Source organism: Apium graveolens, chromosome 8 (assembly GCF_009905375.1).
Source record: "Apium graveolens cultivar Ventura chromosome 8, ASM990537v1, whole genome shotgun sequence".
Lineage (NCBI taxonomy): Eukaryota > Viridiplantae > Streptophyta > Magnoliopsida > Apiales > Apiaceae > Apium > Apium graveolens.
In genome coordinates, this window is record NC_133654.1 from 133,178,133 (window position 1) to 133,250,221 (window position 72,089).

The 72,089-nt window shown below is 37.2% G+C and overlaps 2 protein-coding genes across 2 annotated transcripts; both read left to right on the forward strand.

Moving 5' to 3' along the window:
* The first annotated feature begins 29,298 nt into the window (after positions 1-29,298).
* On the forward strand, positions 29,299-30,921 carry LOC141680008 (uncharacterized). Its single transcript, XM_074486346.1, has one exon. It carries the CDS (start codon positions 29,299-29,301, stop codon positions 30,919-30,921), a length of 1,623 nt encoding a protein of 540 aa, XP_074342447.1.
* Positions 30,922-31,981: 1,060 nt separating this feature from the next.
* Positions 31,982-33,100, forward strand: LOC141680010 (uncharacterized). Its single transcript, XM_074486347.1, has 3 exons — positions 31,982-32,065; positions 32,305-32,385; positions 32,456-33,100. The coding sequence occupies exons 1-3, from the start codon at positions 31,982-31,984 to the stop codon at positions 33,098-33,100; spliced, it is 810 nt and encodes a 269-aa protein (XP_074342448.1).
* Positions 33,101-72,089: the final 38,989 nt, after the last annotated feature.

The following is a 72,089-nucleotide window of genomic DNA, read 5'->3' on the forward strand; positions in this document are numbered from 1 at the left end:
AAGTTGAAGATCTACAACTGCTTAAATTCTGATATTTGTACAGACTGAAGTTGTTATCAGAAGTTAAATATTGGTAAAGCTTTAAGGACTGTAAGTTGTAGTTATCTAGTCTAATTCTCATGCATTTGTACTTAATGTTTTTGACATCATCAAATATCTGTTAAACTTGTATATTATGCTAATTTACAAGTTGGGGGAGATTGTTAGATATATTTGATAATGTCATGGCTAATATGATTTATGTTTAGTTTTCAGATCTTACTTTACAGGATAAATCAGTACTTAACTGGGACTCAGTACTTATACTGGAAGTCAGGACTTAAGGATATCAGTACTTATATTATCAGGAGATAATCATCAGAAGTTGGATATCAGAACTTAAGTGCTGAAGGACGATCAGATAAGGACAGTAGCTGATTAAAGGAAAGAAGATCAAGATAAACATAAGAAGAGATATGCATGAAGAAGGAGTTCCGTGAAGAATAGAATACTTGGAAGAAAAGATATCTGATTGATATATTTTAGGAAGCAGAATTATGTTCCATATCAATTAGCAATTATCTTGTAACTGTGTAGTATATAAACACAGACATAGGGTTTACACTATAAGTGTTATTATATTCGAGAAGATTATTCATTGTAACCCTAGCAGCTCTCGTGATATTTTGTTCATCACTGAGAGGTAACAGTTCCATACTGTAACAGAGTTTATTGTTTCAATAAAGTTTGTTTTCTGTTACTTAAGATATTAAAGTTCAATTGATTGTATTTTACACTGTATTCACCCCCTCTACAGTGTGTGTGACCTAACATATTGACAAAATATTGCATCGTTTTGGGATGCAAGAGGCAAGAAGAGGATATATCCACATGTCTCATGGGATATTGATCTCAAAAGTCAACTTTCCTAAATCATTAGATGATAAGGGCCGTATGAGCAAAGTTCTATATGCTTCGGCAATTGGATCTATAATGTATGCGATGATATGTACTCGTCCTGATTTTTTGTATGCCTTAGGCATGACGAGCAGATACCGGTCTAATCCAGGTGAGGGTCACTGGATAGCTGTCAAGAATATTTTTAAGTACTTAAAGAGGCCAAAAGATTCATTCTTGGTGTATGGAGGAGATGAGAAGCTGGTTGTAAAGGGTTACACTGATGCCAGCTTCCAGACAGACATAGATGATTCAGTATCTCAGTCAGGTTTTGTGTTTTGCCTTAATGGAAGTGTTGTAAGATGGAAGAGTTCAAAGCAAGGGACAATAGCTGATTCTATAATGGAAGTTGAGTATATTGCTGCCAGTGAGGTAACCAAGGAGGCTGTTTGGATACGAAAATTCATAACAAGACTTGGTATGGTTCCATCAATCACATATCCATTTGATCTTTACTGTGATAATAATGGATCCATCGCGCAGGCTAAAGAACCAACTTTTTTTTAATTTATGGACTATAAAATGCTTTTCTTTCGTGAAACTGGTCCAAATTCCAAAAGAAGAAATAAATGGCAAGAGAGCTGGAAAGAAACTAAATTACTTTTTCGCAGAAAGGCACTCCCATTCCCGCCGTCGAGAGACTTTCATAAGCTTGTGATCTCTACTTTCTGTTTGTATCATCGATTTCATGTTTTAGTGCTTTGATTTTTAATTCATAATTTAGGGTTTATGCTCGAATTTAGGGGTTCTTAATTTAGGAATCGTTTGATTGTTTAATTGATTTAAATAACTTTATATTGAGTTTAAGAGTGATTTTATGTATTTATTTTGATTGTATAACCCCTGGAAGACTATGACCGTCTTCTTGGTTTTTAGTTAATTTTGATTTCATTTTTGTTAATTTATAGATGATTTTGGTTGATGTTAACTATTGGGAAATATCATGGAACTCAATAGCTTCGATTTCATATATTAATCGCTGAGTTTGGTTTTGTTTTCGGGGGGGGGGGAGCTGTTTCCGATCATCTTACCGGAAAGCTTCGGCTTTTTAGCCGGAGATGACGGAAGAGGGATGACGGGACGGTGGTGATACGGTGGTGGAGTTTCTGCAGCCGTGGGGAGTTGATTGCCATCGAAACCGGGAAGAAACGAGGGCCTGCAGAATCCGGAGGGTTGGCCGTGTTCTTGGTCGACCCGGGTTCGACCCGGTTCCAACCCGGAAATCGACCTGGGTTTGATCTTCAAAACCCCTAAATTGGATTCTAATTTGTGCTTCTGTGTTTTAGTATTTAATTATTTTTTTATAAAATAATAAATTAGTTTATAATAATTATAAAATCAAATAAGAATCGGATTTAAAATCCGAAATATTTTGTAAATAATTTCTAAATTATTTTATTAATTTAGAAATTCAAAATTATATTTATTTATTTAATTATTTATCTAATTATTTATTTAATTATTTATTACTTAATAATTAAGTAATTATTTAATAAATAAGATTAAATAATAAGATCGAATAATTCGATTAGTGATTCGATAATTAAGCAATAAATGCGAGCAACTCGTAAATATTCGAGTTGTGTTTCGATAATTTGAGAATTGGTGTTCGAGTGTCGATCCATTTATTTATGCGATGAGAGTTGTAATAATTATTCGTGTTGAATAATTAATTATAAGTAATCGATTTAATCAAATAATTGTAATTCATTCTAAAAATTAGGGAATAATTATTTTAAAATATAATAATTCTTAAATAATTATTCAAAAATATAATTAAGGTTTAATTAATTATGATTAATTATTTAAAATTGATTTATAATTAATTAAATCTTGTTTATTGCGTAACAATTAAACCGTTTATCCGATTTGAGTGAAACGAAGACCCTTAGACTCAGAAAAATGACCCGATTTCATTAAAAATAGTTATAAATCATATCTTCTTTTAAAAGCGAGTCAGCTTATGATAAATAATTGTTTATAGACCCTATTGGTAATAGAAACGAGTCTAATAAATCCCAAAAAAATAGGAATCGAGCTAGATAGTGTTTGTTAATGCGAATATAAGTCTAGTATCGATTCTAAAAATAATTATAAGTTTAAAATTAATTATGTGCCTTATGTGCTATGTGCTTTATGTGATTATGTGAACCTTATATGTTATATAATTATATGTGAGTCAGATAGAATCGTATGGGTAGACGATTAGGGCTTCATGGTATCAATTTGAGATTTGCCTATGAAGTAAGTCATCTAAACAAATATCTTTCCTTAATAGATTCAGTACCAATAAGGAGAATCAAGCAGGAGATAGAAAGTGATGAATCATACGAGGTGAAGTGCGCACCAGACAAGTTTTCCCCTATTCTAAGTTCAGAATAGTGAATTACATCCAACTTTCCATAACAATTACACCCTGATAATTCTTGTTCACAACACGGATACACAATTATTGATCCTTGTTTCTATTTCATTTGGATTCTTGATTTCTCCTAATTCATTGAATTCTCTATTCATATTCCAATACTTATACCCTTGTTTACATATACTTTGATATATCCTCATGTTGGGATACAACGAAAGCATACCGATTATTCTGGATGTTAAGCTTTAGACTGAATGGTTATGATATGGGCCGGGTATAAACCGAACCCTTGATTATTAGGCCATAGTTGCCTGGGTACCCCATATGTTGGTTGGGTCTATACAGAAAAGTATATATCCGCACTGTATCCTAACTGATGAGCAAGTTATAGTGCATATGTTGGTTCTTATTTCTAGTCTCGTTCATTTGGCACTCGCCAGCTATGTCATTCATTGTTCTTTACAGAAACAGATGGTTGTTCAAACCAACAGATTAACGGTTCATTTATTCTTCTCTCTATACTATATATATATCGATATTGTTGCAGGCATGTTGAGCAATTTTGGATCACCCCCTTTTATTGTTGTTCACCTTATTTTTTAGTTAAGGTTGAGAATGAAACCCATCAAAACTCGAATAGTCAAGAAGCGGGTCAAGCTGCGGGACCCTCTAATTCCAAGAGTGTTTATCCCTATCGCAGAAGAGAGCTTTGAGTTGCCATAGCAGGTGTAGCAGGATAAGTCATAGTTGTAACTTGAATAAAGATGTTTAGTTTAAAATTTAAATAGAATAATGTTTTGTAATAAAGAGAGTTCTTGAGACGGGTTGTTTAGAATGGTCTGTAATAAAGTAGGTTTGTCATTCTTGTTTTCAATCCTTAACCTTGAAAAGATCCTGAGTAGTAGTAGTTCGGGGTAATTATTTATTTATATTATGCTTGTACAGGTTTAGTAAGTAGTTAGTGTTAATAATGCCCCAAATCTATACCCCAAATTTGGAGGGTGTTATAGTTGGCATCAGAGCTTAAGTTTTGGCCCTTAAAAATAAGAACATTAGAGTTAAGATAAGATAGGAAGATCACATAAGATAGGAATAATGGTATTAGGGTTGTTAGTTTCTTAGATTAGGAAATTGTGAGTTCTAGGAATGTGATTTGATTTTTCTTGTGTTATGGTTATTCTGTTAGATGGCATCTTCAGCTTCATCTTCAGAGAGGACAACATCAGATCCAACATTGCCTCTAGGGTCAAGGCAGGTATTTCCACCATTGCCACCACCACCACTGCCTCAGGGACCAGCACCAAACCAGTTGCCAGCACGAGAGGTACCTGATTTCATTGATTACTTACCCTACTTTGAGCCAGAGATACCTGAGCTACCACCACTAGAGTTTCCAGTATTTGATATTCCTGATATGGATGATTTCCCTCAGTGGGAGGAGTTAGATCCTCAGGTTCCAGCAGAGCAGCCCGAGATCCCACATCCACAGCCAGATACACAGATGTTTGCACCACCAGATCAGCCTGTACTGTTTCCAGCACCACTAGCTATCTATGCCCCTGTGCCTGGGTATATCAGTTCCCTCAGCCTTAGTTCATGGATGAGGTGATTATCGACCAGTCAGTGCCATTACCTACCAGAGGTTCTCGGACGGATCTTCGTGAGCCCCGTATGGTACCCTACCAGCAGTATGAGAGTGAGAGAAAAGAGAGGCAAAGATGGCAGGATTAGTGCAGAGAGATACTCGGATTATTTGAGACCCGAGAATATAGACCAGTGAGGGCGCTGCAGCCAGATTATATATTGAGGGAGAGACTCTGCCAGATACATAGGGCAGATTCCCAGGAGATTGCCGGTTTGAGGTGGGAGGATGTTCACACCAATGCAGTTTACCGCCGAGCGAAGAGGCTGACTGAGGCAGGGTTAGAGGCACTACAGCAGGAGTTAGGCCGAGTGCCACCCGGATTTTGAGTTTAGCTGACAGCAGGATATTGTATTATATATGATATATGTTGATAGATGCAGCATAGTATAGTATGACCAGGTTGTATGTGTGTAGCCGTTAGTTTTGACTGGTAGTAGTAGCAGTATGACTGATCTGATGTAGACTCTTTTTGTATCAAGCACTGACACCTGCAGCTGGTGTCTTACTTATATATAAAATGAACCTTTCCACTTTTTCTATTATTTTCCAGACTCTAAAACATTTACATTTATTTTACTATTTTACCGTTGCATATTTTAAAATGCTTTTTTTATTTACAACCATGTTGTACCATTTATTTTTCAAAAAAAAAATTCAATTATTTCCAAACGATTTACTTAAACATTGAACTATTTTTAATTACTTGTTATAGATACTTTGTAAACTGTTTTTCTTTCCAATATCAACTGTTTAAATTTTGTTTTAATACCATATAAATTTTTTTTTTTATTCATATCACTTGTTTAATAAATTGTTATTAAAGGAACCAATTATTTTATTATCAGAACCATGGCACCAAAAAGAAAAACAAGAACCGAGTCGTCTAATGGCAATACCGAGGGTCAAAACAACAATAACCCAATGGACCAAATGTTCCACTTTATGCAACAACAAATGATGATGCAGCAGCAGATACAACAACTGCAACATCAATTATTACAGCACGCAGTTCGTCCAGAACAACAAGCACCACCAGCGGTACCTGTAGTTACTTTTAAGCAGTTCCAGTCAGTGAAGCATCCGAAATTCGAAGGGTCAGCGGAACCTACTAAGGCAAGAGCCTGGTTAAAAGAAATGGAGAAGGCCTTTGCGTTTGTTAAAGTTCAAGTAGATCAAAAGACGGATTTTGCTAGCTACTTCTTGAAGGGAGAGGCCAGTTACTGGTGGGAATCTAAGAAAGCACTGGAAGGTGAAGGTGTAGTGAATTGTGATAGATTTACTGATCTTTTTCCGGAGAAGTATTTTCCCCGTTGCATGAAGAATCAAATGGAAATCAAGTTTTTGGAGTTAAAGCAGGGAAATTTGTCGGTCACGGACTATGAAGTGAATTGGCTAGGTTTGTTCCTGAGCAGGTAAATATTGATGAAAAGCGAGCCAAGAGGTTTCAGCAGGGATTGAAGCCGTGGATCCGTAGCAGAGTAGCAGTGTTCGAACTGACAACCTATATAGCCGTAGTTCAGAAGGCCATGATTATCGAGGGAGAAAGTGAAGCATCTCAAAAGGAAAAGGGACCAGGAAGTTTTCAGAACCACTCCAATAGAAGGCCAGGATTTCAAGCCCGGGAAAATGTAAATTTCAGAAAGACAGAGCAGGGCAACCAGAGGATGGGCAACCGACTTCCAGCATCAAATCAACAAAGACTTATCTGACCACCCATACCTGACTGCAGAACTTATGGGAAGAAGCATACTGGAATTTGTAACAAGCCAAACATCACGTGCTTCAAGTGCAAGAAGAAGGGACACTACTCTGGAAAATGTCTGACAGGGAAGGCAGAAGTCACTTATTTCCAATACGGAAGAAAAGGACACATCGCCAAAGATGGTAGATGAGCAGCAATGGCAGCCAACATTTCGAGGGTTTTGACATTACCTCCACCACCACAGTATAATCAGCCTAGGCCAAGGACTTTTAACATGTCAATGAAAGAAGCTTTGCAGAGTCCGAATGTGGTTGTAGGTACGCTCCCTATAAATTCCGTAAATGCACAAGTATTGATTGATTCTGGAGCTACAAGGTCTTTTATTTCTGAAAATTTATTCCTAGGCTATATTATGAAATCCAACGGTTAGACGAAACATTAATCATAAAGTTAGCCAACGATGATCAGATTGCGGTAGATCGGGTATTTCCAGGTTATGAAATTGAAATAGCGGGACATCATTTCTCAGTTGACTTGATACCTTTCAAGTTAGGAGAATTTGATGTTATTTTAGGAATGGATTGGTTAGCCAGTAATAATCCTCAGATCGATTGCGCGAATAAGAAGGTAAATTTACGAACCGAGGAGAATACAACGGTAACGTTTAAAGGCAAAAAGCGGAAGCAGAGATTCTTAACGATGATGCCAATGAGGCGATTGTTACGTCAATGATGTCAAGCTTATTTAGTCTATGTGTTAGGTCACACACACTGTAGAAGGGGGTTGAATACAGTGTATAGTACAATCAAATTGAATTAAGAACACAAGTATGTAACACAAAATAATCTTATTAATAAAACAGTCTTGTAATGGAACCGTTCTCTCTCAGTGATGAACAAATATCACGAGAGCTGCTAGGGTTACAATGAATAATATTCTCGATAATGATAACACATATAGTGTAAACTGTATGTTGTGTTTATATACCACACAGTTACAAGATAATCTTCTAACTGATATCGAATATAATTCTGTATCCTAAAATATATCAATTAGTTATCTTTTCCTCCAAGTCTTCTATTCTTCATAGAATTCTTCTCCATGCGTATATCTTCTTGTTTTAGTCTTGATCTTCTTTCCTTTCAAGCAGCCGCCTTCCTTATCTCAAAGTCTTCTTAAGTCCTGATATTATCTTCTGATGAAAATCTTCTGATATCTTAAGTTCTGATAACTTAAGTTCTGATATCTTAAGTTCTGACTTCAGAATAAGTACTGATTTCCAGTTAAGTCTTGATTTGTCCTTTTAGTCAAGATCTGAAAACTAAACACAAGTCATTATTAGACATGACATCACAAATATATCTAACAATCTCCCCCAACTTGTAAATTAGCATAATATACAAGTTCAATAGATATTTGATGATGTTAAAAACATTAAGTACAAATGCATATAAGAATTTGACTAGATAAGTACAACTCACAGTCCTTGTAGCTTTTACCATCCTTAAAGTCTGATATCAGCTTTAGCCTGTATATCCTTCAAAATTTAACAGTTGTATTCCTAGACTTGACTTCAGTGTTTGATCTCTTGAATGTCAGGAGTTGTCCTGAGATGATTCTTCAGAAGAGTTCTCTCAGCATATTCAAGTTCATTTATCATCCTTCTTTTAGCATCTTTAAGTTTGGCTGTATCTTTCCCTATTTGAAAGATAGCAGCCCTGAGATCATTAATCTTTGCTTTCCTTATTTCCTGATCCAGTCTGATCAGATAAGCTTTGTCAGACTCCAGATTAAATTCAAGACCCTTAATACCCAGAAAAGTAGTGATCTTGGCAGTATTAGGCTTCATCTCAACTAATTCACCATTGTGAGCTCTGTACTTTGGATAATATGGTCTGTCAGACTTTACAGAGTAAAGTTTCCTGCCTTTGAATATCAGATTTTAAGTAACTGGCAGCACCATCTGTTGACCTGTTCTTCACTTGAAGTAGAAATAAAATATGTTGCAGTTCTTCATAATACTTCAACCGAATTGCATCCTTTCTTATCTGGAATACTCTCCCATCTGTCATAAAATAAAGCATTATGTCTTCTTTTAGCTTGGAGTTGTAGACCATCTGTACAGACTCCAATAGATTTAGTCTTTCTGGAGTTGTCCCTACTCCTGGTTCAGAAAGAGATGTAGGATCTAAGGTAGAGTTGTTTACTCTTTTCTCATTAGCATTACCCAATCCTGTTTTATCTCTAGCTTCCTTCCCTTGGAGCAATCTACCCTTAAAAATATTTTTTGAAGTCTTCATAGGTTGAGCAGATTGTTGAGCTTTAGTAAATCCAGGTAGTAAAACTTTTGAAGGTTTAACATGAGCGATTTCAGAGGTTTCCTTTTCTTCTGATGTCAAGACAACTTGAGCTCTATCAGAGGTTGCTTGAATATTCCTTTTCTCCTTTAAAATTATATTTGTATCTTTATCAGCATTTACTTCCAGATCCATGGTTGGCATATATATTTTTACAGGTTCATCAACTTTTACCTTACCCTTGAATCTAGGATCAACTTCCACCTGTGATTTGGACTTGGCCTTAGATGCCTCAGTATTTGTCCTCTCTTTGATCACAATGCCCTTAGGCTTAGGTGGTTTCTTTGTTGTGACTTGAGTTTTAGACTTTGACTTGTCATTTTCAGCTTTTAGTCTAATCTCTTCTTCCTTCAGACTTTCAAAATCCATGCCTGGATTATCCTTTAGGAACAGCCTTTTGGAGATCTCTTCATCAAGTTTCAGAGTTTGTTCATTAGAACTTATCCTTTTACCAGTATCAGAACTTATTCTTCTCCCAGCATCAGAACTTGTTCTTTGACTTGTAGTTTAGGCTTTGCTTGATAAAGAACCCCTGCCTTGACTTAGACCTCTACTCCTTTCAGAGTTTCCCTGGTCTTCATTATCATCATCCTTACCCTTCAGTGGTTGATCAGTTTTGCATTTGGACTTAATTACTTTCTCCCATTTTTTGGCATCATCTGGTAGAAGTAGGGAGACAAGCAATTCCACAAAGTTTTGGATTTCATTGAGTTGGTTTTGTTGAGCAGCTTGATTGTTTAAAATATCAGATAGTTTAGCTTGCTGCTTTTCTTGAGTCTTTTCTATATACTCAATGCGGTCAAAGCCTGGATTAAAAAACCTTTTATTGTCCAATATGACATTCATGTCTTGCTTAATCAGTGTTTCTTGAAGTTTGTTCACCTTGGCTTGAGTTATTGAGTGTTGACCTTGAAGGTTCCTGGTACTCAATGCAGTAACTCTGAGCTGTGCTTTGAAGTCATCATTCATTAGCATCTCATCAGCTTTAGCCAGATGCTTAGCAAGAACATTTGCAGTAGGAACAAAATCAACTTTGTTCCATTCCTTGATCCACTCTCTTCCTCTAGAGGTTTAACTCCAAGGTACTGGTTCATCCTCTCTCACAAACTTCTTAATCAAATCAACTTTATCAATTGTTTGCAGAGGTGCATGTCCTGAAGGACCAACTACATCAGCATTTACATTTGTAGCAGCTTCACCAGTATTGTCAGCATTTACTTCAACAGAACTTGCGGAATCTTCAGTATCAGCATCTTGTGATAGAATAATTGTATGTAAAGCAATAGAAGATTCATCTGCATGGTCATCATCATCTAGCAATGGAGTTGCTGGTGGAGTGTGCTGAGAAAGATGTGAAGTGGATGGAGCTTCCAGATACAAGACCAAAGGCACATCCAAGTTGTTGATATCAATTTCAGCACTTGTGCCTGGGTTTTCAGCATGTACTGGAGAGATTATTGGAGACACAGGAGGTGTAGGCATTGGAGTAGTCTCTGGCTCTTGGATTGGAGATTTGTGAGCTTCATGAAGTTCTAGCTCAGCACTTGGAAGATATTCAACTACAGTAGGGTCTTGTGGGATCAAAGATTCCTGACCCCCTTCCACAGCTGCTGCTTCCATTCCTTCTTCAGAGGTTGATTTTTCTACAGCCCTCCTTGCTCTTTGCTTTTTAAGTCTCTTAGTTTGTGGAGAGACTCTGGGAGCTTGATCATCAGAGTTTAGCTTTCTAAGCCTTTGTAGGGGCTTTAGTCTCCCAGTTTCTTGAGCTATTTGAGAAGAGACCTTCTCAGCTACTTCAACAACAGGTTCTAATGGTTGAACCTGTACCTCATCATCAGACTCATCTCTTAAAATTATCTTCCTTCTTTTCTGCTGTGCTTGAGGGACTGTCTTAGTCCTTTTGGCCCTAGAAGAAGAATGCTTCACTTGATTATGTGCTGATGGATGTGGTTGCTGTGTTTGGTTATTGGTGGGTTCTGATGGCTTTTGTGTGTTGGTGGGTTGGACATCAGGATATAGCAATAAATAGGTGTCAGAATCAGCATTTACCAGAGCTTGCGTTACTGATAAAGGAATTCTAAGGGGTCTCAAAACTCCCTTCTTGTTGTCATCGGTTAAGAGATCAGTAAAAGCCCTCTTAGCTAACCTAAAAGGTTCTATGTGTTCACTTGCTGGTTGTGGTTCATCCGATGTACAGTAACTGTAAATTAACTGACGGAACCTAGCAAAGTAAACTACATTCCTGTTCTCTTTCATTCTATCTCCTATAAAACATAACACAGTCTTTGCATAATCAAAATAAGACTGGTTTAAGAGTGCATACCCAATTTGTTGTGTTAGAATTGGAATGACATCAAAATTTGAGCATTTGTTTGCGAACGCCTTGGTGATGCAATCGAAGAAAAAGCTCCATTCTCTTCGAATATGTGGGCGTTTAAGTTGGCCTAACTTTGCCAAACTCTCCTCATAACCTAAATTAGCCATTATTTGTTGTAGTAATGGCTCCTCAATAGCAGAACTGAATTGACAGTTTTTTGGTAGGTTTAGAGCTTTTCTAACTGTTGCCGAAGTAACAACATACTCAACCTCCTTTGTTGTAAACACGATGCTTGGAGTCCCATTCTTACCACCATCATCATAAAGTCCCGTTCACCAGAACGTCAGAACTTGATTTCCAGATAAACTGGATGGCTGCGTCAAAGCGAACCCAATTTCACTATGAGATAAGAAATCCTGAATAAAATGAAGTTCCGAATGAGCTTCACTCTTAGTGAGAATGGTAGCGTAGTTGTTGGGGACGAACTTTGCTCCATTAAAGATTATATCCTTGGGTGCCATTGAAAATGAGTGAAAATTTAGAGTGCCTGAAAGGTGTTTGATAAAATGTCTGGAAAGAAAACCGTCAGAGAATATGAGAAAATAAGAAAAAGAGAGAGTATAGAAAGAAATGTAAGTAAAAGATTTTTTAAATCTTTTATCACTTTTACTTATACGCTCCACTTGACAGCAGTTATTGAGAAGTGGAACAGACTATACACCTGTCAGCCATGCAGTAATTAAGACAAAAGTTAATGGGCACGGGAAATAAGTAATGATTACTATGCACATGCAGTTTTTCAAAAAAAAATTGTTCCCACTAAACAAATGATTATTACTGTCTTTATCTCACTTAAACCAATATTTTGATAAAATATAACCGTTCAAGTATTGACCCAAAAATAAATTAAGGAAATAAATACTGTCACGTAAGCATCAGAACTTGATTATTATCAGAATTTAAAAGTCATCAGAATATGGCTTCTTTACTCAAAAAGTGAATGTTTATTTTTGTAATTCTCCACACAAATACTGATATGGTTTCTGCAGAACTTAATCATCAGAACTTCCATCAGAACTTGTCCTCAGAATTTATGCAACTAACACTTAAACTGTTCATTTAAACAATCATTGATCACCACAGTAATTTTCATCATTCATATGTAGTGTAAGTGTGTGCTTTAAGCTAAATATCAGACAAAGAGTAAAGTCTGATTCACTTCAGTACATCTTAGAAATAAGGCATAACTAAGAACTTTGCTCAAAATCTATCATTAGTCTGAAGTCTACTATAGAATGAGTTCATGCATAAGTCCACCTCAACTGTTTTGTGCTCATTTTATGCATCTTTTGATATTCTTTTTCACAGGAGCTCCTCATTGTAAGTGAGTCACAACTGCTTATCATAATTTATGCTATTATCAGAGTAATTCTCCTGTAATCAGAGAATGTGAAAAGTCACCAAAAAAATTTTATTTTGCTTTTCTAATGCATATTACTTAATACCAGCAATGCACTTGGGTCTTCCCTTCCACATATATTTTTATCTAGATCTCAAAGGAGTACCTGATATTTATTTCTTTTCTATACTTTTTCTTTTGATAAGTGAGGCTTATCAGCACTTAGTACATCCATAAAATTTACCAACATCATAACTTAACAAATAAGAAGCATTATTCTAGTTTTTGACATAGTAATAAGATACATAAAGTAAACCTAACCAAGCTCAATATCAGAATTTGCTTGTGTTAAAAGATTTCCACATAAACAATTACTTCAAACATGGGTTCTTTAGTATATTAGAGACTACTAGGTCAGCATCTAGCACAGTTATCCTCATTGGATTGAATAGTCACAGAAACATTCATATCACTATCAGAGTTTAGAAATTCATATCAGACAACAATCAGCACTTAGGTAAATTTCAATTTAAGCACAGATTACATAAAGATAGTAATATCTGTAAATTCTGATCATAAGGTCTGATGTATCAGAATATAAACTAAACAGATTTAGAGAAAGAACCTGAAACCATTCCAAGTTCATTTACCAATCTTGTAAAAGTAGCTTCACACAGTGGTTTTGTGAAGATATATGCTAGTTGTTGATCTTTTGGAACAAAATGCAATTCCACTGTACCTTCCATCACATGTTCCCTTATAAAGTGGTACCTAATGCTGATGTGCTTTGTCATTGAGTGCTGAACTGGATTACTTGTCATAGCAATAGCACTTTGATTATCACAGTAAATAGGTATTTTAGAATATGTTAACCCATAATCCAGTAACTGATTCTTCATCCAAAGAATTTATGCACAACAACTTCCTGCAACAATGTACTATGCCTCTGCAGTTGATGTGGAAATTGACTTTTGTTTCTTGCTAAACCAAGAAACTAATCTGCCTCCAAGAAATTGGCAGCTTCCACTTGTTCTTTTCCTGTCAATTTTGCACCCTGCAAAATCTGCATCTAAGTAACCTATTAGCTTAAAGTCTGATTCCCTAGGATACCACAATCCTAGATCAGCTGTACCATTAAGGTACTTGAAAATTCTTTTCACAGCTGTTAGGTGAGGTTCTCTTGGATCTGCTTGAAATCTTGCACAAAGACAGGTAGCATACATATTATCAGGTCTACTTGCAGTTAGATAGAGTGGTGAGCCAATCATACCTCTGTAATCAGTAATATCTACTGATGTACCAGTATCCTTATCTAATTTTGTTGCAGTGGCCATAGGAGTGGATGCACTTGAACAGTCTTGCATTCCAAATTTCTTCAACAAATTTCCGGTGTACTTAGATTGACAAATAAAAGTTCCTTCTTCATTCTGCTTGACTTGAAGGCCCAGAAAATAGCTAAGTTCTCCCATCATACTCATTTGATATCTTGACTGCATTAGCATGGCAAACATTTTACAAAGTCTGTCATTTGTAGAACCAAAAATGATATCATCAACATATATCTGCACCAAAAGTAAGTCCTTTCCATGGTTGAGATAGAATAAAGTTTTGTCAATAGTCCCTCTGTTAAATCCACTTTCCAGAAGAAACTGAGCTAATGTCTCATACCATGCTCTTGGAGCTTGCTTAAGGCCATAAAGTGCTTTATCAAGCTTGTAGACATGATTAGGAAATTTTAAATCTATAAAACCTGGAGGTTGTTCAACATATACTTCTTCTTCCAATTCTCCATTAAGAAAAGCACTTTTTACATCCATTTGAAAGACTGTAAACTTTTTGTGAGCAGCATAAGCCAGAAATAACCTTATGGCTTCCAATCTAGCAACTGGTGCAAATGTTTCATTATAATCAATTCCCTCCTGTTGAGAGTATCCTTTTGCAACCATCCTTTCTTTATTTCTTGTAATTATGCCATCACTATCAGTTTTATTTCTGAACACCCACTTTGTACCAACAACAGATCTATTCTTTGGTCTTGGCACTAGGGTCTAGACTTTATTTCTTTCAAATTCATTTAACTCTTCCTGTATTGCTTGTACCCAATCAACATCTTAAAGAACCTCTTCCACTTTCTTTGTTTCAGTCTGAGAAAGAAAAGAATGATAGAGACATTCGTTTGATGTTGTTGTTCAAGTTCTAACACCTGCTTCAGGATTTCCAATAATCAAGTCATGTGTATGTGATTTAGTCCACTTTCTTACAGATGGAAGGTGATCTCTAGAACTGGATGCTCCCCCATGATCCATGCTGTCTCCATCAATATTTTATGATACTCCCCCTGAAATTATGCTCCTTGAGTAGGATCCTTCAGTATTTGAGTTTCCAGAATTATCAGAACTTGGCCCATCAGAACTTGATGAATCAGAACTTGAAGAGCCTGTTCTAGGTTCTGATGCTTCTTGTGATGTGGTTGGATCTTCAATATGCTCCCCCTGCACAGGTGCATTTTCCTTTGGCGTAGTCATCACAGTTTCAATAACATTAGAGTTTAACCCATCAGAGTTTGTAGTATCAGGATTTAGACTATCAAAATTTACAGAATCAGAATTTAAAACTTCATTCTCAAATCTCAGCTGATCATGTTCATTGAAATCTTCAAGTCCAGTAATCTTCTTATCATCAAAAGAGACATTGATAGATTTCATGACTACCCTTGTTCTTAAATTGTAGACTCCGAAGGCTTTTGTGGAAAGTGGATATCCAACAAAAATTCCTTCATCAGCTTTTAGATCAAATTTGGATAGCTGTTCAGGATAAGTCTTAAATACAAAACACTTGCATCCAAATACATGAAAGTACTTCGGATTTGGCTTCTTTTTCTTTAGCATCTCATATGATGTCTTTCCATGCTTGTTGATAAGTGTTGCATTATGAGTAAAACAAGTAGTCTGCACAGCTTCAGCCCAAAAGTAGGTTGGTAACTTTGCTTCATCAAGCATGGTTCGTGCAACTTCAATAAGAGTTCTATTCTTTCTTTCAACAACTCCATTTTGTTGTGGAGTTCCAGGAGCAGAGAATTCCTGCTTTATTCCATGGTCTTTGCAGAACTCTTCCATTATCAAATTCTTGAACTCAATGCCATTATCACTTCTTATGATTTTCACAGAGTCTTTGACCAATTTATCCAGTTGTCTGACATGATCAATCAAGATAGATGCAGTTTCACTTTTTGTGTGCAAGAAATACACCCATGTGTATCTGGTAAACTCATCTACTATGACCATAGCATATTTCTTCTTTGCAATAGATATGACATTCACTGGACCAAATAGATCAACATGTAGTAGGTGATAAGGCTCAAGAATTGAAGATTCAGTCTTGCTCTTGAATGAAGATTTTCTTTGTTTTGCCTTTTTGACATGAATCACAAAGGCCATCAGGAGCAAATACTGATTTTGGCAGTCCTCTCACAAGATCTTTCTTGACTAGTTCATTTATATTGTTAAAATTTAATTGAGAGAATTTCTTGTGCCAATCCCAGCTTTCTTCAATTGATGCCCTGCTTAACAGACAGATTGCAGAACCATCAGAACTTGTTGAAAGCTTGGCTTCATAAATGTTACAATGCCTGTATCCCTTCAGAACAACTTTGCCTGTAGATTTGCTTACAAATTCACAGTGTTCTTCAAAGAAATCCACTGATAACCTCTGTCACAGATTTGACTAACACTCAGCAGATTGTGTTTGAGTCCTGAGACTAGAGCTACTTTTTCAATGATGACATTCCCAAGATTGATATTGCCATATCCCAGAGTTTTTCCCATATTGCCATCTCCATAAGAAACTCATGGGCAAGCTTTCTCCACAAAGTCTAATAGCAGGGCTTTATTTCCAGTCATATGTCCTGAACATCCACTGTCCAGAACTAGGATGTTTTTCCTATTGCCCTGCAATCACAAAGGCCACTAATGATTAGTTTTAAGGACCGAGACTTGCTTGGATCTTTTGTCCTTATTAAGTTTGTTAGCATTTGCAACGGATTTAACTTCAGAGTTTATGCTAACATTTTTCATATCAGATTTTACAGTATCAGACTTTGCATCAGAACTTACATTAGAAGGAATACTGCTAACTTTCTTTAAAGAAGGTTTTATTTGATAATAATCATAGTACAAACTATGATATTCCTTACAAGTATAAATGGAATGCCATAAACTACCACAATGAAAACAAGGATTTTGTGGTTTAAACCTAACAGTCTGACTCTTAACTCCTGATTTAGGAGGTAAAGAGTTTATATCCTTATTCTTCCTGAAAAAGAAGCAAGATGGTTAGTGTTTCCACAGTTATTGCATTTCTTTCTAGGAGCATTAGGAACAGACTTATAATTATTGCTTTTATTCACACCTTCCTTTCCATTCCTATTTTTCCTAGGTGGCTTTACCTTGTTTACATTCTTAATCTCTTTCAGCTTATACTTAAGCTGCCTCTTTGTCATTAAGCCTATGTTAACTTCAGCTAGTTTATCCTATTTTAATTTGTCAGAAGTTGACTCTGCCTTAACTTCTGTATCAATATCATTCATCTTTTCAGAATCAGACTTTACAGTTTTAGCTACAAACTTAACATGATTTACCTTTCGCTTAGTAGTCTGTTTAACAATAATTGGCTTAATTTGTTCAGTTCCTATTTCACTTTTGTCATCTCCATAACCTAAGCCCTCTTTCCAGTTTCCACTACTTAACAAATTCTGAGTTGTTCTACCAGAGTTAGTCCAAAACCTGATAATCTCTCTTTCCTTTTCTAACTCAGTTTTTAGAGATTAATTCAATTTTAACACTTCATCTCTAACATAAAAAGCATCATCTCTTTATTTTTGAGTTTGATGGAACATAACTAACTCCTTTTCTAAATAGTCATTCTTTTTCTTAAAAGCAAGATTTTCAGAAATTAACCTATCACATGTTAAAGTCTGATCTCTATAGCTAATGAATATGGTTTTAAGATAAGATCTCAACTCAGTAATATCATCAGTATGAAAAGCATAAGTTGTTTGAGGTACCTTTAACTCAGCAGCTTCTGAACTGCTATCAGCATTTGCCATCAAGGCATAGTTCACCTCATCTTCAGAATCTGAAGTGTTTGTCCAACTTTTCTTCTTTGTGACAAGTGCCTTGCCTTTGTCACTTTTTCCTTTCTTGCAATCAGGAGATATGTGGCCTTTCTCACCATAATTGTAGCATTTAACATTTGAGTAATCTCCTCTGTTAGACTTTCCTGCTTTGCCTTCAGATTTTATGAATCCCTTCTTATCAGAACTTCCACTTTTCCTGAAAAACTTCTTTCCCTTTCTGAATTTCCTGTAGGCTATCTTTGTGATACCCTTTACCATAAGAGCACACAATTTCATCATCTCTTCATCAGCATCCATCTCAGATAAACTTTCAATTTCTGAATACTCATCATCATCATCAGAACTTGATGAATCTGAATCAGACTTTATGATGAGAGCCTTTCCTTTGCCTTTCTTTGAGGCAGCCACTTAGGGGGATTCCTCCTCAGCCTTAAGAGCAACTGTTCTTGACTTTCTCCCATGTCTCTTGCTTCTTTGATCCATCTCAAGTTCATGAGTTTTGAGCATACCATAAATTTCATCAAGAGTAGTTTCATCAAGAGCATAGTTGACTCTTATAGTAGTTGCTTCAAATTCCAACTTTCAGGAAGAGCTAAAAGGAATTTAAGATTAGAATATTCAAGATCATATTCCTTATCCACCAGTGACAGATCATTCAAGAGTTTGACAAATCTTTCATATAAACCAGTTAATGACTCATCAGGTTTTGAGTCAAAGTGCTCATACTCTTGAGTGAGTATAGTCCTCCTGTTCTTTTTAATTGCATCAGTTCCCTGGCATCTTCTCTCCAAGGCATCCCATATCTCCTTTGCAGTCTTGCAGTTAATTACCCTGTTTGACATGACATTATCAATGGCACTATGCAGCAAATGCCTTACCTTTGCATCCTTGGCAATAGATGAGATATCTGCAGCTGTATACTCACTTTTCTCCTTTGGTATAGTCTTTGCTGGCTGATCAACAACTACAACAGAAAGCTTGGTTGGCTTATGTGGTCCTTCATTAATTCTGTCAAGGTATTCTGGATCTGTAGCTTCCAGAAACATAGCCATCCTCACTTTCCATATGGGATACTCAGAAGGTCTCAGCATGGGAACCCTAATAGTCTTATATCGACTGTGGATTTGAGTCTTTGGAGTTTCTTCAATTTTGGTGGGCTTGGTTGGAGTTTGTTCTTCTTCAGACATGATTGTTTTGGATCTTTACTGTGTATGTGTTAACATATAGGCTCTGATACCACTTGTTAGGTCACACACACTGTAGAAGGGGGTTGAATACAGTGTATAGTACAATCAAATTGAATTAAGAACACAAGTATATAACACATAATAATCTTAATAATAAAACATTATTGCAATTGAACTGTTCTCTCTCAGTGATGAACAAATATCACGAGAGCTGCTAGGGTTACAATGAATAATATTCTCGATAATGATAACACATCTAGTGTAAACCCTATGTTGTGTTTATATACCATACAATTACAAGATAATCTTCTAACTGATATCGAATATAATTCTGTATCCTAAAATATATCAATTAGTTATCTTTTCCTCCAAGTCTTCTATTCTTCATAGAATTCTTCTCCATGCATATATCTTCTTGTTTTAGTCTTGATCTTCTTTCCTTTCAATCAGCCGCCTTCCTTATCTGAAAGTCTTCTTAAGTCTTGATATTATCTTCTGATGAATTTCTTCTGATATCTTAAGTTCTGATAACTTAAGTTCTGATATCTTAAGTTCTGACTTCAGTATAAGTACTGATTTCCAGTCAAGTCCTGATTTGTCTTGTTTGTCAAGATCTGAAAACTAAACACCAATCATTATTAGACATGACATCACAAATATATCTAACACTATGTATTGGATACGGAAAAACAAAGTCCGAAGATTGAGGATATTCCTGTAGTTTGTGAGTTTTTAGATGTCTTTCCAGATGAACTTCCAGGACTACCTCCGGATCGAGAAATCGAGTTTACTATCGATTTAGCACCAGGAACTGAACCAATTTCGAAAGCTCTGTATCGAATGGCGCCTGTTGAAATGAAAGAGTTAGCAAAGCAATTGAAGGATCTTCTCGATAGAGGAATCATAAGGCCTAGTGTACCCCCATGGGGTGCACCAGTGTTGTTCGTGAAGAAGAAGGACGGTAGCATGCGATTATGTATCTATTATCGTGAGCTGAACAAGTTAACTATCAAGAACAAATATACTTTTCCCCGAATCGATGACTTATTTGACCAACTGAAAGGAGTGGCATGGTTTTCGAAAATTAATTTAAGATCGGGTTATCACCAATTGAAGATCAAGGCAGAAGATATTCCAAAGACTGTGTTCCGAATGAGATACGGACACAACGAATTCCTCGTGATGGCGTTTGGACTAACTAATGCACCTGCAATATTTATGGATTTGATGAACCGAGTGTTCAAGAAGTATTTGGATAAATTTATCATTGTATTCATTGATGACATCTTGATCTACTCGAAGACTGAAGAATAACATGCAAAGCATCTGAGAATGAAATTGGAAATGTTAAGGAAGGAACAACTCTAGGCGAAGTTTTCGAAATGCGAATTTTGGCTAAAGGAAGTGCAATTTCTAGGTCACATCATCAGTATTGAAGGAATTCAAGTCGATCTAGCAAAGATCGAAGCTATTTTAAACTGGGAAAGACCGAAGACTCCGACGGAAGTTAAAAATTTCTTGGGTTATTTTAGAAGATTTGTTAAAGATTTTGCAAAGATAGCCACATCACTGACCAAGTTGACCCGAAAGAATGAAAAGTTTGAATGGAAGGAGAAATGCGAAGAGTGTTTTCAAGAATTGAAGAATCGACTAGTAACCGCACCTGTACTTGTTTTACCTGATGATTAAGGAGATTTTGTCATTTACAGCGACGCTTCCTATCGAGGACTCGGAAGTGTTTTGATGCAACATGGTAACATAATCGCATACACTTCTAGACAACTAAAGCCTCATGAGCAAAGGTATCTGACACATGATCTGGAATTAGCAACAATTGTATTCGTGATGAAACTCTGGAGACATTATCTATATGGAGAGAAGTGTGAAATCTACACGGACCATAAAAGCTTGAAGTATATTTTCACGCGGAAAGAACTCAACAGAGACAAAGATGTTGGCTAGAGCTAATCAAAGATTAGGATGTATCAATCAATTATCATCCAGGCAAAGCAAATATTATAGCAGATGCGTTAAGTCGAAAGGAAAGATTAAATCTGTTAACGTTTTCAGAGGAATTGATTAGAGAGTTCGATAAATTGGAAATGGAAGTTCGTTTTGCCAGAAAACTCCACTGAAATGATCTATGCAATGACTTTTTAACCAAAATTATTGGAAAAGATAAGAAGATGTCAGAAAGAAGTAATGAATCATGAAATTGACAATTTATCAGGAGAGGAAATTACCATCCAGAAAGATGACAAGGGAATTTTTCGAGTTGCTTCGAGAATCTGGATACCTAATGTAACGGAATTGAAAGCGGTAATTTTGCATGACGCTCACAGCTCAAGATATTTAATTCATCCCGGAAGCACCAAGATGCATAAAGATTTGAAGGAAAACTTTTGGTGGCCAGATATGAAGAAAGAGATAGCGGAATGGGTCAGTAAGTGTTATACGTGCCAACGAGTCAAAGCTGAATATCAACGTCCGAGCGGATTGCTACACCCACTAGATATTCCAGAATGGAAATGGGAGCACTTAGCTATGGATTTTGTAGTGGGACTTCCAAGGACCAGAGCAAATCACGATGTAATTTGGGTTATCATCGACAAATTAACGAAGTCAGCATATTTCCTTCCAATCAACGAAAGGTTTTTGCTTGATAAGTTAGTACACCTATATCTCAAGGAAATTATGATGCGCCATAGAGTGCCTGTGTCAATTGTATTGGATCGAGATCCCCGTTTTAATTCAAGATTTTGGAGACAATTCCAGGAATGTCTAGGGACGAAGCTAAACATGAGCACTGCTTATCAACCTCAGACGGACGGGCAAAGTGAAAGGACTATCCAGAAAATTGAAGATATGCTACGTGTATATGGGATAGCCTTTGAAGGCAGTTGGGACGAGCACTTACCGCTAGTGGAATTCTCTTACAACAACAACTACCATGCGAGCATCGGGATGCCACCCTATGAAGATTTATATGGAAGAAAATGTAGATCACCTACATGTTGGGATGAAGTTGGAGAGCGCAAAATTCTAGGTCCAGAACTGATTCAGCAAAGCAAGGAAAAAGTAGAACTTATTCGAAAGCGACTCGAAGCAGTGCATAATCGACAACACAAATATGCAGATCCAACTAGAAGGGATGTGGACTATCAATAAGGAGAACATGTATTACTAAAGATATCACCATGGAAAAGATTGACTAGGTTTGGAAACAAAGGCAAGCTAAAGCCCCGATACATCAGTCCATTTGAAATTCTGAAGAGAGTCGGAAAAGTTGCATACGAGTTAGCTTTACCGCCCCATATGCAGCATATTCATAATGTGTTTCATATGTCAATAATTAAGAAGTATAACCTCGATACAAGGCATGTAATAGAGTATGAGCCGATAGAGCTTCAAACAGATTTGTCATATATAGAACAGACGGTAAGAATTTTAGATCGGCAAGAGAGAGTCTTAAGGAATAAGTCTGTACCATTAGTAAGAGTGTTAGGAAATGAATAACACACAAAGGGGGGGTGAATATATTTTACTGTTTTTGAGCTTTTCTTGAATGTTTATGGTTGAATAAAGTAAATTGATTCTTGTAGTGAAATGTGTTCATGTAGAATTTAAACTTGCAGAAAAATAAAGAACGCAAATCTTCAAAACTCACTTAATTTTATATTAAAATTAAGATTGGTTTGCTACAAAATTTCTAGGCTCTTTGTTAATATAGTGCTTAGCCTCTACTTGAGAATGTTACAAGAAATTTGATCTAAATTGTTACTTCTGACTAAAGGAACATTGTTAACTTTATAACTTAGTTAACTACTGGTTTACATAGTGGATAATAAAACATGCTATTGGCTTTTCTAAACTGTCACTTGTCATTTCTATTTATAGAAAAGCAGATCTTCCATTTCTGGCTTAGCATATCTTTAGCATCCCGTGTTCACTTTAATCTTCCTATGTCAGTTAATCGTTGCCATTGATCTTGCACATTCTTCAAGCTGCTTTTTGTAGACTTGTCAATCCAGCTGTTGGATTGTTTGTTGATTGTTTATCTTGGATATTCAACTGATTTGCAATTTTGAACTTTGAGATTATACCTTGAGATCTCCAGTTTAGGTTTATAAAACAATTGACATCTCAATAAGTATATTGACTTATCGAGCTCTCCAGTATTCTATGTTTAGTTTGGCTTGTAGAGGTCTTCAATTCTCTATAAGAGATTTTAAGCCTGTCGAGATCTCCAGTCTTCACATCTTCACTTTGACTTATCAATAATTCTTAGTTCTCTAGTGGCTTCTTGACTTGTCGATATCTCAAAGTTCTTTACTCAAAATTCACCTTGTAGATATCTCAGAGTTCTCTAGTGAATTTTGACTTATCGATATCTCTGAGTTCTCTAGTGGAACTTGACTTATCGATAACTCAGAATTCTCTACTGAATGTAGACTTGTCGATAACTCTGAGTTCTCTAGTGATGGAATGACTTGTCGATATCTCCAATCTTCAGTTCTTCAATTTGGTTTGACAATATCTTCCTAAGTTCTCTAGTAGCTATCCTGACTCCTCGCTAAGCCATTCTAGAGTTTTTGAATGACTTCTCTATAACATTAAATCTGTGACTTGTAGAGATCTTGACTTAGAGTATTTTTCTCTAAACAGATTTATTCAACTCCAAGCTTCTTCAAAATTCTTCTGAGGCATGATCTTCTTCTAGATAGAATCCTTAGGCTTGATATTGTTTCAGGAAAAGGACTCCAGCCTGCTCCTTTGTATTTTTACATACTTTAAGTGTTACAAGTATAAAATACAAATTAAGATAACAATACAACTTACTTAGGGTTGGCCCCAAGTTTAACTGATTACCAAAAATAACAGTTCATTAATCTCCTCCTTAGATCAGATGTTCATCTGGCTTGCTTCATACTTTGATCAGAGACACTAATGATATTGTTATCTCCAGTGATCTTTGACATCATCACCTATATATTACAAAGAGTCTTGTGGAGAAATCCCGTGGTCGAAGAGTCAACCTGGGAGCTTGAAAGTGATATGTTAGAAAAGTATCCTCAGTTGTTTTCATAGCGCATCGCGATTCTGAGGACATAATCCTAATAAAGGGGGGAGAATGTAATGACTAAGAAATTACGCTTGTATTATATCGTAATAAAGATAATTTATGTGTATTATTATGTGATTAAAGGTGTTGTATCCTAAAACCCTAATTGCTATGTGCTACGTGTTGTCTGTTTTGATCAGAATGTGTTTCGGGTATTTATCGAGTGTTTTATTGTAAGTTAAATGTTTTATATCAAAATTTGTATAGCTCAAACAGTGTTTTAAAAGCCCATATTTCAAACAAAATCAGTGGCCCTATTTTTCCAAGTATGGCCTATACCACATCGATATACTGAACATCTAGACGTTTTACAAATTTACCTTTTTCGCGAAAAATGACTTTTTCGGGCCCCTTCGGGTGTCAAAAACCCCACAAAAATCACATTTTAATTTTTATATGATCATGAAATTATCAAACATCATTTTTCTTTGCATTTTTGTATTATTCAAAATATTTGGGAATTTTTGGCATATATTTTATATTTCTTGGATTTTTAAAAATTTATAATTAATACCCAAAAATTATATAAATTGGGGCCAAATGTTTTTATTAGATGTGTAATTGGACCCTTAATTTTATTTAGGGTTATTATTTTAGTTAATATAAATAGCTTAATTATTGTTAATTTTCAGTTAATTAATTATTAAAAATCAGAAAAATCAAGAAATTCAGTTTGTTGTGAAGAACAGTCCAAAAATTAAATTACAGATTTGAAAGTGATTCTGTTGCTCAAATTGATCATGTGAGTAACCAAAATGAAGCTTGTGATCTCTACTTTCTGTTTGTATCATCAATTTCATGTTTTATTGCTTTGATTTTTAATTCGTAATTTAGGGTTTATGCTCGAATTTAGGGGTTCTTAATTTAGGAACCATTTGATTGTTTGGTTGATTCAAATAGCTTTATCATGAGTTTAGGAGTGATTTTATGTATTTATTTGATTGTATAACCCCTGGAAGACTATGACTGTGTTCTTGGTTTTTAGTTAATTTTGATTTCATTTTTGTTAATTTATAGATAATTTTGGTTGATGTTAATTGTTGGGAAAGATTATGGAACTCAATAGCTTCGATTTTGTATATTAATCGCTGAGTTTGGTTTCGTTTTCGGGGGAGGAGCTGTTTCCGATCATCTCGCCGAAAAGCTTCGGCTTTTTGGCCGGAGATGACGGAAGAGGGACGACGGGACGGTGGTGATACGGCGGTGGAGTTTCTGCAGCCATGGAAGTTGATTGGCATCAAAACCGGGAAGAAATGAGGGCCTGAAGATGGGAATGGACTCGTCGGAAAACTCCGCCAGCCGCCGGAGTTGCTGCAGAATCCGGCGGGTAGGCCGTGTTCTTGGTCGACCCGGGTTCGACCCGGTTCCAACTCAGTAATCGACCTGGGTTTGATCTTTAAAACCACTAAATTGAATTCTAATTTGTGTTTCTGTATTTTTGTATTTAATTATATTTTTATAAAATCAGAAATTAGTTTTTAATAATTATAAAAATCAAATAAAAATCAGATTTAAAATCTGAAATATTTTGTAAATAATTTCTGAATTATTTTATTAATTTAGAAATTTGAAATTATAATTATTTATTGATTTAATTATTTATCTAATTATTTATTTATTTATTTATTACTTAATAATTAAGTAATTATTTAATAAATAGGATTAAACTGAAAGAGATGTGTCCTAAGTCCAATCATGTATGATGATTTAAGAATAACTTTTATGTAATCTGTTTTGGTTTCAATTATATTAATAAAAGACTTATTTTATTTTTATTGCGGGCTTTATCTATTTAAGTGTTTAAATAAGATATACCATAGTTTAGAGTAAAGCTTTTTATGGATTATGATGAGATCATAATAATGAGACCTAAAAGATGATAACATTGAACTTAAATAGTTCCTGGCCGTAGGATTACTAACTGGTAATTATTAATCTGCAAAGATCGGTAGATACTTTGCTTGCTTCATTATGAAGGATATCTGTTCTCATAGACATTTGTGTGGTGACACTATAACTAGTATGTAGGTGCTTATTATAGAATAAGTTCACTGAACATGACTCATACAACTGAACAACTGATGAAGTTCACTCACGTGTCAGCAGATGTTCACATAGTGATAGTTGTACAAGTATCCTTAGACTTGAGGTCATTGTTATGCCCAAAAATTCGTATAAACAATATTCAGATTGAGATTGGTAAAATAGTCAAAATCGAAGGAGAAACGCCTAAATCTAGGAAAAGATAAGATTGACTTTCCATAAAAAAGAAGGCGCGCCCTAAGAACGCGCCCCATTGATTGAATAGCTGATTGACGGTTGTGGTTATCATGCCTTAAAGGCGCGCCTTCCAACTGGTGGAGGAGGCGCGCCCAGTTTTCGAGAAAGAGGAGAGAATGTTCTTAATTGAAACCTGTAGTGTAGTGAGCCTTAGGGCGCGCCTTGAGCAAGAAAGGCTCTTTGGACGGGTTGTTTGGACATGATTGCTTTGGTAGACTTGCTCGTTGGCTTGGACAGAATTGGAGCGAGTCCTAAAGATGAACAATTTAGGGCACGCTCTGTGATATAGAATGATATAAAAAGAGACTACAGGCTGGTGACACAGGGCGGTGCCAACATGCAGAGATGTAAGGGCGTGCCCTCAACTTCTACTTGACATATAAATGCAACTTTTATGTGCTACTTGGATGGATTCTCTGGAAGACTCAAGGAAGATGGAGAATGTTGTTAATAACCTATTTGATGCAGGTACTCTATTGAAGAACTCCTTCCTGTAGCATATCTACAGGAAAGGCGGTGTCCGTGATCAGAGACCTCCAGGGGTATGCCTGGACTGAAGGCCTCCTCCTGTAGTCAATGGGTGTCCTCATTGGGGATGTGGGGTGAAATCTGGTGTGTGCTTTGGGAGCTCTGTCTCTGTAGTCAACGGGTGTCCTCGTTGGGGGACTTTAGAGTATCCTGCACTTTGCACCCAAAAGCTTGGGATCACTTGTCCTGAAATCTGGTAGGGGCTCCTTATCGGGGGACAAGGATGCGTCTAACATTTGGGGTGAACCACGGCTATACCTGCGTCCACGGATTAGAGAAACAGCTGGTAGCGGAGGGTTATCCTTGGCCAGGGAGATGCCTCATCTGTGAAGTCTCGAAGCCGCGGACGAGCCTTGGGCCTTTGTGGTTGGGCCTCATCGGCGGACATTCCTAAAGCTAGTAGAAGACGGTTTCCAGTGGGTTTCCCATTGGGCCTCAGGATAAGAAATCTAAGCCCATTAGGTTTCTTGTTCCCCAAGAACTACGTGGGCTTGATCCCCTATAAATAGGGGTACGTAGGCCAATTGTAAGGGGTCAGAAGCGAGAGCGCAAAGGAGCCACCACTAACCCTAAGCAATCTCAGCCCCCAATAATCACCACTACCAAACACTGTTCATCTTTTCTGACGAATACTGTTCATCGGATCCGCCGGTTACTGTTCACATTTCCGACGAAGAACTGCCATTACAGATCTTGTTTCCGGCTACTAACCTCAAGTTTTGTTGTTCCCAAATTACTCCGTCAACAAATTGGCGCTAGAAGGAGGGGCCGAACAAGATCTACATCTGGGAGGAAGGATGTCTCAATATCACGATGGAAGTTTTTACGATGGAAGTTCTGAAGAAGATTCCGATCATGGCTATGAATATGAACCCTACGTTCCGCCAATGACTGACCGTCCCACACCGGACGTTGGAGGACAGCCACCTGTGCTCATCAGCAACGCCGACTTGTTGGAACAACTGTATCGCATGGGCGATGCTTTGAATGGTTTCGATTCAAGGTTGAGCACCGTGGAACGGTGCAAGGGCAGGATGGGTCTTCGCCACAACCGAGCGGCTCAGGCACCTGGAAAAGCACCCACGACAGATAGGGATGTCTTGGCCGGCCATGGCCACACTGAAAGAGGGCGTGTGCCGATAACCTCGCGACGCCTGGACTATTCTAATGACGCGTCCCCAATCATTGAGCTAGTGGAAAAAGATGCTGATGGACGGGAAATTCTGCGGACAGATACTCGGGGAGCCACCCATCCGCACCGCTCTGGACGTAGTCTCGAGGAACACCGACAGGCGGAGTCGATGCCAGAGAATCAGCAACGAAGCTTCGCAGCTCTGAAAGATCGCTTGGGGATTCGCTTGGGCGATGACGATTTGAGAATGGTGTTACTTGAATGGAAGAAAGAAGCTGATCGCGGAGATGTGACGCCCCATGATACAAGGCGTGTGCCCCTAAATTCCCAGGAAAATCGGGAGCGGTACCGCGATCCAACGCGTATGCCCCTGAATTCCCAGGAAAATCGGGAGCGGCACCGCGATCCAACGCGTGTGCCCCCGAATCCGCAGGAAAATCGGGAGCGGCACCGCAATCATGAGAGAGCTCCTCCCCACAGATCGCTGGATCGATATGGACGTGGGTATGGAAACAATCGCTGGAGAAGGCCTCAATGGAGAGGAAGAGGTGGAGGCCGAGGTAGATATTTAGACGGATACCGTCGTGGCAACTACCGCGGTCAAAATGATTCCCGCTGGAATAACCAAGCAGATGGCTATGATTACGTGGAACATGATGTAGAAAACTATGACCGCGGTACAGTCCGGGGTCGCGACCAAGGTGGAGAAGGGAGTCAAGGGAGAAAGCAAGAACGAAATCCTGAAATAATCATAATACCCGAAGACGCCCAGAATGCGAACCAGTAGCAAGCTCCTCCCAGGGGGAATCAAGTGGAAACACCTCCATTGCAACCCCAAGGTCCACAACCTCAAACGCAGACCATTCCTGGTGTGGGAACTTTCAATATAGGAGATCTAAAAAGGCTACTTAACCACCTCGAAGGCAGGGTGACGGCTATAGCCGAAATCCCTTCCCCATTCTCGGCAGCAGTAAGAGAGGCACAATTGCCGACCGGTATCGTAACACTACTAGCGATCTCTGTTTCCACGGAAACTCAGATCCGGTGGAATTCCTGGGTCGTTTTAATATAGAGATGGATGTGTACCAAGTTCTGGACTTGGCTCGATGCCGTCTCTTGGCGGCAACCTTTAGAGAAAGTGCCCAGCAGTAGTTCCAAAAGCTCGGGCCAGGGGTGATCACCTCGTGGGATCAGATGAAGAATTTGTTCTTAACCAAGTTCCAAGCCGCGGTGAGATACGCGCCCTCTATCACAACTCTTGCCAATGTTAGACAAAGGGAAAATGAAAGCTTGACATCGTACTTCAAAAGGTTCAACGCTGAATCTACTAGCGTGAGGGGAGCATCGGACGAAGCCTTAAAAAGCTTCCTGATCGCAGGATTAAGGGTTGGTTCAGATTTTTGGAAGCACTTGCAAGGGAAAGATCCGGCCACTCTCGCAGATATCTTCGCTTTGGCGGAATCCTTTAAAGCCATAGAACAGTCTTTGGCAGATGTACAACCGACTTCACAGTCGAGTCAGAGAAACAAAGGAAGGAAGAGGGATAGGTCCCCAAGCCCGAGATACCGAAGGGATAGTCGAAGCCCAGACCGGGTAAATACAGCAAGTACAAGGAGGGGATGGAGCCCTCCCTCAAACTATGACTACAGGATAAGCCGGTATACACCTTTGGTCGCATCTATCGATCATATCTACGAGGTAAACATAAATAAAGGGCTATTTAGAAAACCTGAAGCTTTATCATCGTGGCAAAGCAAAGACAAGAAAAAATATTGCGAATACCATGAATCATCTGGACATAACACGCATGAGTGCCGACATTTAAAAGACGAAATCGAAGCGCTTATCAAGGAAGGATACCTCGGAGAATGGGTAGTCAAGGAAGTAAGGAAGCACAAGGATGACAGGACAAGGGAAGAGGAAAGGCGAGCTCCACGCGGGATAAATAATGATACGCTGGAGGAAAATAAATTTGTCAGGGATGGCAGTATCCGAACAATCTACGGGGGAGATCCTGGAATGGAATGCAGCAACCGAGCCTTGGAAAAATACGCTAGGGAAGCCCGGTTCAGGCCTCTCACAGATATTCATAGGGTGGAAACTCGGCCACCCAAGGTGTTTAAGGGTGAATCCATGGATATCACTTTCAGAGAAATAGATGCCCGATGGGTACATCATCCCCACAATGATGCACTGGTTATTTCCATCCAAATCAGAACAAAGAATGTCCATAGAGCCTTCGTGGATAATGGAAGCTCAGCAAACATCCTGTATTACAGCACCTTTAAAAAGATGGGACTGCCTTATCAGGATATGTCGGGGGAAGACTCGTGGGTCTATGGTTTTTCAGGTGTAGGAGTTAGAGTCATGGGGTCGATCCGGCTACCATGTACACTGGGAGAAAGCCCACTGACGGTAACAAAGATGCTTGAATTTAAGGTCCTGAATCAGGAATCGTCCCACAACGTGTTATTGGGACGACCTTTTCTGCGGGAGATGAGAGTCATCACTTCAATTCATCACCTAACTATCAAATTTCTATCGCCAAATGGAGTGGAAAGTATAAAGGGTTCCCAGTATGACTCACGGGAGTGCTACAGGCAGGCAATGAAAGGTTTCAGAAGAGACTCCCAGGCCGATGATACTCCGGACAGGGATCGGGAGAAAAGCATTGAGCAACCAATTGAGGAAATCCGAGTCCACTATTTTGTTGAGCAAAAAGAAGAACATTCCTCTGAGTTGCCCCCGACAATGTTACACTTGGAAGACACAATCAGAATTGAGATGTTGGAAGAAGAGGAGGCAATGGAACCATAGTCCAAGCAGATTTCCATGGGGAACGTTTAGAAGGGAGATTCGATGTTTTGCAAAGCCTCGAACAGGGTGATGCCTTTCCCCTTGCAGGAATACCCTTGCCCGCAAAATACACTGAAGAAGTTGATGACTCCACTACGCAAGGCACACCTCCTAAAGGGGATGCACCCCCTCTATAAGACCAGGAGATCTATGATTCCCCTAACTTGGATCCCCGGATACCAATGCAGACGGAAAAGATGGGGCCAGCAGAAGATACAATCGAAATCCCTGTTGACGAAAAAGACCCGAGTAAGGTTCTGAGAATAGGGTCCCAATTGGCACCAAAGTTAAAGGAAGGTCTTTCAATTTTTCTGTTGGCAAACCTTGATGTATTTGCATGGAGCCATTCTGATATGGTGGGGATTGATCCAGAAGTAATGTGCCATCGATTGAATATAGACCCGAAGCATAGGGGAGTTCGACAAAAGCGAAGGGCCGTAAGCGGAGAGAGAGCAATAGCCCTAGCAGAGGAAGTGGAGAGGCTCCTAGACGTCGGACTGATTCGAGAATCTTTCTACCTAGAATGGCTGGCAAACCCGGTGTTGGTAAAAAAGCCCAACGGCAAATGGAGAACGTGCGTGGACTTCACCGACCTGAATAAAGCATGCTCGAAAGATAGTTTTCCCCTACCGAGAATTGATCAGTTGGTCGATGCCACGACAGGACATGCTATGCTCAGCTTCATGGACGCATACTCCGGGTATAACCAGATCCCTATGTATGAGCCTGACCAGGAGCACACCTCTTTCATTACTAATAGAGGGCTCTACTGCTATATCGGAATGCCATTTGGTCTGATCAACGTCGGTGCCACTTATCAAAGGTGGGTAAACAAAATGTTCAAGAAGCAGATTGGGAAAACTATGGAAGTGTATGTGGATGACATGCTCGTGAAGTCGAAAAGGGCGGAAGATCACGTCGCCGACTTAACCGAAATGTTCCATATTCTAAGAAAATATAGGATGAAACTAAACCATAGAAGTGCGTGTTCGGCGTAGAGTCGGGGAAATTCTTGGGATTCATGGTCAACCACCGGGGGATTGAAGCTAACCCGGCGAAGATAAAAGCTCTACTAGACATGAAATGTCCCACCAGCGTCAAGCAGGTACAGAGTCTGACAGGAAGAATCGCGGCCCTAAATCGATTTATGTCAAAGTCGTCGGATAGGTGTAAAGAATTCTTCAAAGCAATCAAAGGGAGAGGGAAGGACTTTCTGTGGACCCCGGACTGTGAAGAAGCTTTTCTGAAAATCAAAGAACAACTGGGAAATCCTCTGATGTTGGCCAAGCCAGAAGACGGAGAAACATTGATTCTGTACTTGGCAGTGTCTGAATATTCTGTCAGTGCCTTATTGGTAAAGGAATAGGCAAGCCACCAGTGGCCTGTATACTATGTAAGCAAAAGGTTGCTGGACGCGGAAACCAGGTATACCAGCATGGAAAAACTAGTGTACGCTCTTATTCTTGCGGCATGAAAGCTAAGACCGTATTTTCAGGCTCACCGAATAGAAGTTCGCACCGCTTATCCGCTCCGGCATATTCTACATAAACCTGAATCATCAGGAAGAATGTTAAAATGGGCCGTGGAGCTAGGGCAATTCGATTTGGAATATTGTCCTCGCGCGGCAATCAAAGGACAAGCGTTGGCTGATTTCGTACTTAAGTTTGATGAAGAAGTTGATGATAAGGCCATAGTGCTGGAAGAACCAACCTCGCAAGAAAGTCATCAGGATGAAAAGAAGCAGGAACTCCCCCACCCTTGGTGGATATTACATGTGGACGGGGCCGTAAACAACAACAGGTCAGGTGCCGGGATAGTCTTGATCACTCCAGAGGGGCACTGCTTGATGAGTGCTAGTCATTTCAAGTTTAATGCTACCAACAATGATGCTGAGTATGAAGCCTTGATCAACGGTCTGAAATTAGCTCTGGAGGTAGGGGCCGTGAATTTGATAGTTCAGAGTGATTCCGAATTAGTTGTGAACCAGGTCAACGGAGGATTCCAAGCCCGGGGACCGCGGACAGAGCTATATATGAGATGTACAAAACGCCTACTAGAAAAATTTTTAAGTGCCAAACTAGAAAGTGTCCCACGAGAAGAGAATAGTAATGCAGATGCTTTGGCCAAGATGGGTTCATAAATGGACAGCGTTCAACTTGGACAAATCCCTTTGGGAGTCCAGAAAATTCCAAGCATCCCGGAGGTGGAGGTGTTTCAAATGCAAGAACTCCCACAAGAAAGCTGGATGACCCCCATCCATAACTATATTCAAACAGGGGCTGTACCAGAGGATAAACTGCAGGCTCGACGCCTTCGATACCAAGCTGCAAAATATGTCGAATATGACGGGGTACTGTACAAGAGAGGATTTAACCAGCCACTGTTATGTTGTGTGGATATGGAAGAAGGAAATTATATTCTCAGAGAGGTACACGAAGGGATTTGTGGCAATCACTCAGGGGGTTGTTCTTTGGCATTAAAAGTGCTCAGACAAGGGTACTACTGGTCGACTATGAGGGAACATGCTTTCAATTTTGTCCGTGCTTGTGATCATTTCCAGCGGTTCGCCAACTATTCCAACACCCCGAAATCCACCATTACCTCATTGACAAGTCCCTGGCCTTTTGCCATATGGGGAATTGATCTCATTGGAGAGTTACCCAAAGCAAAGGGGGGTGTGAAATACGCCGTGGTGGCTGTGGACTACTTCACCAAATGGGCAGAGGTTATGCCACTAGCCACGATCACGGCAAAGAAGATAAGGGATTTTGTGTTTAATTCCATAGTATGCAGGTTTGGTATTCCCTACAAACTCAACTCAGACAATGGAAAGCAATTTGATAGTAAAGAGTTAAGGAAGCTTTGTGAAGACTTGAAGATAAAAAAGACTTCGCCGCGGTTTATCATCCGCAAAGTAATGGTCAGACAGAAGCCATAAACAAAATCATAAAACATACCTTGAAGGCAAAGTTAGAAGAGAAAAAAGGGGATTGGCTGGAAGAGATGCCTATGGTCCTTTGGTCTTATAACACGACACCTAGGTCGACCACATGTGAAACCCCTTTTCTGCTGACCTATGGGTATGAGACCATGGTTCCCGTGGAGGTAGGAGCAGGATCTCTACGGAGAGATGCGTTCGTCGAGGAAGATGCGGAAGTTAACCAGAGGCTCCACTTGGATCTATTAGATGAAGCTCGGGCAAACGCTTAATTGAAACTCGCTGCGTACCAACAGAGGGTCGCAAGGTATTTTAATAAAAAAGGAAAATCCGTACCGTTCAAGGTTGGAGATCTAGTGTTGCGAAAGGTTATGCCTAACACTAAGATAGCTCAGCACGGGGTGCTTGGAGCTAATTGGGAAGGACCGTACAAAGTTAAAGCTATACTCTGGAAAGGGACTTATCGCTTGGAAGATCTGGATGGTAAACTTATTCCTCGAGCATGGAATGCAGAACATTTGCGGAAGTATTATCAGTAGGGTGTGGTTGTGTCCCCCTTATTTTCTTGTTTTGATTCTTATGTAATAGGCTAGTAGCAAATAAATTCCTCCTAGCCTAGGGGGTAGTACATGTGACTGCGAACCTTGGAACTAGCAGAAGGAAGAAAAATTTTCAAATAATTTCCCCATAGAGCATAGTAGCCATGGGACTGGTGTAATTTACACACTAGAGCGCATTATCAATAAAAGAAAAAAGTTACTTCAAAAATTACTATATTTGCTTGACATGGAAATTCACATCTGAAAAACATCAATGGCGCGCCCTATGTAGAGGCACGCCCTATCTGATAGTTCCTGCTTTATAATCAAGACAGACATAGTAAACGAAGATGAAGGAAATAAATGCACATGGCCAGCAAAATAAGACTAAGGCAAAAGCCCCCCAAACTAAGGCACGCCTTTGGACTAATAAGATAATTAAAATATTGCAAAGGTACTAATGGAAAGGAAAAAGTACATATTATCTGAAATATGGCGCGCCCTTATATTTGAACACTACGAAGAAAGAAACACAATGACAAACTTTGAGATCACACAAAAATTAATTACACTAAAAATATGTTAAAGGGCGCGCCATATAGTAACATACTCCATGGAAACATATGATCGCCAAGGGAAAAATCAAAGTGTCTTAACAAATTTTTGAGTAAAAATGAAATTAACGACGAGTCATACATACAAGAATAAGAGAGTAGTAGAAAACTAAGTCATACAACTTTGCACAGCATCAAAAGAGGGCTGGCTCCTCATAAGTATTTGAAATTTAAAGCTGTAAATAATCAAGGCGCGCCTTGAGACTGGTCTGTTGAAGGAATGGTTTGAAGAGGAACAGTGGGATCAACTTCAGGCGCGTCCTTGGAGGCCTCCTCTTGTGGCGCGCCCTCATTTTCTTCCTCCTCCAGCCCAAGTTCTATCCTCCTTGCCTTGATTTCAGCAGCATGCTCTTTTTTGAATTCCACCATCTCAGCAACAGTCTCCTCCCCAAACTTCTCAAAGGAGTAGTCAGGATCATTGGCCACAAAGCCCACTCTGTAGAAGTGAAAACCATTGGCAAATGCCTCATCAGATATTTCCCTCTTCTCATCAGGCCAGCCTAGTTTCTGTTGCTCCTCTAAATACTCAATCCTCAAGTTAGCTGCACCCAGCTCAGTGTGGAGAGAGGAAGCCTTTTTGTTGGCAATCTCTAGCTGGGAAGTAAGATTGGCCACCTCATCCTTGAGAAAAGAGATCTCAGAATCCTTAGCTTTAATGTCTTTGGCATGAAGAAAGTCCTTATCTTTGAGGGTGTTCCTCAAAATGTTGTTGTAGCCTTGAAGCCTCTCTAGGCGCGCCCCCTCTTCCAGTAGCTTGTCCACCACTCGAGTAGAATGGATGAACAATTGGCAAGATGCCTTTATAGAAGCACGAGCAGCATCCCCTAAGTCCATGGCCTGCCACTGCTCAACTTCCCCATCCGAAACATAAAGAGAACCCATGGGGCCGAGAGCATTCATGGCGACAGAAGATCCAGAGGGCGCGTCCTCTGCTCTATGCCTCTTAGGCGCGCCCTGCTTTTTTGTAAGATCAATGATGGGCCTCTTTTGAGCAGGTGCCGTTTGAGGAATGGAGGCAGAAGTTGGAACAGACGCCTGTGCTGCAGGAGCGTCCTTCTTTGTCTTGGGCCTAGGCTTGTCACCAGGGCGCACCCCAAAAGACTTGGGGATTCTTGGAGGTGCCATTTCTGCACAAAACATAAAATATATTAGTTAAGCATGACATTTAAGTATGTGGAATAGAGCACTAAATAAAAGCAGTTGATAAAGACAACATTGGTAAACATGTGTAAAATGCTACGCCTAGAGTAAAAGGGCGTGCCCTCTGAAGACATGGAAAGATTGAATAAATAGAAGTCTTTATCCAAAACGACAGAAAAGAGTTAACAAAAGAGGAGCAGGACGCGCCAATAGTGAAAGGGCGCGCCTTTTGATTTTCATAGTGAATTAACCTGAAGGATCTTGGCCTTGTAAGGAGCCATCCTCTGTTTCTTCTTCTTCTTCTTCAACTCCTTCTTCACTGTCTGAGTCAATAACACGAGAAACAGGGGCACCCTTCCTGAACTTTACATATTTGTACTTCACTCCTACTTGGTCAGAAAGGATTCCTACTCGCGTCAAGTTGGTTCGAGTGACTAAGGTTTTTAAGTTCCACCTATCAGTAGCCACCCTAAGGAGGGCTTCAGCTCATTTTTTGGGCTCACCTTTAAGGGGTTTGATGCTGGTCTGTCTGAAAAAGTATAAGGATGAGAAAAGGAAAGAAAGAGCATAGAAATAATGCAAGGAAAGAAATGAAAGGGCGCGCCCTTACTTGGTGACTTGTTAAATCTTATCCTTATTCTGGGAACGTCTTACAGGTAAAAGAAGTTTTCCTTCCAACCTTTTTCATGGCTAAGCTTGCCAGAGGAAAAATCCTTCTTATTGTGCTGCTTATCCCCCACCAAATAGTAGTACCCATGGTCAGATTTTCTTAGATTGAAAAAATAAGCAACTTCTGCCATTGACGGTTGAGGGAAACCCAGGTCCATATAGAGGATGAACAGAGCCAGGATAAACTTGTAGCTGTTGGGAGAAAGTTGGAGTGGAGCCACGTCGTACAGTTCTATCACTTCCCTAAGGTAGGGATGTAAGGGCGCGCCTATACCCAAAGATACCAGCTTGGGGCTGGTCACCATTCTGGGAATTTTAAAGTTTCTCCCATAATTAAAGATATGGGGCCGCATCATGCTTAAAGGGCGCGCCCATATGCCCTCCATATCATAAAATTCCATAAGTCATCCCAGTTGCTCATCTGAACAAGCTGAGGATAGGCCAACGCAGAAAAGCTTCCCATGCTCCTTCCTAAAACGCTTCTTCACAGCTTCAGTGCATGGTTCAAATTCATCCCAGTCAAAATCCAATTCACTATCAGAAACTTCCCGGTGGTGAAAAGGGATTGGAGAAGGTTCAGGAGAAGTGGAAAATTGGAAGGAGTCTTCATCAAAGAAATTTTCTTCATCATGAAGAGGGGATGCACTTGCTTCAGGCACGCCCTCAGGAACGGGAGACGTAGGCGCGCCCTCTATGTGTTGGGGAGACGGACTTGGGGATACAGTCCTGTAGGATACTTTAGAGGGTCCTGCTCCTACATTGATGCCCCTCTCAATGCCCCTATATCTATCAGCGTTCAAACTCTCGAACCAATCATCATCGTCCAGCTCTGTCCTATCTGGGATTGGAGATCTATCCTTTTGGACCACCCGGTTCAGAAATTCAGGAGTGTGGTGGGCGTTTGGAGGTTGAGGATCGAAGTAAGTGTTTGGGGGCGAATAAATCCCCAAATTGGTGAGAAAATTCTTGAAAGGGTGAAAAGGAGAGGACGCACCCTCGTCTTCCAGCTGTCAAGAAAACCAAAAGAAATGTTGAGGGCGCGCTCAATACGAAAGAATGAGATACGAAAGAATGAAGGAAACGGAAAAGGTAGGGATAGACTTAAAAGAAGGGCAATGCGAGCCATATACTAAGAAGGCGCGCCCTATTCTATTAAATAATAATAAGTAAAAAATATCTATAAAGACTAGCAGATTAGATGATAATGGCGTGGCTAAAAATAAAGGGGACGCGCCTCGTGTCAAGAAAGAGGTGCGCCTTATCATAGGGCGTATACTTCTAATTTTGAGAGTAAACGTTTGGGATTCCCAGAAACATAAAATTGAGAAGGAGATCCAATGATTTTGGATCTAGAACAACTAATCATGCATATACAATATACATACACAGATATATACATCATTTTATGCATATCATCAAGAACAGTGAAGGAAGTTGAAAGGACAATGTAGCATGCAATGTGATCTATGCAATGAAATTCAAAAAAGAAAGAAGCTTTACGTACCTTTTCGAATGGAGAAGAGAATGATCGGAAAAAACTGGAGAAAAGGTGGCCGAGAGATAGGATTCCGAGCAGAAGAGTAGTGCCGCCGGTGGTGGAACTTTGAAAAGGAAAAGGGGGTAAAGTAAGAGAGAAGGTAAAAGTAAAAATGAAAATGCTTGACGGTGAATTGTATTTATAGGTGAAAAGGACAAATGTTAAAACTATCATGTCAGTCACGATTCCCGAAGAATAAGGAAAACCGTTTCAAATTATTTTAAATTTTATGACGCGCCCTCTTGAAGGCGCGCCTTATAAGGCTGGCATCAATCTAGAATGCATGGAAAATAAGAATATTGAGTATATAAAAGCCCTCTGCTATGTAGGGCACGCCCTGTAAAAAGTGTTGGAAGATTTGTTTTTACGGATTTTGATAAGGATGAGAAAAATTCCAATCCCATTTTCAATGACATATGGAATTTGGGGGGTAGTTGTTATGCCCAAAAATTGGTATAAACAATATTCAGATTGAGATTGGTAAAATAGGCAAAATCGAAGGAGAAACGCCTAAATCTAGGAAAAGATAAGATTGACTTTCCATAAAAAAGAAGGCGCGCCCTAAGAACGCGCCCCATTGATTGAATAGCTGATTGACGGTTGTGGTTATCATGTCTTAAAGGCGCGCCCAGTTTTCGAGAAAGAGGAGAGAATGTTCTTAATTGAAACCTGTAGTGTAGTGAGCCTTAGGGCGCACCTTGATCAAGAAAGGCTCTTTGGATGGGTTGTTTGGACATGATTGCTTTGGTAGACTTGCTCGTTGGCTTGGACAGAATTGGAGCGAGTCCTAAAGATGAACAGTTTAGGGCGCGCTCTGTGATATAGAATGATATAAAAATAGACTACAGGCTGGTGACACAGGGCGGCGCCAACATGCAGAGATGTAAGGGCGCGCCCTCAACTTCTACTTGACATATAAATGCAACTTGTATGTGCTGCTTGGATGGATTCTCTGGAAGACTCAAGGAAGATGGAGAATGTTGTTACTAACCTATTTGATGCAGGTACTCTATTGAAGAACTCCTTCCTGTAGCATATCTACAAGAAAGGCGGTGTCCGTGATCAGAGACCTCCAGGGGTATGCCTGGACTGAAGGCCTCCTCCTGTAGTCAATGGGTGTCCTCATTGGGGATGTGGGGTGAAATATGGTGTGTGTTTTGGGAGCTCTGTCTCTGTAGTCAACGAGTGTCCTCGTTGGGAGACTTTGGAGTATCCTGCACTTTGCACCCAAAAGCTTGGGATCACTTGTCCTGAAATCTGGTAGGGGCTCCTTATCGGGGGACAAGGATGCGTCTAACATTTGGGGTGAACCATGGCTATACATGCATCCATGGATTAGAGAAACAGCTGGTAGCGGAGGGTTATCCTTGGCCAGGGAGATGCCTCATCCGTGAAGTCTCGAAGCCGCGTACGAGCCTTAGGCCTTTGTGGTTTGGCCTCATCGGCGGACATTCCTAAAGCTAGTAGAAGACGGTTTCCAGTGGGTTTCCCATTGGGCCTCGGGATAAGAAATCTAAGCCCATTAGGTTTCTTGTTCCCCAAGAACTACGTGGGCTTGATCCCCTACAAATAGGGGTACGTAGGCACATTGTAAGGGGTCAGAAGCGAGAGCGCAAAGGAACCACCACTAACCCTAAGCAATCTCAGCCCCCAATAATCACCACTACCAAACACTGTTCATATTTTCCGACGAATACTGTTCATCGGATCCGCCGGTTACTGTTCACGTTTCCGACGAAGAACTGCCATCACAGATCTTGTTTCCGGCTACTAACCTCAAGTTTTGTTGTTCCCAAATTCCTCCGTCAACAGTCATCATAGTCATCTTGTGTACACCGAACTATACTTTAGTTTAGTTCTTAGTCTCCAGGGACAATAATAAGGGCTCTACTGAGTGTAGGAATTTTTACACGAAGATTGTGTATGATCAATAAGGATCTACCCCTTCCAGTGAAGGAAGAGAATGTTCTATGCTGATCCACTTATGATAGTTCAGGAATCTCTGGCCAGAGTGAATGGAATTAGAAAGGAGTTTCTAATTCGCATTAATTAGAACTAAGCATAGTGAATGGGAAAGCATATGATTAAATAAGATAGGCTTGACACGAGTTCCATGCCTTGTATTTATTCACGATTTGTATGCGATTATATGGGTTTTTTATGCGTTTTAATTGTAATCCACGCTTTGGTGTATGCATAAATCCCAACAATGGTATCAGAGCATAGGTTGTATACATCTAGATTCGTGATAAAAAATTTAGAATTTTATTATTTTGTATGAATTTTTTATCAATTTATTTGTATTGGGGGCTATAATCAATTTAATTATGAATGAAATATAAATAAATTATAAAAAAAATTGATCCCAGAATATGATTCTGCAATGGTTGTAGATCAATAGGATATTTTTTTCTGAATTTTCTGATATGCAGATTATTTATTTTTGTTTTATAATATATTTAAAAGTGTTATTAAAAAAAATATAATCTGAATACCTGTTAATGTGCTGATTGGTTGGTTATCGCACGGTTTTCCGTGCACAAGAATCTCAGAAAACTAAATCAGCGTAGCAGGTGTGTAGTGTCCGTGGTTGTCAGCGTGTGGCAGCGTGTTCGACATGCGCGAGGAAGCCACGCGCTACAGCTTGCTGATAATTTTTGTTTGGGCTCGTTTGGACGTGTCTGAACTCCGATTGAGACGTGTAAGGTTTCGTTGGATTCGTTTTTTTTGAGACACACCTGCTGGGATTAATTAATATTTTTAATAAATTTAATTTTAAGTAAATATAGCCCTTAAAGTGTATTTAATGCATTATTTGATAATATTAAATGCATGATTAATTCGTACATTTGTATATAATTGCGTTAAATGTTATGACATGCCTGGATATATGTTCTTTTATATTTTATATGTGATATATGCTTGAGTTATCATGCGATGATAGATTTAGGTGAACTTAATTGACATAAGGCGTATGTTAGACGATCTAGGCTTAGTGGAAGTGTTCCATGATAATAATATAAATATTATGAATACAATCATGAGATTCTTGTGTTTGTGAAACACGTAATTAAATATGAATTTTCAATTTTGAGAGAAAGGATGATTCTGTCAAAAGCGGATTTCGATCTATAAGAAAGGGGTATAAGTGACGCTTCTTGACAATGCTCCCCCCGATCTGGGAATCATCCAATTATCGATTATTGATTTGAAATATTTAATTTAATAGGAAGAATCTCTTTATAATATGATTATGGTTGTAACATAATATAATCCCTCATAAAATAATATCAAGTAGTAAATTGGCCAATGACATAACGGGATTGTGTCGGTCATAGCCTTCCAGTATAATAGAAAGTAGAGTTCTTATTTTGAGACATTGTCATTTCGTGCTACAGCCGAGGGCTTTGTTTTGAGATTAAGAGATGCTTTTCTATCACATGAGATGTGTATGATAAATTGGGTTCCAATGGTCATTACGTGCCACAGCCGTGGGCTATTGAAAGTCAAATTTAATTATACAAGATGTTGGGTTTGACTTGACTTAAAATATTGAGTGAGTCGTGCTACAGCCGAGACTCAATGATTCAAGAGGTTAAAATATTATAGGGAATAACATGAGATGTAATTGACGAGAGTTGTCTACCTATAGAACATCACATTGCGTTTCGTGCTACAGCCGAGGTGATGTAATGGAATATAGGATCCTTATTCTCACTAGTGTTATGAATGCTTATTTATACATTTAAGGGGTTGTATAAATTAGATAAACTAGTGGGAGCCACTTATGAAAAAGACCCGATTCATATAGTGTTTTGAAATGTAATTGAATATTTGCTAAGTGTTGTTATGTGTTTATCATTTATAGATTTAATATATATGTTATGTCTTCTGCACTATCACTCCGGAGATACTAGATGCTCACAAATTGACTGGTCCTAATTTTGCTGACTGGTTTCGAAACTTGAGGATTGTTCTCAGGGTTGAGAAGCTGGAATATGTGCTTGACTCACCTAAGCCTGCTGAACCTGCTGATGATTCACATAAAATGATGAACGTGTTGTATATAGTAAGTGGATAGATGATGCAAATGTTGCTCAATGAATCATGCTAGCTTCCATGAATATTGAGCTACAGAAGCAGCATGAGCATATGGATGCTCACACTATTCTAGCGCATCTACAAGAGTTGTATGATGTGGAAGGGATGAGAGCTCGATATGATATATCGAAGGAGTTGTTCGGCTGTAGGATGTATAAGGGATCATCTGTGAATGACCATGTACTTAAGATGATCAATTTGATTGAACGTCTTGGACAACTTGGTTTTGCCATGGATGGGGAGCTGAGCCAAGACTTAGTCTTGCAATCACTTCCAGATTCATTCTCGCAGTTTGTTGTGAACTTTCACATGAATAAGATGGATGTCAGCTTTCCTGAACTTCATAACATGTTGAAAACTGCTGAGTCGAATTTTCCTTCGAAGAAGAGTTCTGTTATTCTTATTGGAGAAGGCTCAACTTCTAAGAAAAGGAAGAGGTCATTTCCCAAGAAAAAGAAAAAGATTGGTGAGAGTAAGCCTACTCCAGTAAAGGCTAAAGTAGACCCCAAAAGCAATGTTGTTTGCTTCCACTGTAACAAGGTGGGTCACTGGAAGAGAAACTGCAAGGCTTATTTTGCAGAGTTGAAAAAGAAGAAGGCTAGTGAGACTACCCCTTCTGATTCAGGTATGTTCATGATCGAAGTTAATATGCCACTAAGTCAAATTTCTACTTGGGTATTAGATACCGCCTGTGGTTCTCTTATTTGCAATTCGTTGCAGGGACTAAAGGGAAGTAGGACTCTTGAAGAAGATGAGGTGATTCTACGTATGGGCAATGGAACAAGGGTTGCCGCCATATCTGTAAGATCATTTATTTTACATATGCCTACGGGCAAGACTATTATTTTTAATAATTGTTATTACATTCCCTCTATTGTGAGGAATATTGTTTCTATTCCTATGTAGGATTTGGATGGTTTTTCATTTATTATTAAGAATAATGAATGTTCTATTCTTAGAGATAATGTTGTTTATGGATGTGGTACTTTAAATAATGGTTCGTATGTATTCGACTTAAGAAATGATTTACTTCAGATTGAACAAACTAATAAAAGAAAACGAGATGATGAAAATTTGACCTATTTATGGCACTGTAGGCTAGGTCATATTTGTGAGAAAAGATCATGTTCATTACACCATGGGTTACTTGAACCATTTGATTTTGAATCATATCCGGTATGTGAATCTTGTCTCACGGGTAAGATGGCCAAATCTCCATTTACTGGACATGGAGAGAGAGCTGCGGATGTGTTAGGCTTGGTACACACAGATGTATGTGGACCAATGTCAACACAAGCTATGGGAGGATTTTCATACTTTATTACTTTTACGGATGATAAATCCAGGTTTGGATATGTGTATTTAATGAAACACAAGTATGAAGCTTTTGAAAAGTTCAAAGAGTACAGATATGAAGCAGAGAAATAAACTAAAATGAGTATTAAAGTTCTTCGATCAGATCGAGGAGGTGAATACTTAAGTGAGGAGTTTCTAAATCACCTCAAAGAAAATGGTAGACTATCACAATGGACACCTCCTGCAACTCTACAATTGAACAGAGTTTCTGAAAGGAGGAACCGGACTTTGTTGGACATGGTTCGGTCCATGATGAGCTATACAGATCTTCCAGTATCCCTTTAGGCTTATGACTTAGAAACTTCAGCATATTTACTGAACAAGGTACCTTCTAAATCTGTTCTGAAAACTCCATATGAGATATGGAAAAGAAGGAAGCCAAGTCTTAAACACATTAAGATTTGGGGATGTCCAGCTTTTGTCTAGAAAGTTGAACCTGAAAAGCTGGAATCAAGATCCGTAAAATGTAGGTTTGTGGGATATCCAAAAGAGACTCTAGGATATTACTTTTATACTGAACAAAGGGTGTTTATTTCCAGACACGCGACCTTCTTGGAGAAACAGTTTATCCTTGAAGGGATCAGTGGGAGCAAGGTTGAACTTAATGAAGTTCAAGAAGCAAACTTACAATGGTTCAAGAGGGAGTACCTATTCAGAAAGTACAACCTTCTGTAGAACAGCCTGTACGTAGGTCAGATATGGTGTCTCGTCAACCTGAGAGGTATTATGGCCTTATCATTGAGAATGACAATGACTTGGATCGCTTTTAAAGGTTAGTAATCGATCCCTCGATTTATTCATGATTTGTATGCGATTATATGGGTTTTTTTATGCGTTTTAATTGTAATCCACGCTTCCGTGTATGCATAAATCCCAACATAAACAATAAGATCGAATAATTCGATTAATGATTCGATAATTAAGCAATAAATGCGAGTAACTCATAAATATTCGAGTTGTGTTTCGATAATTTGAGAATTGGTGTTCGAGCGTGGATTCATTTATTTATGCGAGCAGAGTTGTAATAATTATTCGTGTCAATAATTAATTATAAGTAATCGATTTAATCAAATAATTTGTAATTAATTGTAATTAATTCTAATAATTACGGAATAATTATTTTAAAATATAATAATTCTAAAATGATTATTTAAAAAAATAATTAAGGTTTAATTAATTATGATTAATTATTTATAATTGATTCATAATTAATTAAATCTTGTTTATTGTGTAACAATTAAACCGTTTATCCGATTTGAGTGAAACGAAGACTCTTAGACTCAGAAAAATGACCCGACTCCATTAAAAATAGTAATAAATCATAATTGCTTTCGAATGCGAGTCGGCTTATGATAAATAATTATTTATAGACCCTATTGGTAATAGAAACGAGTCTAATAAATCCCAAAAAATTAGGAATCGAGCCATATAGTATTTGTTAATGCGAATAAAAGTCTAGTATCGATTCTAAAAATAATTATAAGTCTAAAATTAATTGTTAGATATATTTGAGATGTCATGTCTAATATGTTTCATGTTTAGTTTTCAGATCTTAACAAACAGGAAATATCAGGACTTACTAGAATCAATACTTACTGGAAGTCGGAACATAATATCAGGACTTAAGGTCATGTCAGAACTTAAGTATGGGAGGACTTAAAATTAAGGAAGGAAGCTGATTAACAGTAGAAGATCGATACTAAAACAAAAGAAGATATGCATGGAAAGAACTAGAAGACTGGAAGACTTGTATAAGATATCTGATTGATATATTTTAGGAGATAGAATTATATTCCATATCAATTAGAAGTTATCGTGTAACTGTGTACTATATAAACACAGACATAGGTTTACACTATATGTGTTATCATTATCGAGATACATTATTCATTGTAACCTAGCAGCTCTTAGTGATATTTGTTCATCACTGAGAGAGAACAAATCCATTGTAACAAAGTTTATTATATTGAATATATCTGTTTACTATTATTTGTGTTTAAGATCGATTTTATTGTAATAACACTATATTCAACCCCCTTCTATAGTGTTGTGTGACCTAACAATTGGTATCAGAGCTTATCTGTTAACACACATACAGTAAAAATCCAAACAATTATGTCTGAAGAAGCACAAAGTCCAACCAAGCCCACAAAAATTGAAGAAACTAAAAACACTCAAATCCACAGTCGATATGAGACTATTAGGGTTCCCACACTGAGACCTTATGAGTATCCCATATGGAAAGTGAAGATGGCTATGTTTCTGGAAGCTACAGATCCAGAATACCTTGATAGGATTAATGAAGGACCATATAAGCCTACCAAGCTCTCTGTTGCAGTTGCAAATCAACCAGCAAAGTCCATACCAAAGGAGAAAGGTGATTACACAGCTGAAGACATCTCATCCATTGCCAAGGATGCAAGGGTAAGGCATTTGCTGTATAGTGCCATTGATAATGCCATGTCAAACAGGGTAATTAATTGTAAGACTACAAAGGAGATATGGAATGCTTTGGAGACAAGATGCCAGGGAACTGATGCAATCAAAAAGAACAGGAGGACTATACTCACTCAAGAGTATGAGCACTTTGACTCAAAAGCTGGCGAGTCATTAACTGAATTATATGACAGGTTTGTCAAACTCTTGAATGATCTGTCACTGGTGGACAAGGAATATGATCTTGAAGATTCAAATCTGAAATTCCTTTTAGCTCTTCCTGAAAATTGGGATTTGAAGTCTACTACCATAAGAGACAACTATGCTCTTGATGAAACTACTCTTGATGAAATTTATGGTATGCTCAAGACTTATGAACTTGAGATAGATCAAAGGAGAAAGAGACATGAGAGAAAGTCAAGGATAGTTGCTCTTAAGGCTGAGGAGGAATCTCCTAATGTTGTCTCAAAGAAGGGCAAAGAAAAGGCTCTCATCATAAAGTCTGATTCAGAGTCATCATATTTTGATGATGATGATTCAGAAACCGAAAGCTTACCTGAAATGCATGTTGATGCAAAGATGATGAAATTGTGTGCTCTTATAGTGAAGGGTATCACAAAGATAGCCTACAGGAAATTCAGAAAAGGAAAGAAGTTTTCCAGGAAAGGTGTAAGTGCTGATAAGAAAGGGTTCAGAAAGTCTGAAGACAAAAGTGCAAAGTCTGACAGAGGAGACAACTCATATGTCAAATGCTACAATTGTGGTGAAAGAGGCCACATATCTCCTGACTGCAAGAAAGGAAAGAGTGACAAAGGCAAGGCACTTGTTGTTAGTGTTTGTGCCCTAGAGACAACACTATTATGTTTATATTATAAAACATTTGGATTATTAATTCTGATTATATGGATTATTCTTTAGTAGTTTATTATATCTTTATTTTCTGTGATAAGATGTTAGATTAATAAATGTCCTTAGAATATGATATGTAATTTTATATCTCTAAGTACGTGACTTAGAAATGAGATTATGAGAATAGTATCGATATTCCTAAAGATCCCTGGTCGAGTATTATTATTAAGGGACAATAATAATGCATTAAGACTATTGTGAATGTTGACTGATGATCACATCTCATTGATCATAGGTATAGTGATACTAAAGTTAAAACACAGGTACATGTATTATATACATGGTGCTGGAAGACCTAATGTGAGATTCTACATGTGTGTTGTGTCATAAGTAATTCTCACAGTGATAATGATGTATTGGTCGTTAGACTTGAAATCATTATATTTCTATATGAGAATTAATATACTTTGGTTGCATTAAAAGTTACCTTTGACCGGGTGATGATAAAAGTGTATATTGGGTATATTATGGATCATATGAGAAATTTGAATGATCTAGAAAGGATTTAACCCTCCTATTTTAGGAGTGATATTATTGGCCTCTTGTTTGAATTAGACTATGAAATGCATGGCCATGCTCCAATGTTGATTTGATGTTATAGTCTACTCATCGATCAAGGAAACCTGGATTAAATTATGAAGAGGATGACACATAACATGCCTCGTGTTTAATCTATAATATATAGTTAAAAGGATTTTAGTACATTGTACATTATACACAAAAGGTTTAATCGATCACCGATTTAATTATTATTACTTGGGTAACAATGATGTATTACTAGATGCCGCTCACTGTTTATGATTTTAAATTAGATTTAAAATTGTTGCCAACCTAATAATAACCTAAAGAGTCGCACAAAGAATGATTGGAGGATTCTTTAATTTAAATTCGGATTTAAATTAAATGTAAGTAATTCGAATTATTTGTTATTAATTAAGTGTGACTAAATTAATTAAATAAATAGGAAATTCAAATTTAATATTAAATCCGAAATTAAGTTATTGGGTGATTAAGTGAGACTTAATAATACAATAATTTGAATTTCGAATTTAATAATAATAATAACTCTAAAATTAAGTTTATGGTTGGAGGCCCATTAGCTCTTGCCTATATAATATCTTTTTCTAATAGAATTAGGGTTACACATTTTATTTGATAAAACATAAACCCTAGCAGCTTGAAGAGATATCAAAGAGAGCAAGAAAGACGGCCTCAAGAACGTGCTAGTACACACCTATCCTCCGGGCGATCATTCGTGTCGATACCTTCAAGGCGTAGATCGTTCCAGCGACAGGCTACGTGGTGATCATTCAAGACCTCCATCTTTCCATTAACGTAAAGCTGCTTAAGGTAAACATACTGAACTACGAATTAAATATTATTTTTCGCATGGATCCTGCAGAGGGTTTCGATTTTTTAAGAATTTAATTTACGTTTTCGTTGCGTTGATGTGCTAAAACCCCTTTAATGACATCAGAGCTACTTGCGAAAAGTTTTTAATTCATTTATGTGTTTAACCGTTTTCGATATATGAGCATGTACGTGATTCGCCATAATTTGATGTTGATATAATATGCTTGTATATGTATGGTTTTGAATATATGATATTCGTGTGAGTTGTATAATCATAAGATGATTATGTAATCTGTATATATACTGATATATACATGATTTATGTTTGTTCTAATTATGAGAATCATATTAGATACGGATTCTTAATTGGCTGCTGCAGATTTGCTGAAATATGGGTCTGGTGTCCGATTTACGCAAACGAATACTCTATTCCATAGGTAAACGAGCGTCTGAACAAAACTGATAGATAAAGCTATCAACGACTCGTCTGTAAGGCGTTTGACGTCGTTTACTGCCCGTAAACAGTGATTCTTGTTTTTCTGATTTGATTCTGATTTTTCTGATTTTTGTCATATTTTTTTATAATTAGATCATGGATAATATGATATGTTAAGATCAGATTATGTGTTTTAACATGCTTTTATGTGTTGTATGAGCATGGTGGATGGTTGTGGCCTTTCGACCTTAGTGTAATGTTTTTGGTTTTAAATACGACTTGCATGTCGTCAATCTTTGTAATCATAAATCTCGATTGTAACTCGAGTTATTCTTGTAAGTTCATTAGATTAGTTTTACTTTCAATCATGTAATGTAATTGAAGACTCAAGAAGGCTATCCAATGGAGGTGATTCAAAGAAGAAGATGAGACATACAAGGAGTCTAAACAAAGAAGAAGACGAAGCATACAAGAAGTCTAAACAAAGAAGAAGACTTATGTAATAAGTAGTTGTATTTATTTCCATCACCACATTAGATTGACCTTGATCTTTATCATGAGCTTGATAAAGATCACATAGGATGGGGCCATAACCAAACACATTTACTTTATTGCACTTTACATATTGATGTATGAATGTATGTATAGAATAGTTAATGATGCATGCTTTAATTAGATTAATCATGCATGAATATATGTATTAGATACGTCACCCATGCCATGCCTAAACAAGATAAAATCTGTAACGACTCAAGATTTTAAAATTTATAAATGATTATGAGATTCTCGTGTTTATGAAACACGGAATGAAATACGAATCTTCTTTATTTCCGACATGGGGCGATTTTGTCAACAACGGGTTCATAGAACTTGTAAGGCTGTGGGTTTTAAGTGAGACCGATGTGACTCCTCCACTACCTGGAAATCAAACCATTGACGAGTATTGATTTGAAGTATTTTATTCAAGGAAAAATTGGGAATCTCTTCATGATGGGATCATGATCGTTATAATACTAACAAAACCCTAATGTTTATATTAAGTTATTTAGATGCCTTCCAATATGTCCAACGCGTTAACCCCTAGATCGATATGGAGTGGGTTCGCCATAGCGAAGTACTCCCATCTATCGTGGGACGGCGTGTTGAAGTATATGATACTTTTAGACCTTTCGGTTTTAACTTAACTAAGTTACCACAATAGGATTATGAACTTAGAGGCATAGAGTTTGGTGAGATTTATTGGATAAATAAGAATAAATGTTGTTCCACTAAACTATCCAAGAGTTATATAGTTGATATAATTGACAAATGTCGCTACCTTATTGAATCATGTTTTAGGAGTAAAGCCAAAGCTGAACTAAAACGTTGTGAAAATTTGGATCTTGGCTCACTAGAAAGTATATAGAAGATACTCTTTCCGAATTAATAGTTAAGGCTATTAATTTGATAAAATAGTGGGAGATATATATTTTGAATATATATATGAATAATCACTTGAACATAATTTAATAATCATCTGTAAACTAATTTATCTTATGCATTTTAAACATTGTAGATATCAAATGACAATCAATTCAAACAACTTCTCTGTGCGATCAATCCTTGAGAAGGACAAGCTGACAGGAATAAACTTCCTTGACTGACAGAGGAACTTGAGGATTGTCCTCAAACAAGAGCGCAAGCTCTATGTCATAGATATCCCTCGCCCTGCACCTCTCACTGAAGGAACATCCCGTGCTCAACATAATGTTTATCAGAAACATATCGATGATGACACAGATATTCAATGTCTCATGTTAGCGACCATGAGTGTTGAACTTCAAAAACAACATGAGAATATAGATTCTTATGATATGATTGAGCACCTTAAACGTATGTTTGAAGGACAGGCTCGTCAGGAGAGGTTTGATACTTTCAAATCGTTGCATGCATGTAAGCAGGGAGTGTAACGACTGAGAAATTTACATTTATATTATATCAGAATCATAATCAATAAGGTGTGTTAATGTGTCATTTATGTGTGATTATCTGTTAAACCCTGTTTGTTATGTGTTACGTGCATTTCGTGTCATTTCTGTATTTTTAAGGTATTTTTCAGATATTTTATTAGGCATTCATCATTTTCATTTCAAACGTTTTACGACCCAAACAATGATTTTAAAGCCAGTATTTCAAATAAAATAATGGGCCTTATTTTTCATCAAATGGCTTTTACAATCGCATTATTCTGAACATCTAGATATTTTATAAATTTTCTCGTTTTACGAAAAATGACTTTTCCGGGCCCCATTGGGTGTCAAAAACCCCACAAAAATCACATTTTTATTTTTATAAAATTATAGGACTTTCATTTATATTATTTCTTTGCATTTTTGTATTATTCACAATTTTTGGGAAATTTTGGCATATATTGTATATATAAAATATTTATAAATTAAATTTTAATACTCAAAAATTATAAAATTAGGGGCCTATTAAGTTTAAAAAGTGTAGAATTAGGGCCTTAATTTTAATTAGGAGTATTAATTTTACTACTATAAATAGCCTAATTTTTATTTAATTAATCATAATTATTAATTAAAAATCAGAAAAATATACAAAATTCTCTGCAGCCGGGTCGGGTTGAACAAATTCGGGTTGAGGATTCAATCGTTAATTTTGATCCGATTTTTGTACCAAATCAAGCAGTTCGAGTATCCAAATCGAAGGTTTTGATCCGTTCTTTCCATTTCTAGCATCAATTTCACGTTTTAATTCGTAGTTTTTGATTTTCAAATTCTAGGGTTTATGTTCGAATTAGGACTTTTTGATTCTGGGGTTATTATGATGTTTTGATGATTAATATAGCTTTGTTGGATGATTTACAGTTGATTCATGGTGTTTAATTGAACAAACGATTCCTGGATAGTGATTCACGATTTCTAGGGTTTATGTCGGATTTTCAAAACACAACTCGATGGTTTCTGTGAATATTTGGTTCTTGTAATGTTAGGGCTTTGATTGTATATGTTCTTAGCTTCAATTTGCACTATAGAACGTTAAGTTTGGTTTACAGAATCAAAAGATTGGTTTTTGGCCGGAGTTGAATTCGATTTTTGACCGGAGATGAAGATTCTGAGATGTTTTTGGTATGTTGTGGCCGGAATCAGATTGGTGAAGTGATTTGGAATTGATTTCAGCTTAAAAACGAACCAAACGGTTCCGTTTTTGGCCTGAAAATGGCTCACCGGATTCTGCACCGGTGGCCGGATTCTGGGCAAACTCCGGCGTGTTCTTCACGACCCGGATTTTGAGCCGTTTGACCTGTGTAAAATACCCGGGTTTGATCTGATTTTGTCAGGAATGGTTTTCTGACATATGTTTCTGGAATTTTGAATTTAATTTTATTTTTATTAATTCTAAAAATCATATTTATTTATTTTATAAATTGATTAATTAATTGTTTAATTAATTGATTTATATTATAAATAATTCTGAATTATTTTCTAAAAATCAGATTGAATTATTTTCTTAATTATTTATTATTTAATTATTATTTATTATTTATTTAAAAATGAATAATTATTTTGATAATTAATCAAATAATTTTCAATAAATCATAATAAATTCATTTTAATTCCAAAAATTATAGAAAAATCATTTTTAATTCTGATTTTTCTTAAATAATGATTTAAAAATTATTTTTGAGTTTTAAAAATTAATAATAATTATTTATAGTGAATAATAAATGGAATTATCAGTGTTTAATTAATAATAATTCAATCGTTCCGAGTGAAACGAAAGCCTGTTGACCCAGAAAAATGAATTCTCTTCATTAAAAATAATATCAAAGCTTAATTTCTTCTAAAAATTATTTGATTTTGTTACTTTTTTGATTATCAGGCGTAATGCGTGCCGAGTCCGAAAAATTCCGGAAAAATGGGAAATGAGTCAGATAACGATTAGTTGAGCGATCAACGAGTCGATTTTGGTTCTAAAAATTATTTTAACTATAAAAAATGATTATGTGCCTATGTGCTTATGTGTATTACGTGGTTAATTGAGTCTTAATTGCTAGTAAGTAATATATGAGTCAGTCATAAGCGCATGGGTAGATGTTAGGAACGGTGTGAAGTCGATTCAAGAAACAAATGAAGTACGACGTGACTTAACCAGTCTGTTTTGCCAACAGAAGCTAAGCCAACCAGGCAAGTTGAGTCGGTATTAGTCCAAGGTGATAGAAGAAAGTGATCTAATTGCAGTGAGTCGCGCGAAAAGCAAGTTGAGTCGGTATTAGTCCAAGGTGATAGAAGAAAGTGATCTTATCATATTTGCACTCTTTTGATTATTGTTCTTAATCACTGATACATACTTGATATTCCTTTGTTCATATTTCATTTCGATTCTTGATTTCTCCGTTTCTTTGGATACTTGGTTCATATTCCGTTGATGATACATTGAGATTGATATATTCTAGTGATTAGAATATGTCAAAGCATACCGATTGTTCCGGTTGCTAAGCGATGGACTGGATAATGATATTTTAGGATTGAGTGTGTCTTAATCCTGAGGACCGGGATGACTGGTGCCTCGACGTGGGCCGTAGTGCCTGGGTACCCGACTGGATCTATATATTGAGATATGTATCTGCATTATATTCTGACTGATCAGCAGAATATAGATGCGAACTTGTGTCCAGTTTATTTCATTTGTACTCGCCAGTAATGGCCTTCTTTCTATTCTCGTGGGGTTATATCTTTGCAGATATACCCGGGATGACGGATTCATTTAAAATACTTTAACACTGTTTATATTTTGTGGACTTGTTGAGCAATTTTTGGCTCACCCCTTTTGTTGTTATTCACCTTATTGTTTTCAGTTAAGAAGGAATATAAAACCCATCAGGACTCGAGTGGTAAAGAAGCGGGTCAAGCATCGGGATCCTCTCATACCCAAAGTGTTGATCCCAATCCAGGAAGAATGCTTTGAGTTGCCCGAGCAGGTGGAGTGTTGATAGAGAGTGTGTGTGTTTGAATAAAAGTTGAACTTAGTTTAAAATGAATTAGACAATGGTTTGTAATAAAGAGAGTTTTTGAGATTTTGAATGTTGGTTTGTAATAAAAGTAGTTAGTGGTTCTTGTTTTCATACTTCAACCTAAAAAGATCCTGGTTAGTGTTAAAGGGGTTTAATTTCATTTCTTTATTAATTGTTAATCAGATTGTACAGGTTTGGTGATTAGCTAGTAACTCCCAAACTTATACCCCGGGTCTGGAGGGCGTTACAGGGAGGACATGATCCGGTTGGACCGCATGTTCTAAGGATGATTGGGTATATTGAGTACCTTGCCAAGTTAGGTGCCCCGATTGCTGTGGAGCACCAGATTGACCTAATTTTGCAACCTTTAAACAACAGTTATCCTCAATTTGTGATGAATTACAATATGAATGAGATAGATAAGAACCCCATCGAACTGTTGGCTATGTTGAAAACTGCTGAGACCAACGTTCAGAAGACATCCCCAGCTCCCATGTTGATGGTGAATAAGGGGAAGGCCAAAGGAAAGGGTAAATAGAAAGGAAAGAGGAAGATGGGATCTAAATCGAATGCCAATCCGAAACCTGATCGACCAAGGCTATGAAGCCTAAAGGTGGTGTTCCAAAGGTTGGTGATTGTCACTATTGCAAGAAACCAGGTCATTGGAAGAGGAACTGTCATGCTTATTTGGAGGATCTGAAGAAGAAGAAGGCTATTGTTACCGCTTCTGATTCAGGTATTTATGTTATTGAAGTCAATTTGTCTACTTCTACATCTTGGGTATTAGATACTGGATGTGGTTCTCACATTTATATAAATATGCAGGAACTGCAGGGAAGTAGGACATTGGCTAAGGGAGAAGTCGACCTACGGGTTGGTAATGGAGCAAAGGTTGCTGCTTTAGCTGTAGGGACTTATCGTTTATCATTGCCCACTGGGCTTGTTTTAGAACTAGATACTATTTTTACGTGCCTGCGATTTGCAAAAATATTATTTTGGTTTCTTGTTTGGACAAGAAAGGTTTTTCGTTTTTGATTCAGAACAATAGTTGTTCCTTTTCATTCAATAATGTTACCTACGGGATTGCACGTTTGTTTAATGGTTTATATGTTCTTGATATAGATACTCCTGTCTATAACATAAATAATGATAATAAACGTATTAAGATGAAAGACTCAAATCAAACATACCTTTGGCATTGTCGTTTAGGTCACATAAATGAGAAACGCATTTCCAAATTACATAAAGATGGTTACTTGGATAAGTTTGATTTTGAATCATACGAAGAATGCAAATCTTGTCTCATTGGCAAAATGGCTAAAGCTCCGTTTACCGGACAAGGTGAAAGGGCCACCGAATGATTAGGACTTATATATAGTGATGTATGGGTCCAATGCGTACGATGGCAAGAGGTGGCTTTAACTACTTCATTACTTTTATTGATGATTTCAATAGATATGGATATGTGTATCTTTTGAAGAACAAATCCGATTCTTTCAAAAAGTTCAAATAATACAAGGCTGAAGTGGAAAAGCAAACAGGGGAAAGTATAAAAGTTCTACGATCAGATCGTGGAGGAGAATACTTAAGCCTCGAGTTTAAAGGTTTCTTGAAGGAGTGTGGTATCGTATCACAACTTACTCCTCCTGGAACGCCTCAATGGAATGGAGTTTCTGAGAGGAGAAATCATACCTTGTTGGACATGGTGCGATCGATGATGAGTCTAGCAGATCTTCCAATAAGTTTATGGGGTTATGCTCTAGAAACGGCTGCATATACACTAAAATGAGTTCCAACTAAATCGGTTCAAAAGACTCTATATGAGATATGGACGGAGAAATGTCACATCATGTCTTTTATGAAAGTATGGGGATGCAAAGCGTTTGTGAAACGCTTGGTGTCTGACAAGCTGGGACCAAAATCAGATAAATGTTATTTTGTGGGATATCCTGAAGAAACTAAAGGGTATAGTTTCTATAATCCTACCGAGAACAAAGTGTTGGTTGCTAGAACCGCTGTATTTCTTGAAAGAGAGTTACTTTCAAAGAAAATTAGTGGGAGGACTATAGATCTCGATGAAGATCGAGTTGTACAAAATAATATTGAACCAGAGTTTGAAAATGGGCAGGAAGTACATCAAGATATTCCTGCTTCGGAAACACAGGTTGTTCGTAGATCTACTAGGGCTCGTCATGAGCCAGAGAGATATCATGGATTTCTCATGACTCAAGATGATGATGTAATGCTCATAGATAATGATGAGCCTCTTACCTACCAAGATGCTATGAACAGTCCAGACTCCGAGAGATGGCTAGAGGCCATAAAATTCGAAATGGAATCCATGTATCAAAATAAAGTATGGACTTTAGTTGATCCACCTAAAGGGATAAAACCTATAGGGTGCAAGTGGGTTTTCAAGAAGAAAACTGACATGGATGGTATAGTACAGACCTATAAAGCGTGACTGGTGGCAAAAGGTTTCAAAAAAGTTCATGGTATAGACTATGATGAGACCTTTTCACTAGCTGTTATGGTCAAGTCCATCAGGATTTTGCTAGCAATAGCTGCTTACTACGACTATGAGATTTGGCAAATAGATGTCAAAACTGCTTTCTTAAATGGGAGCCTTGAAGAGGATGTATACATGATATAACCTGAGGGTTTTGTCGATCCCAAGTTTGCTAAGATGGTCTATAAGTTGCTTCGATCTATTTATGGATTGAAGCAAGCCTCAAGGAGATGGAATCGTCATTTTGATGAAACTGTCAAAGAATTTGGCTTTATTCAAAATAAAGATGAACCATGTGTTTACAAGAAGGTTAGTGGGAGCCACGTGGCATTCCTAGTACTATATGTAGATGACATATTACTAATAGAGAATGACATACCTTCTCTATAGGCTGTTAAGACTTGGTTGGGAAATAGTTTCTCGATGAAGGACTTAGGTGATGCTACCTATATATTAGGGATCAAGATCTATAGAGATAGATCAAGGAAATTAATCGGCCTAAGTCAGAGTACATACATTGACAAAGTATTGCATCGTTTCGGGATGCAAGAGGAAAAAAGAGGATATGTCCCAATGTCTCATGGGATATTGATCTCAAAAGATAAGTGCCCTAAATCATTAGATGATAAGGGCCGTATGAGCAAAGTTCCATATGCTTCGACAATTGGATCTATAATGTATGCAATGATATGTACTCGACCTGATGTTTCATATGCCTTGAGCATGATGAGCAGATACCAGTCTAATCCTGGCGAGGGTCACTGAACAGTAGTCAAGAATATTCTTAAGTACTTGAAAAGGACTAAAGATTCATTCTTGGTGTATGGAGGAGATGATAAGCTGGATGTAAAGGATTACACTGACGCCAGCTTTCAGACAGACAGAGATGATTTAGTATCTCATTCAGGTTTTGTGTTTTGCCTTAATGGAGGTGCTGTAAGCTGGAAGAGTTCAAAGCAAGAGACAGTAGCTGATTCTATAATGGAAGCTGAGTATATTACTTCCAGTGAAGCAGCCAAAGAGGCTGTTTGGATACATAAATTCATAACGGGGCTTGGTGTGGTTCCATCGATCACTGATCCAGTTGATCTAGACTGTGATAATAATGGAGCCATCGCGCAGGCTAAAGAACCAAGGTCCCATTCCCGGGCAAAGCATATACTTAGGAGATATCACCTCCTTCGAGAGATTAATAAAAGAGGAGATATACATATATGTAAAGTGCATACTGATGATAATGTTGCAGACCCATTGACTAAGGCTTTGTCGCAACAAAAGCACGAAGGTCATACTAGTTCCATGGGTATTAGATATATGGTGATTGGCTCCAGTGCAAGTGGGAGATTGTTAGTGTTTGTGCCCTAGAGACAACACTATTATGTTTATATTATGAAACATTTGGATTATTAATTCCGATTATATGGATTATTCTTTAGTAATTTATTATATCTTTATTTTCTGCGATAAGATGTTAGATTAATAAATGTCCTTGGAATATGATATGTAATTTTATATCTCTAAGTACGTGACTTAGAAATGAGATTATTAGAATAGTATGGATATTCCTAAAGGTCCCTGGTCGAGTATTATTATTAAGGGACAATAATATTGCATTAAGACTAGTGTGAATGTTGATTGATAATCACATCTTATTGATCATATGTATAGTGATACTAAAGTCAAAACACAGGCACATGTATTATATACATGGTGCTGGAAGACCTAATGTGAGATTCTACATGTCTGTTGTGTCATAAGTAATTCTCACAGTGATAATGATGTATTGGTCCTTAGACTTGAAATTATTATACTTCTATATGAGAATTAATATACTTTGGTTGTATTAAAAGTTACCTTTGACCGGGTGATGATAAAAGTGTATATTGGGTATATTATGGATCATATGAGAAATATGAATGATCTAGAAAGGATTTAACCCTCCTATTTTAGGAGTGATATTATTGGCCTCTTGTTTGAGTGAGACTATGAAATGCATGGCCATGCTCAAATGTTGATTTGATGTTATCGTCTACTCATCGATCAAGGAAACCTGGATTAAATTATGAAGAGGATGACACATAACATGCCTCGAGTTTAATCTATAATATATGGTTAAAAAGATTATAGCACATTGTACATTATACACAAAAGGTTTAATCGATCACCGATTTAATTATTATTACTTGGGTTACAATGATGTATTACTAGATGTCGCTCATTGTTTATGATTTTAAATTAGATTTAAAATTGTTGCCAACGTAATAATAACCTAAAGGGTCGCACAAAGAATGATTGGAAGATTATTTAATTTAAATTCAGATTTAAATTAAATGTAAGTAATTCGAATTATTTGTTATTAACTAAGTGTGACTTAATTAATTAAATAAATAGGAAATTCGAATTTAATATTAAATCTGAAATTAAGTTACTGGATGATTAAGTGAGACTTAATAATAAAATAATTAAAATTTCGAATTTAATAATAATAATAACTCTAAAATTAAGTTTAGGGTTGGAGGCCCAGTAGCTCTTGCCTATATAATATTTTTTTCTAATAGAATTAGGGTTACACGTTTTATTTGATAAAATATATACCCTAGCAGCTTGAAGAGATATAGATAGAGCAAGAAAGGCGGCCTCAAGAACGTGTTAGTACACACCCATCCTCCGGGAGATCATTCGTGTGGATACCTTCAAGGCGTAGATCGTTCCAGCGACGGGCTACGTGGTGATCATTCAAGACCTCCATCTTTCCATTAACGTAAAGCTTCTTAAGGTAAACATACTGAACAACGAATTAAATATTATTTTTCGCATGGATCCTGTGGAGGGTTTCAATTTTTTAAGAATTTAATTTATGTTTTCGTTGAGTTTATGTTATAAAAAGCCTTTACTTGTCACAAAGAAGAAAATCTGGACAGACTCTTCAGATTCTGAAGATGAGGTAAATTATGCCTTGATGGCAAATGCAGATGGCAGCCCTGGAACTGCTGAATTGAAGGTACCTCAAACAACTTATGCTTTTCATACTGATGATATTACTGAGTTGAGATTATATCTTAAAACCATGTTTATTAGTTACAAAGATCAAACTTTAACATGTGAAAGATTAACTTCTGAAAATCTTGCTTATAAGAAAATGAATGACTATTTAGAGAAAGAGTTAGTTATGTTCCATCAAACTCAGAAAGAAAGAGATGATGTTTTTTATGTTAGAGATGAATTGCTAAAATTGAATGAATCTCTAAAAACTGAGTTAGAAAAGGAAAGAGAGATCAAGACTTGGACTAACTCTAGCAGAACAACTCGGAATTTATTAAGTGGTGGAAACTGGGAAGAGGGCTTAGGTTATGGAGATGATAAAAGTGAAAAAGGAACTGAACAAATTGAGCCAATTGTTGTTAAATAGACTGCTAAGCCAAAGGTGAATCCTGTTAAGTTTGTAGCTAAAACTGTAAAGTCTGATTCTGAAAAGATTAAAGAGTCTGTAGCAGAAGTTAAGGAAAAGTCAACTTCTGACAAATTAGAACAGGATAAACCAACTAAAGTTAACATAGGCTTAATGACAAATAAGCAGCTTAAGCATAAGCTGAAAGAAAATAGGAATGTCAACAAGGTAAAGGAAACTAGGAAAAATAGGAATGGAAAGGAAGGTGTGAACAAAAGCAATAATTATATGCCTGTTCCTAATGCTCCTAGAAAGAAATGTTATAACTGTGGAAACTCTAACCATCTTACTTCTTTTTGCAGGAAGAATAAGAATATAAACTCTTTACCTCCTAAGTCAGGATTTAAGAGTCAGTCTGTTAGGTTTAAGCCATAAAATCCTTGTTTTCGTTGTGGTAGTTTATGGCATTCCATTTATACTTGTAAGGAATATCATAGTTTGTACTATGATTATTATCAAATAAAACCTTCTTTGAAGAAAGTTACTTTAATTACTTCTAGTGTAAAGTCTGATGCAAAGTCTGATATAAGTTCTGATAAACAGCATGTTAGCATAAACTCTGAAACTGAATCCGCTGCAAAGGCTAACAAACTTAAAAAGGCCAAAGGATCCAAGCAAGTTCGGGTCCTTAAAACTAACCATTAGTGGTCTTTGTGATTGCAGGGCAACATGAAAGATATCCTAGTGTTGGACAGTGGATGTTCAGGACATATGACTGGAAATAAAGCCCTGCTATCAGACTTTGTGGAGAAAGCTGGCCCAGGAGTTTCTTATAGAGATGGAAACATGGAAAAAACTCTGGGATATGGCAATATCAATCTTGGGAATGTCATCATTGAAACAATAGCTCTTGTCTCAGGACTTAAACACAATCTGCTAAGTGTGAGTCAAATCTGTGACAGAGGTTATCATGTGGATTTCTTTGAAGAACACTGTGAAGTTGTAAGCAATTCTACAGGCAAAGTGGTTCTAAAAGGTTACAGGCATGGTAACATTTATGAAGCCAGACTTTCAATAAGTACTGATGATTCTGCAATTTGTCTGATGAGTAGAGCATCAATTGAAGAAAGCTGGAATTGGCATAAAAAACTCTCTCATTTAAATTTTAATAACATAAATGAGCTTGTAAAGAAAGATCTTGTGAGAGGACTTCCAAAATCAGTATTTTCCCTTGATGGCCTTTGTGATTCATGTTAAAAGGCAAAACAAAGAAAATCTTCATTCAAGAGCAAAACTGAATCTACAATTCTTGAGCCTTATCACCTACTGCATGTTGATCTATTTGGTCCAGTCAATTGTCATGTCTATTGCATAGAAGAAATATGCTATGGTTAAGTGGATGAGTTCATAAGATACACTTGGGTGTATTACTTGCACAAGAAGAATGAAATTGCATCTACTCTAACTGATCATGTCAGACAGCTGGATAAGTTGGTCAAAAATTCTGTTAAAATTATAAGAAGTGATAATGGCACTGAGTTCAAGAATTCAATCATGGAAGAGTTCTGCAAAGAGCATGGAATCAAACAGGAATTTTCTGCACCTGGAACTCCACAGCAAAATGGAGTTGTAGAAAGAAAGAACATGACTCTCATTGAAGTTGCACGAACTATGCTTGATGAAGCAAAGTTACCTACCTACTTTTGGGCTGAAGTTGTGCAGACTGCTTGTTTTACACAGAATGGAATACTCATAAACAAGCATGGAAAAATACCATATGAGATGGTGAAGAAAAAGAAGCCAAATCTGAAATACTTTAATGTATTTGGATGTAAGTGTTTTGTTCTTAGGACTCATCCTGAACAGCTGTCGAAATTTGATCTAAAAGCTGATGAAGGAATTTTTGTTCGATATTGAAAGAGATGTGTCCTAAGTCCAATCATGTATGATGATTTAGAAATAACTTTTATGTAATCTATTTTGATTTCATTGATATTAATAAAAGAATTGTTTTGTTTTATTGCAGGCTTTATCTATTTAAGTGTTTAAATAAGATATACCATAGTTTAGAGTAAAGCTTTTTATGGATTATGATGAGATCATAATAATGAGACCTAAAAGATGATAACTCTGAACTTAAATAGTTCCTGGTCGTAGGGTTACTAACTGGTAATTAGTAATCCGCGAAGATCGGTACATACTATGCTTGCTTCATTATGAAGGATGTCTGTTCTCACAGACATTTGTGTGGTGACACTATAGCTAGTATGTAAGTGCTTATTATATAATAAGTTCACTGAACATGACTCACACAGATGAAAAACTGATGGAGTTCACTCACGTGTCAGCAGATGTTCACATAGTGATAGTTGTACAAATATCCTTAGACTTCAGGTCATCATAATCATCTTGTGTACACTGAACTATACTTTGGTTTAGTTCTTAGTCTCCAGGGACAATAATAAGGGCTCTACTGGGTGTAGGAATTTGTACACGAAGATAGTGTATGATCAATAAAGGATCTACCCCTTCCAGTGAAGGAAGAGAATGTTCAATGCTGATCCACTTATGCTAGTTCAGGAATCTCTGGCCAGAGTGAATGAAATTAGAAGGGAGTTTCTAATTTACATTAATTAGAACCAAGCATAGTGAACGGGAAAGCATATGATTAAATATGACAGGCTTGACACGAGTTCCATGCCTTGTATTTAATCGTGACATTGCAGGGTAGAAGGAATTGATTGTACGATAATTATTCACTGAATAGGTTCTTGATATTCTAAGCAGTGAATTCGTATTATCCGGATAGTCGCGATATGCTGAGAAGTATCCCTCACGATGTAGAATGAATATGATTAATTTATTAATTAATCATATTTAATGAATTAGAGAATTTGTATAAATAATGATAAAATAGTTTTATTATTATTTATTTTTACTACCGGCTTAATATTGAACCTGCAGGGCCACGCCATATAAGAGAATGATTTAATGGTGGAGGAATTAATTAATAATGGCTGGTAATTATTTATTTGTGAAATAAATAATTAATTAGCTAATTTAATAATTGATTAAATGAGATTTAATTAATTATAAATTAATTAAGAAAAAGTTCTTATTTAAGAATTTAACTTTTGGAAATTAAATCAAATGAGAGAATTATTTTCTAAAGTGTTTAGAAAAAGGATTAATGATTAAAAGGTGTTTTAATTATTAGTTAATTGGTTAATGAGAATAATCAATTAAAGGGTTAATAATAATAATATTTTATGGGAAAATTTTCAGCTGAATTTTTTTCCTATAAATATACTATTATAAACCCTATTTGCCTCAACCAAAAAATACAACCCTAATTTAAAGAAGAAAAGAAAGGAGGCAACCCTAATTTCTCTCAACCCCTTCTTCCTTCATTACTTCGATCTCTTGGTGGATACCGGTGGAGTGCTTCACACTTGAGGAGTAGCTGCTAGGGATCTCCGCTCATCATTCTTGGATCGCTTTTAAAGGTTAGTAATCAATCCCATATATTTTATCCATGATTTGTATACGATTAATATGGATTTTATATCAAGAAAATGTTATACCATGCTTCTGTGATGTATAAAATCCTACAGATATCCACTTTCCACAAAAGCCTTCAGAGTCTACAATTTAAGAACAAGGGTTGTCATGGAATCTATCAATGTATCTTTTGATGATAAGAAGATTACTGGATTTGAAGATTTCAATGATCACGATCAGCTGAGATTTGAAAATGAAGACTTAAATTCAGATTCTGTAAATTCTGATGACTTAAACTCTGATCCTGTAAGTTCTGACGGGTTAAGTTCTAATGTCATTGAAACTGTGGTAACAACTCCAAAGGAAAATGCACCTGTCCAGGGGGAGCAAGCTGAAGATCCTACCACAACTCAAAACTCTCAAGAAGCATCAGAACCTGTCACTGGCTCTTCAAGTTCTGATGAGCCAAATTATGATAATTTTGGAAACTCTGATTCTTCAAATCCTGAAGGATCCAACTCAAATTCTGAAGTCTCAGAGAGCATAACTACAGGGGGAGCATCAGAAAATGCTGATGGAGATAGCATGGATCATGGGGAGGATCCAGTTCTAGAAATCAACTTCCATCTGCAAGGAAGTGGGCCAAATCACATACACTTGACTTAGTTATAGGAGATCCTGAAGCAGGTGTCAGAACTAGAACTGCAACATCAAATGAATGTCTCTATCATTCTTTTCTATCTCAGACTGAACCAAAGAAAGTGGAAGAAGCTCTTCAAGATGCTGATTGGGTGCAAGCAATGCAGGAAGAGTTAAATGAATTTGAAAGAAACAAAGTCTGGACCCTAATGCCAAGACCAAAGAACAGATCAGTTGTTGGCACAAAGTGGGTGTTCAGAAACAAAACTGACAGTGATGGCATAATTACAAAAAACAAAGCAAGGCTGGTTGCTAAGGGTTACTCTCAACAGAAGGGTATTGATTATGATGAAACATTTGCACCAATTGCTCGATTGGAAGCCATAAGAATCTTTTTGGCTTATGCTGCTCACAAAAAGTTTAAAGTCTTTCAAATAGATGTAAAAAGTGTTTTTCTCAATGGAGAATTGGAAGAAGAGGTGTATGTTGAACAACCTCCAGGCTTTGTATATTCAAAATATCCAAATCATGTCTACAGGCTTGACAAAGCACATTATGGCCTTAAGCAAGCTCCAAGAGCATGGTATGAGACTTTAGCTCAATTCCTTCTAGAAAGTGGATTTCACAGAGGTACAATTGATAAAACATTGTTCTACCTCAACCATGGAAAGGACTTTTGGTACAGATATATGTTGATGATATCATATTTGGTTCTACTAATGCCAAACCCTGTGAAAGGTTTACAAAGCTAATGCAGTTAAGATATCAAATAAGTATGATGGGAGAACTTAGTTATTTTCTGGGCCTTCAAGTCATGCAAAATGAAGAAGGTACTTTTATCTGTCAATCCAAGTACACCAGAAATTTACTCAAGAAATTTGGAATGCAAGATAGTTCAACATCATCCACTCCCATGGCCACTGCAACCAAGTTAGATAAAGATACTGGTTCATCAGTAGATATTACTATCTACAGATGTATGATTGGTTCTTTACTCTATTTAACTGCAAGTAGACCTGATATCATGTATGTTACCTGTCTTTGTGAAAGATTTCAGGCTGATCCAAGAGAACCTCACTTAATAGCTGTGAAAATAATTTTCAAGTACCTTAAGGGTACAGCTGATCTAGGATTGTGGTATCCTAGAGAATTAGATTTTAAGCTAATAGGTTACTCAGATGCAGATTTTGCAGGATGCAAAATAGACAGGAAAAGCACAAGTGGAAGCTACCAATTTCTTGGAGGCAGATTAGTTTCTTGGTTTAGCATGAAACAGAAATCAATTTCCACATCAACTGCAGAAGCAGAATATATTGCTGCAGGAAGTTGTTGTGCACAAATTCTTTGGATGAAGAATCAGTTACTGGATTATGGGTTAGAATTTTCTAAAATCCATATTTACTATGATAATCAAAGTGCTATTGCTATGACACGTAATCCAGTTCAACACTCAATGATAAAGCACATCAACATTAGGTACCATTTCATAAGGGAACATGTGATGGAAGGTACAGTGGAACTGCATTTTGTTCCAACAGATCAACAACTAGTAGATATCTTCACAAAACCACTATATGAAGCTACCTTTACAAGACTGGTAAATGAACTTGGAATGGTTTCAGGTTCTTTCTCTAAATCTGCTTAGTTTTTGTTCTCATGTATCAGACTTAATGATTAGTGTTTACAGATTATTTTATTTTCATATAATATGTGCTTTAATTGAAATACATTAATTGCTGATTATTATCTGATATGGATCTTTATACTCTGATAGTGATTTGAATGTTCTGTGACTATTCAATCCAATGAGGATATATATGCTAGATGCTGACATAGTAGTCTTTAACATACTAGAGATCCCATGTTTGAATTAGTTGTTTATGTGGAAACTCATTAACACAAGCAAATTCTGATTTTGAGCTTAGTTAAGTTTACTTTGTGTATCTTATTACTAAGTCGCAAACTCGATTCTTGCTTCTTATCTGTCAAATTCTGAAGTCAGTAAACCTTAAGGATGAACCACATGCTTGATAAGACTCACTTATCAAAAGAAAAGCATAGAAAAGAAAAATTAAGTCAGGTACTCCTTTGAGATCTAGAGAAAATAATGTGGAAGGGAAGACCCAAGTGCATTGCTGGTATTAAGTAATATGCATTAGACAAGCAAATAAATTTTTCTTGGTGACTTTTCACATTCTCTGATTACTGGAGAAATACTCTGATAATAGCATAAATTCTGATAAGCAGTTGTGATTCACTTACACTGAGAAGCCACTGTAAAAAGGAATTTCAAAAGATACATAAAATGAGCACAAACAGTTGAGGTGGACTCTAGCATAAATTTGTTCTATAGTAGACTTCATCATTGATGACAAATTTTAAGCACTTTTCTTAGTTATGTCTTATTTCTAAGATGTACTAAAGTTTATCAGACTTTAATCTTTATCTGATATTCTGCTAAATGCATACACTCTCACTCCGTATAAATGATGAAAATTATTGTGGTGATTAAGTTATTTTTGACAAATAGTTACGTGTCACTTGCATAAATTCTGAGGACAAGTTCTGATGAAAGTTCTGATGATTAAACTCTGAAGAATCAAGTCAGTATTTGTATGAAGAATCACAGAAAAAGATATTCACTTTTTGAGTTGATAAGCCATATTCTGATGACTGTTAAAATCTTATATAAGTTAAAGTTATGATATTAAATCTTGATGGAAACTCTGATGCTTACATGGCATTATTCTTTACTTGACTTATCTGCGGTAAAAACTGAAACGACCATAGTTAATCAAAATAAAATTAGGTGAGATGAAATTAGTCATAATCATTTGGGTTAGTGGTAAACGTGTCTGTCCTGAAAAACTGCATGTGCACGGTAATTATTGCTTATTTCCCGTGCCCATTAACTCCTACTTTAACTTTTTACTGACTGTTCACACGTTTCCAGGTGTAAATTATCTGCCATGCTTCAAAAATATAACTGTTGAGTAAAGAGAGAATATATATGGGAGTTAAAAGATTTTCTAATTTTTTACTTACTTTTCTATTCTTAATCTCTTTTATTCTCTCTCTCTCTCCCTCTAATATTCTTTGAAGCATTTTCTTACAGGACTTTGATCAAACACCTTGCAAACACTCTTTTTCTCACTTAATCTCTTACAGAGATGGCACCAAAAGACTTGATTTTCAATGGAGCTAAGTTTGTTCCTAACAACTACTCGTCTATTCTTAGCAAGAATGAAGCTCCATCGGAACTTCACTTTATTCAGGACTTTTTTGCTAATTCTGATATTGGGTATGCTTTGACCCAACCTGAAGCAATCTCTGGAACTCAAGGGCTGGAGTTTTGGAGAAGTGGCGTATATGATGATGGTGGTGCTCATGGATCCCCAAGTATCATCTTTACAACAGGGGATGATGCGCATGTCGTTACGTTGGCTATAGTTCGCCGAGTGCTGCAATTGCCTGTGAATTGTATTTATTCGACTGTTGAGGAGCCAGTTCTTCAACAGATGATGGCCAGTCTCGGGTATGAGAAGACATTGGCAAAGCTGGGTCAATTGAAGAGACCTTATATAAGGAAGGAATGGAGTTTCTTCTTTGACTGCATCACAAAGGCTTTTGCAAACAAATGTTCTAATTTTGATGCAATCCCAATTCTCAGTCAACAAATCGGGTATGCTCGAATTAATTAAACTAATTTTGATTATGCAAGTGATATTTTAGGCTTTATTGGGGATAGGACAACAGAAGATAGGAACACAGTTTACTTTGCTAGATTCTGTCAACTTATTTATAGTTTTTGTTGTACTGATAAGCCCCAATTAGCTAGTGAATTAATTCAACCATTTAGACTTGCTAAAAGAGCTTTTAATGACTTATTATCTACTGATAATAAGAAGGCTGTGTTGAGACCCCTCCAAATTCCCATATCTGTCAAACAAGCCTTACTAAACTATGATCCAGTTGCATACACTACACTATATCCTGATGTCCAAACTTCTGAACCTCAACCTTCAACACCTACCACCACTACACAAGCACCTCAAACTTCTCAACCACAACCAAAATCTACCATCAGGACATCTTTCAAACCATCAACTCAAACATCTCAACCTGTAACGTCAGCAAATACCATCAGATCTTCATCTTCCAGGACAAAGTCTATTCCTCAACCTCCTCAAAAGAGAAGGAAGATGATTCTCAGGGATGAATCTGACAGTGAACAAGAAGCACAGGTTCATGCATCGAAACCTGTGACAGTTGAAGCTGAGAATGTTACTTTTCAGAAAGAAACTGCAGCTCAAAGTGGTGATACTTTGAAGAGGAAATCTATAAGTTCTGATGCTACAACAACAACTCCTTATTTGGCAAGGAGATTGAAGAAAATGAGGGCAAAGAGGTATAATGCTAAATCTACATCTGAAGATACTGCAGAAGCTGAGGAAGGGGATCAGGAATCTCTGCCACCTCCAGCTACAGACAAAGACATTGTTCCTGATACAGTGGTTACACCTCCGGTCTCTCCTCTTCTTGAAGATATTACAGTTGAAAATTCAGGCTTAAGTCCTGAAATTGATATTACTTGGCTGCACATACCAACTGTTCTTTATTTGGAAGCTCCTATAGAAGCTCAGCAATCTCCAGTTCAATCTCCAATCTTAAATGCCGAGTTATTAACGCCACCTGTTTCTCCAAAACATGCTACAATTTGTTAGGAATATGTGTATTACTTTGATGATAAGTTCAACAAAACACTTAAGTAGAAATCTAGTGTTTGTAGCCTCAACGGATAAGACCATTCTGGCTATCCGTTAAAGGAGTAACTTTACTTAGAAATAAGTTCAGTATTGTAGCACATTTCATTCTCTGTATTTAAGTTGTAATTCTTAGATGTTGTGGGAAATTATAAGTCATGTTGACTACTAGTGGATATGCAAATAGGAGGGATAACTGTAAATGTTTCATGCCTTGTAATTTTGTATAAGTGAAGTAGTATCAACTGATATTAAAGGCCTTCAATGGATGAGAAACAAAGCTTCAAAGGATATCTCTAAAGCTTCAACGGATAACATCCATCAACGGATGAGTGCATCAACGGATAAAGCTTCAACTGCTAATGCTTCAACGGATAAAGCCATCAACGGATAAAAGCTTCAACGGATGCTAAGTTCAATAGCAGTTGATAGTGACAATTCATAAGCTGACAGAGGCACATGGGTTGACAGAGACAAACTGGAATATGGCAGCCTCTAGGAGGAATCAAGAAAAAGCAGCATTTCCATTCTGGTGCAAACAAGGAAGTATTCAAAGATTCACAGCTAAACCTAAATTGCATTGGATAGAGAAATGAAGAAGAAACATGTGAAGAATCTTTTAATTGTATTCTACAGTTTTGTCTTCGCTTGTAATCTTGGTGTTATATAAACCAAGTAGCAGCTAGTAATTAGATGGTGAATTTTCCAGAGCTGTTTAGAAAAATCCAGAGAGAAAATCATCTAGTTTGTACTAGGACGCAGCTGTGATCAATTCTTTGATTCACAGATTCTCTGAAATAACACATCTCTGGTGGAACAACATATCCACCAGAAAATTTTTAAGTTCTTTGTGTTCTTTACATTTGTGCTTGAATATATATCTGTATGTATTAGCTTAAAGCAATTCACACACATTTGTTCATCAAAACACTTAGTCTTAGAAACTGCTCAAAACTTGAAATTTTTTTGAGATTTACATTCAACCCCCCTTTTGTAAATCTCATTGTTAGTCCACTGGGAATAACAATTGGTATCAGAGCAAGCTCTTACCATACAAAAAGTTTAAAGATCTATTCTGCTAACATCATGAGTAAGAAGGATATTGGTGTAAAGATTCCAATCCTGGAAAGAGATAACTATCATCACTAGAAAGTGAAGATGCATTTACATCTTCTCTCTCAAGATGAAAGCTACATTAACTGCATTGAAAATGGTCCTCACATCCCTCACAAGGTGGCCACAGCTGCTACTGCAACAGTTGTTGTTGGACAGTCTATTCCCAAGCCAAAAGCAGAATGGACTGTTGAAGATATTGAAGAGGTTCACAAGGACAAGAAAGCCATGAACATTCTATTTAATGGCCTAGATCAAGATATGTTTGACAATGTCATTAACAGCCAAACTGCTAAGGAAATTTGGGATACTGTGCAACTTATCTGTGAAGGTACTGAGCAAGTTAGAGAAAATAAAATGCAGCTTCAAATTCAACAGTATGAATATTTTCATTTTGAAGAAGGAGAATCATTGAATGATACCTTCAACAGATTTCAGAAATTGTTGAATGGATTAAAGCTGTATGGCAGAGTGTACCATGTCAAGGACTCCAATTTAAAATTTCTGAGGTCTCTACCAAAGGAATGGAAGACTATGACTGTTTCTCTAAGAAATTCTCAAGATTATAAGGACTTCACACTTGAAAGATTATATGGAATTTTGAAGACCTATGAACTTGAGATGGAGCAAGATGAGCTGTTGGAAAAGGGGATAAAGAAAAGGTGGATCAGTTGCACTTGTAGCTGACAATGAGAAGATTGAAGCCAGGAATGAAGAAAAGACAATGCCAAGTCTTAAAATTGGCACAAGCAAATCAGAATCAAGCAAGGGAAAGGACTAAGTAGCTGAGGTTGAAGACAATTCCAGTCAAGATGACTCTGATGATGTTGATGAACATCTGGCTTTTCTATCCAGGAGGTTTGCAAAGATGAAATTCAAGAAAAATGCAAAATTCACTAAGTCAAACAAGAACATGGTGGACAAATCTAAGTTCAAATGTTATAACTATGGCATAAGTGGACACTTTGCAAATGAGTGCAGAAAGCCATCCACTGACAAGAAGAAATTTGAGCAAGTTGATTACAAAAAGAAATATTTCGATTTGCTCAAACAAAAGGAAAGAGCTTTTCTGACTCAATATGATTGGGCAGCAGATGGAGCCAATGAAGATGATGATATGGAATATGTCAACCTAGCCCTGATGGCTAATTCTGATGAAAATTAAACTGGTTCATCAAGCAACCAGGTAATTACTATTGACCTCTCTCAGCTTTCTAATATTGAATGAATTGAAGCTATAAATGATATGTCCAATGAATTATATCATTTGCGTATTTCCCTTAAATCACTAGCTAAAGAAAACACAAGAATCAAAGAGAATAATGTGTTTTTAAGTGATAGGAATGCTGTGTTAGAGGGTAAGGTAATTGAGCTTGAAAAAATTAAAATCAAATGCTTGACTGTTGAGAGTGAACTAGAATAATCTGTTAAGAAAGTAGAAATTCTTTCTAAACAATTAGAACGTCAGCAAGAGGTAATCAAGGCCTGGAAAATATCTAGGGATGTTAGTGCTCAAATTGTCAAGGTTCAGGGAATTGAATCACTCTGTGAGAATGCCTGGAAGAAAACCAAAAAGGAAGTTGAATTAATTGATGGATTGTCAATGGATGTGGAATCAACGGATGATGAAAGTAATCCGTTGAAGGAAGAAAAAGAGCATCCGTTGAAGGGTCATCAATTAAAACAGGCAAGTGATTTTAAAAAGAACAATTTGAAAAATCTCAATAAGATATTTGGTTCAACTTCCAAGAACTTTGTCAAGGAAGAAGCTAACACATCCAAAGATGCCAGTAAGGTGAATATAGGACACATGACCTTAGATCAGTTGAAAAATAGGCTTAAGTTGGTTGAGGATAAAAAGGAAACTAAAAGAAAATCTAATAGAAATGGGAAGGTAGGGATTAACAAACACAACAATTACACACCTACTAAGTATGCTCCTAGAAAAAGCTGTGTGCATTGTAAAAGTGTTAATCATCTATCTGATAACTGTAAATCTGTTAAGAATGCTCCCATGCCTTTAACTCCTTCCATGCCTAACATGTCTATGTCACCTCTGCATGCTATGCCTGTTATGTCTCATCAGAATCCTCATGCATATTTTGCAAACATGCCATATGTTAATAACCCTTATTTTACTGCATTCAGTATGCCTCAAATGCCATACAACATGC

Excerpts from the sequence above, each read along its gene's own strand:
- LOC141680010 (XM_074486347.1), top strand. The coding sequence starts at position 31,982 with ATGGTCAACCACCGGGGGATTGAAGCTAACCCGGCGAAGATAAAAGCT. Across the intron at positions 32,066-32,304 it reads GTCCCACCAGCGTCAAGCAG|TGCCTTATTGGTAAAGGAAT; the intron begins GTACAGAGTCTG and ends ATATTCTGTCAG. Across the intron at positions 32,386-32,455 it reads TTGCTGGACGCGGAAACCAG|GCTCACCGAATAGAAGTTCG; the intron begins GTATACCAGCAT and ends CCGTATTTTCAG.
- LOC141680008 (XM_074486346.1), top strand. The coding sequence starts at position 29,299 with ATGAAGAATTTGTTCTTAACCAAGTTCCAAGCCGCGGTGAGATACGCG.